The sequence below is a fragment of the Anopheles coluzzii genome, chromosome 3 (assembly GCF_943734685.1).
Source record: "Anopheles coluzzii chromosome 3, AcolN3, whole genome shotgun sequence".
NCBI classification, from domain to species: Eukaryota; Metazoa; Arthropoda; class Insecta; order Diptera; family Culicidae; genus Anopheles; species Anopheles coluzzii.
In genome coordinates this window covers 77,155,504-77,227,592 of record NC_064671.1, presented here as the reverse complement: position 1 = coordinate 77,227,592, position 72,089 = coordinate 77,155,504, and the positions used below count along the sequence as shown (strand labels likewise).

The window sequence follows — 72,089 nt, the reverse complement described above, 5'->3', positions numbered from 1 at the left end:
GTGTTTACGCGGTACAATTTGTTGAACGAAGTGAGTCAAAATTCGATCCGTTAACCACCTCCCGGTGGGTAAACAGCTCTCATGCGTAACCTTTGCAAAGATTCATGCGCTTCCCATTGGATGGTCCCAGCTGGAGGAGTGGTGACCTTTTGCTTCGCATGTTGTGGCGTAGCGCACCAGAATCGATGGTTTATTGGCGCACGCGGGTCAAGAGCATTCTGCCGCACCGGGGATAGGAAATCCTTACGAAATTTCCCATTGACCCAGTTACGGGAGTGCGCGCGGATCGACAATGTTGCCTAACTGCTGCACCTTCATCCCGAACCGTAAGCAGAATCTCGGAGCTACTCCGCTACAACACACTGCTAGAGGAGACACAGCTCTTCCCGATAGTTGGCTAATGTTGATGCAATAAATTTCATACCACGTACGCGCTTTCGCAAGAGAAGGTGCTCCAGTTTGGCAGTTGCCTGTGCCACAGTACGGCGTGACATTGTGCGGTTCTGGAGTTTAGTGGTCACGTTTGAAGTACGCTTTGGAGAGATATTGGAGTGCGCATTAGTCGCTAATGGATGGCGGGGATTTAGCGGGAAAACTGTTTGCTGACCTGCTTAAGTGTCCCAGTGACACAGAATCATTGGTACCAGCTTGTTTCCTATCAGCTTCTAATACGGTGGAGCTTCAGCTATATCGAGATATTCCGTTTGGATCTCTTGGATCCCAATTTCCCCTCACTTCCTTATATTGAGCAATGTTTTCGATCACATCGTTGTTTACATTTGCTCTGCAATACATTCTCACACCTCATCCAAACCGGTACGAATGGTCCGTGGTCGGACCACAACATCGACCAAGAGGAGTGCTGTTAATTTACAAATGTCTTTTTGTGAACGATGATGACACGAAACGGACCGCCTTTTTCTGCCACCGTAAGCGCTCCCATGGTTGAGGAGCAACAACAACAAAAAAAAAAAACCTGGGAAAACATGAAAAACTTGGACACCCTTGGACGGTGTTCGGCCAACGGTACCGCTGAACCCCGGTAGTCATTTATCGAACGTCGTCTTCGGCAGACGTTTGGCTGTAGTAAGTGCAGTGTGTCAGCAGAACGGTAGTCGCGCTCGGAAGCGAAAATTGTATTTCATTTTGTTTGTTTTGAGCCAGTGGAACGAAGAGAAGAGTGATAGCTGGTGTTGTGTTTTGCTTCAGACAATTAATGTATCGATAATTTCAACACGTGTGTCGTGACCACTTCCGTTCAGGAAGTTGGAGGTGTTAAAGACATTAAGTATTAATATAAGATCAGTGCCATGCAGTGTGTATCATTAATTCTTCGCAGTTCGAAGAAACTCTAATACAAGCTGACACCCAATGTGAGTAACTGGAGTGCATTGAAAAAAAAAAAAACACAATCGATGAAACAGCCGACTCTGCACCGTTTAAGAAACAACCTACACGCTCCATCCACGAAAAGGTCGCCCCGAAAGGTTGTCCACAAAGAGTGCTGAGGTCTGCACAGTGTTTTTGAAAATATTTTTAAATAGCAACAGCCATAAAGGAAGGCGGTGAACAGGCGCGGCAGTTTTTGCTTTCCCCTCGGCGCACTTTTCCCCCCGGCGGACGGGTATGTTTTCTCACTTTCCCCTAGAGGGGTAGCGCTAGAGTGAATACGTGCCATACGTCGGCTACTAGTGTGTCCGACACGATGTTCTGTTCTGCGTTCTTCGCTTGCGGTGAGGGTGACTTACCTCAAGACCCCCAAGAGTAAACCGCTTTACCTTGCGAGACAAACCGGCGTTGGGGACCTGTTTATCAACACACGACACGGGACACGGGTGGTCAACGTTATGAACCATCTTCCCTAGTATTCGAAGCAAAGTGACAGTATCCCCTGCACTCTCTCTCTCTCTCTCTCTCTCTCTCTCTCTCTCTCTCTCTCTCTCTCTCTCTCTCTTTCTGCACCATAACAGCACACAGATATCTTCATCTTGCGCATCTAGCGGGGACACGCAGCAATCCCAATCACGTACCCCCAGTATCATCCTTTCCCGAGCCGTTGATAGGTGTTGTAGAAGCCGGTTCGCTTGTTGTCCTCGGGGGCGAAAGTATTTCTGGAAATTCAACAAGTGTGAACGGCACGAGACTACGCTCCGCGCTTGTGTGTTCAGTCATGTTGAGTTTATTTTTGAACGCGTATGGTGGTGGACAAGTAGGGGCAAGAAGAGCTGCTATGACTCACGTACCATCACTTTTAGCGCCACCACACTCGTCCGCAGGTTTTAGGATGTGTTCTGAACATTCTGTAGAGGTGATTTTTGTCGGTCACAAGGAAATTAGATCGCTCTTTATTGTTGGCTTGGGTTATCATTATTGCGACAACTCTTAGAGGTCATTGAGTAGTCATTTTGAATGAGATCTGAAGTAGGCGATGGTACTATTGCGAGATAAACTGTGTTGAAGGACAAACAATATTTGTCCTATTGGGTTGGTAATATGGGTTATTGTACCCAACCTTGATAGACAGACAATGAGTATTATTAGAGATATTGTCTTTATAATCTTGAAGACATTGGAGGTATATTAGAAAATTGGTCTTTAGTTACCACAAATAACCTTGTTGTTATTTATTAAATTGCCAAATGATTTGAAGACTAATTAATACTTTGTTTCCTATTATTGCTCCAATAGCGCTATTATCGTAAGCTCTGCTTCTACTTGGCGTAACATCCTATGTGGACATACCGGCCTATTCAGGCTTTCGAGACTTATTCAGTACCAAGCAGCCGGATAGTTATTCCTTGCTACGAGAGACGGTCTATTCTAGACTTGAACTCACAACGGGCACGTTTTTAAGTCGTACGAGTTGATGACTACAGGACCTGTCCCTTGGTTATTCTTTGAAAAGATGTAGAATACCTTGAGAGAGAGATCGTAGGTCATTGATTCGACCAGCGTTTCTAATGTCAGCTAATAAAACTTATCGATAGGAAACGTACCGACATAACTTACCTCGCTCGGTATCATTCATCAAACCCACGGTGGTAATATATAACAACCATCATGTCCATATTGAATCGATTATTATTGATCGTCTGGAAGAGGAATAAGAAGAAACGTCTTCCTCGAAACGTGTTCACCCCACTCCAGCCACGACCTGGACCACCTCCTGAACAAATCGGTCATTGGAGATCGATAAAAAGAAGAAGTACAGATGAATAATAATCATATGCCTGTGCACCGGCATAAACTACCTTGAGAGGAGATATGCAAAAATAAAAGTCTCACTCACTCATCAAAAACCGGTCCCGGCGTTTTTTTTCCTTCACCTGGTAATTCCGTACCTGGTTATTCTCAGCCGGCAAAAGCCTCCATCAAAACCATCCATGATTTCAACCGGTTCACCTTCACGTCTACCCCAGCGGCCCCACCACTTGACCAATTCCATCGTCGGTTAGCGGCAACAAAACGATGAGAAGGCATATTCCTTTGACCGCGTGGATGGGGATCTCCCGCCTGGGGTGGGCGACGTTCGGTCAGGTTTGGGTACTTACTTGCTCCCTCGCTAAAGCCGGGGCCGACCAAGGTCTGTTTCACTTGCTGCAAAAACTTCACTCCACAAGTATTCGCGGTCATGCTAGCGCTACCATGACTCGGCGGAATCTATGCCCCAATCTCTGAAGAGTTCCGTCGGATGTCTTTGGGCGGGGTCCCCAAGAGGAAGGGGAAGCACACTGGAATGGAGCGAAAACCCGTTTCCCGGTCCCTTCTTGCACCAGAAGATCCGAAAGCAGGTTTTAAGGGTTTGTGTTTCTCCAACTTTCTGCTTACGGCGAATCTGCCCTCACCGACCCGGGTAAGTTTAATATGAATAATTCGATCGGCGAAAGTTTTTTGTTGTTGTCCCCCTTCACGAAATATCCTCCGATATCTCCTCGTTTGGACATCATCCATTCCGCTCGGCTTTATCTCCGGCACAGACATATCCGATAATCTAACTTCAAATCTCGCTCGGTCTTGGGCTTCCTCTGCAGAAGCTGTGGTTCCGATTGGGTCGCACTGTGGGTCTTATTTTTTGTGTTTTATGTGCGGTTTTAATGTAGTAAAATTGTATTTCTACCACCTTCTTACCATGGCATCATAAACCGGTTGCATAGAATGAACGGGAAGGTTTTTTTTCTCCGCTGAGTTATCTTCCCGAAAGGGGCCGGAGAGGGGAACAGACATGCTTTGAGCCCAGGCAGTACGGGACGAGAATGGAGAAAAACGTGATTTGGCAAGCACGTGGTCGGTGAATGCACGATGATGGCGATGATGATAATGATGATGATGCCAATGTGCTTAAAGTCGGGCCCCAATATGGAGATTGGACGCTGTGCGGCTGATTTGCATGCAAATCGAACCCGTTTCGCAGCTTACGGTGGGAATCATGTAAATGTGTTTTGGGTCGGAACTTTGTTTATCCAAATTTAAAGACGGCGTTTCGTAAGCATTGACTCATCATATTTGATGGTGATAGTTTTGGTCGCTCAATGAGCATTAGGTGACGTATTGGTGACGGTACAGAAGGATATAGTAAATCGTGGGGATAGTTCAATTTCAGCTAAATGTCTTAACTAATAATTCCGTTGCATCCAGCAAAGAAGTAGATCCCTTATTGTAGCTTACCAAGTAAAGTCGTTCCCGGTCTCTAAATGTAAATTCTTGAAGATGAAGGTTTTTTTCGGGAATAGGCAATAGATATTCAAGCTTATAAGAGATATAAATTAAATCTCCACTCTACACCTGTTTTTGTCTTAAATCATTGTGTTTTGTTGCTACCGACATCTTCCATTTTCTGCGGACTAAACCGACAAGTGTGAACCATCTTTCCCTACCACCAAATAAAAGATCCAAACTAATGTTCGCTATTATTGGCCGGCACCACTCGGGCCCCATAGTGTTGCGTTTATTTGCCTGTCATCATCCACAGACCTGTATCATCATCCAAACCAAACGCGAGCTGAACGAACCATGGTCCCCGGTCTATGCTCTTCTGTGTCCTTGCCGTCTGCCGGTTGAATCATCTTCACCCATCCACACGTCTAGCAACAACCCGGCGCTCCGCAAAACATGTGCGAAATACTTGAGCGAAGTGCTAGACATTTGAGGTCGAGCCCAGTGCGCGTATGACGTAAAGCGGGTGCACAAGTGCTCTTGATACGTGCGATGATGATGCGATGCAAGATGGCAGGATACAGCAGCGTGCGCTTCTGTTTGGTGTAGTGTATTGGATATGATCGCAAGGGGCCGCGGACAGGGCATCGGCTCCAAACGATGGATGTGCCAGCAGCGAGCAAGAGTGCTCCTTTGTCCGCCCGACGATTAGATCGACTCCAATGTGGTTGTGTTTATGTGCGAGGCGAAAGGGTGATCGGTGGGCCAGGGCTGCAGTAGGCTTTCCAATTAAAATCGTAAAACAGTTGCTCGTATGCTAAAATCGTAAACAGCTCCGGAACACCGTGGAAACGAGGAAACTAATTAAATACACAACTGCTACACAGTTATCGGCTTCTTGCGCCTAGATTTGCTGCTTGCCATTTCGAGTACAGAAGGACAGAGAGAGTGAGAGAGAGGGGAGTAAGGTTTAGAAGTGAATGCTGACATTAGACGGTCTCGTCCTTGAGGTCAGTTGTCTCGAGACATAATAAGCAGCATTGTTCATTTCCTTGTAGGAATTCTTGAATACATTGCTTTCGATTATTTCTTATGTTTTCTTTGTGTGACGGGCATATTTGTAAGCTTGGGCACAATCAAAGTTAGTAATGTGTTTTTAAATATGTTAGAAAACACGTCATGTTTTTTTTAATTGACAACATGCTTTGTTGCATTACGACCTTTTTGTTCTTTTTTGTATAATGTCATTTGATCGATTAAATTGTGAATGTGTTCAAAAATTAATAATAACAATCAAAATCATCATCTCTAATAATTTTTCATTCTAATAATAACATCAATACATTGCCCCATTACTAAAATAGCGAATGTGCTGCTTATTATTTGTTAAAGAATGCATTCTACGTCATCAGCACCGCGTTTATAGTGTGAAGTCGGTAGCTCTTGTGCGACTCTACAGCACTGTTTATTATTCGAAGGACATTTTATTAACCCCGAAAAAAAAATTGGATAAAGAACTATCCGGGAGGTTAGGTTAGTTATTACCAAACTCTTCTCTCTCACTCAACATCTCGCGAACATCTGCAACAGTTTTTGTTTCGAATTTTTACACCAAATATGAGTAGCGGTCCCGTGGTACATTCGTCAACTCAAACGACTCAATAACACGCCCGTAATGGGTTCAAGCCCGGATTGGACCGTCCCCCCGTAGTAAGGACTTGACTATCCGGCTACGTGGTATTAATAAAGTTTTGAAAGCCTGTATAGGGCCGGCATGTCCTCGTAGGATCAGGTCCCAGTATCACGATGCAACGTGTAGCTACAGTAGATTTGCTAAGGTCAAGAGAAGAGTATAGTGTATTGTTGATACAATAACAAGACCATGTTAAATTGATTGATATCGGTGTGTTAGGAAACTAGAAAAAGATGTTTAAGCGTGATCTGAAGTTGTTAAGCTGCGCTTGCGCTTAAAGTTAAGAACTCATCATCTTTCAATCTGACATTAGGATTAAACTGAAACTTATTAGGATTAAGCTAAATTAGGTTTAACCTCATATTGTATAGGCCTGTGTAGGTAAATTAAAATTTAAATTTACTGATTAAAAACTGCACACATATTAAGCATGTGGAAGCTGATAAGTGATAGTTTTGTGTACAAGAAAGCGACGAATAAAAACAAAGAGTATTTATTGTATAACCCAAACAGACGTCCGTACTTCAACTAGTGCACACAAAAATCTAGCACATTGTTCAAATCACCCTTGAAAACCTTCTGAGCCTGAGTGTGTTTGTGTTTTCTTCATACCTCGCCCTTGCCACGTTCTAAGGGCCAAGGGCACAAGCAGCTGTCATTTTGTTTAGTGAAACAATTTTAATCACATTCTGATTTTTCCTGCTACCACCTCCTCCCCTAACCTACCCGTCGCTCGCTACGTACAATTGTACGGGCATTTCCATCTGGGACGCCCATTAGTCACGCCATTGAAGAATGGAGGGGAGCTGGTTGGGACGTGTTTAGTCACGTTCTAGCCATTATTGGTGCATTGACTATTGCACTGTTGCACCATCAAAAGGGGCCGGAGGGGGGATGGTGGAGAGGGGGGAGGACTGCAACCTTCTCCACAGCGGCCAAGCGATCAATTGTCATTTTGCCGATTCTGGCGCTCCCGCCATGTGCCCGCCACGTTGATAAACAGTCGCTAGTTTGCGATATCGGCTATTAAATCTTTCGTGTTTCCGCATGGTTGTGCGCACGTGGATGGGCTGGGACCGGGTGGGAGAACAACTAGAGGAACACATTAGAGCTGCAACGTGCGCTACGTGGAGCGGATATTTTTGCACCGTTCGATTGTTTCGCTCTTCTCCTTGCGGTTGTTTGATAAATTGCCCTGTTTGCAAACGAAGATTTATGGCAGTGCTAAACAAGCTGATGGAGTAAGAAGGGGAACTAGCAAGCGGCTAGCAAAGAAGAATTGATTTCAAGGGCGAAATAGAAACAAAAAAAGCCGAGTCGTACAGGGCACTGCACCGTTGCTGATGCTGCCAAGAAGTACGACCGCGCGGGCATGTACGGTGTGCCCCATAGGCTTTTTTCTGTTTCTCTCCCTGCAGATAAAAGCAGAATAAACGTTTTTAATGTGCAATGATGCGCGATGCAAGTGTGAGGGCGGTCGCCCCCATACGCCTGGGGAAAGAGGGGCAAGTTGCGTGCACTAAGAACACGATAGTGGTTGGCTTGTGTTGTAGCAGTTGTGGCTGCCACGAAATTGGCCACTAATGTGTGTAGGTCAAGCACGAATAATGCACCCCGAACGCAGCGGCGGATGCAATTTGGGTCGCTTTGCAGGCGAGAGTCTAGCCCCCCCCCCCCCCCCCCCCCCGCGGTATCGGCAGCATTTGAAGACGAGTTCAACGTGCAAAATCGAAACACCATTATCGTGGTGGTGTTGTGTATTGCAACACACAGTGCACGAACGAAGCGCACGGATGTGTTTTGATAGTCAAACATTTTTGTTCCTGTTTGGCGTTACGAAATCGCTCAAGTGTGCCCCGGGCGGGATGAGCAATGGTACTTTCCAGAAAACGAGCATCCTCGCGCGCCCGCCCTACACTGATAAGGATGACGGGAGGGAGCAGTCAATATTGTTCTTGGTAAGATCAACCGGGAATTTCGCTGAACGGTGAAACATGAGCTCCAATTTTCGTCATACGCTGGTGGAATTGTTTTGTGTTTTTCCATGGCGCCGTGCGTTTGGCAGCGAACAACTTGAAGTTTGAGAAATTTTGCAGCGTGATTGCAAATTCTAAACATTCATTCGACCATTATTGATTGTTGTACCATTGCTTTTGCTGTTGTATGTTAAGCCAACAGGAAAGCTATGTTTCAATGGAAAGAATCACTTCAAAATAGGCATAAATTTCCTGCGAGCATTCTAGGAACGTATCTGGATGTAGGAGGTAGTTACTGAATTTGGGGATTTTGTGACCTTGTAGCGTATCAATGAGAACGTTTGCGATTTTTTACCCGTCAAATTTATTCCTGATAACATAACAGTGAACCGTTAACTAACAGAATGGTAAACAACTTTAATTGCACGATCATGCTGCTTATCATCTTTGTAGGGGGTAAACCTGGGATGTGTAGAAGACATTAAGAACCGTAGAAAATTGTTAGTGATTACTGAATTGTTCTGCTTACAATCAAGTTGATGATAGTACAATGGCAGATTTTTATTTGTAAAACCTTACGAGACCTCGAAAGCGTTTAATATCAACTATTAGAAAGCGCAAGATCTCAAGTTGACTCCTAATGATTTTGAGAATAATTTCGTTGTTTTGAACCCCCGTTTACGCTTACTATTAAACCCTAATCCAAACCCAATAAAGAGAACGATCAAATATTTCGATACTACCACTTATATTTTGAAAATTTTCAAGTGCCTTGAATAAATTAATATCTGTGAAAGATATAAAGAGTGGTGTAATCATAGTGATGGCTTGGTGAAAATAATATTTTCAATGGAAAGGCAGATTATAGATAACAGAGGGATATTGCGTATCACTAAATCTGTTCCAGTTTATTTCACCAATAAAAAAAGCTAGCATTGTCTTCCCAATTAATAAGAAACACAGCGAATATCTAATCTTGACACCCTAAATTTTATGAAAAAACGGCCCAGATAAGATAAAACAAGCTTGCTAGGAATTGGAACTAAACCAAAAAAAGAAAACAAAACTCCAAAATCTAGAAGAACCTGGGAATAGGAAATGTACTCCAAATCTTTGTGCATTCGTTTGTTGCTAACTCACTGTTGATTTGATAGTGGGCATTAAAAAAAAGACATACAAACACATCCAACTTCATCGTCTAACCAAGTCTACAACAATCGCCCCCCCTGGAACTGGAAAGATTAGGAAGTGCCCGCGTCTGGGAGATTAATTGAAGGTACACCCAAAAACCAGTTGCCCGGTACTGGCCGCAAAGCTTTGACCACTCTATGGGGGGGCCTCCCGCTTTGCAGTGCGATAACCACAATCTGCTATTGGCAACACCAAACCACGGGTTTTTGGCACATAACGACGACCACGCTTTTGCAAGAATTCTTTTCAAAGGTCGACCAATTTTTGGGAGGAGATTGCAGAGGCAGAGACGGGGAAGAATGACCTCGACCTAGAGATTGTTTCGTTGGCGGATTCTAACCGTGCACTGGAACAAAAATAAAAACATGGAAAAACATTTCAATGGATCGGAATAATTACACTAGATGGTGTGCTTGACTCAGAATACTTCCATAAAAGAATGTAAGTAAACAGTGGTGAAGTGTTGAAGGCGTTTGTATTGTCCTATACTTTACGGCATTTTATGTTCCATGTTAAGAGCAAAGTGGAGGGTAAATTGAAGGAAAATAACAAAGTACACACCAAATTACTAAACATCGAGGTTATGCCAGGTTATCAAACTGGCTGACTGGCATTACCACAGATGTGGACGTCGATAAATTGGCCCTTTCCGGTTGGTATCTCACACCAAGAATGTCTATCATGCATTAGTGCTGATGAGTTCCAATGGATGCTTTATTTTAGTCATCATACTATTAGACCACCCGTAATCGGTATTGGTCGACGGTAGTACAATGTTACGATTACTTTCACTGACCGTCACCGGGGTGCCTTTGTCGTTACTGGCTCGTTTACTTTCGTTTGGACGCTTCCACCGGCTATTACTAATCGCCCACGTCCGTCGATATTTGATTGATATTTTCTTTGTCTTGGCGTCCACTGTAAATGATTAATTTGTGCTACACCCTCAATAAACATCGATCGAGTAGACTAGTTTCGGAACAGTGAGGACAAATACGAAATTGTAGTGTAACCGCCATTTTTACCAGGGATCTTTTTAGATAATATAAACGATCGAGAACGTGTGTGTGTGTGCCAGCGAATCTCAGCTGCAATGAGTTGCAGTTTAGCGAGTGCCGTCATCTGCCGCCCATTAGAAATGCAAACGGTATCTGCCATCCATTTATAGCGCTCTCACGACCCACCCACCCTGCCCTAGAACTGGCACAAACGTAACACAGCATCGGTAGTAACGGTCGCACACAAACCCGTTGCATCGCACAAACACACACACACACAACACATACACATGGCAAGCGATCACTAGAAGGCAATGAACTGGTATTGGCATCGTTCGATGCAACCATCGAAAGCAAAAGAAAAAAGAGGACGATCATCGTGACGTGACTGCGGATCTTATGATTTTAGTGAGTTTCTTTTCGTTTTTTTCTCTTCCACCCTGCCAAAGGAGGTGATGGTGAGCTCGATAGACAACATCGTGTTAATTGATTGGATCGTGCCACGGGGTTAAAACAAAACTGAATCATGTTTAGTAGCAGGGCAGTTACCATGCATTTCGCCCTGTGGGGTTTCATTGGGAGATGCTAATTTACAAGTGTATTAGCTTGTGTAAGAGGAGGCAACGTTTTCGGAGCGTAAATAAACAATTTAATATTGAGACTTGACTTGAACAATTTGTATCAAGGTTTGTCAAGCGTCGGTTTAAAGAAGTTGTTATTGAAAAGTGGGATTTATGATCATTCTTTCGTTGGATGTCTCTTGAAGTTTGTCAAGAACTCAAATTTATTTGTGAATCTGAACGAGGTCTTGCTGTTACTATTTTTTCTAGTTTAATTGTCAATCGCCAATTTTGGAATAATTGCAATTCTGCAGACATTATGGTATCTTATAATCATCTTTCGCAATTGATACAATATCATACAATACCCAAATTAAGAATATTGCTAGGACACCGCCGCTTTCATACTTTTGTTCAATATTGGTAGGAGATTCTTATCGTTCGTAGAAGAGAATGCCTTTGAAAGGAGATATTGTGGAAGTGCTGTTAGAAGTGTTACTAACATTCTTGAGTTACGCTCGATTCCCCATGCAATTGCAAGTAGATATGGTGCACGTATCTAACTGCTGTTTGATGTTGCCCGAGCCCTCTAGAGTTACCCTCGATTCTCCGATTATCTTTCACTGCAAATTGATATTCAGGAATTTCCAATGGATGATACCTTTGGGACGTAAATAAGTGAAATTGGGACGAACCTCACTCTTCCATTGTGTAACATGATAAATTGTCCGCCCGAGATGTAAAATACCCTTGCGCTAAGAGCTGTTCAGAGTTTTGCGCTTGTATACCTTAAATTTCAATGTCGTTGTTTGTTTTAATGTTATTGCTTCCAAGAAATAAGCCTCTCTTTTATCTACAGCTGTAAGCTGTGAATCATAAATTGTATATCTAAAAAGTTTACAGATGTCTAAAGTATCTGCTTGCCGTATATTGCAATAAATGAACAAATCAATCAAAAGCAAATGAGTGTTGAAAGGCAAGATGTAATGAGCAAAACTCTGATGATCTTTTATTTTCCTTTGTTTCTAATGTCCTGCAGCGACATCCAGCTCCTGCCACTCTCAACTAATTAAAACTTTGCTCTTATTTCTCGTTTTAGAACCGAGCGGCAGAAAAAAACCAACCGATAGTGATAAACTAGAGCATAATCGGACGATCGAACACCCGAACTCGACCCAGTTCCAGATGGGACACCGTGCGTGCTAATGACGTCATAGCAGGTGCAACTACCAATCCTGCAATGTCCTTACTGACATATCGCTCTGCAATCGAGTTTTGACGCAGCCAACAGGCAAAAAAAAAAGAATTAGGACATCGTGTACGTCATCAAACGAGGTGCACTGCAATTTGCTCTCTAGCCCGGCGAGCGCGTATGCTATGATGAGGGTGGTGGTGGCTTCCGTAGCAAAGTTTCCTTGAGCACCACCGAACACACTCTTTGGTCAAGTGTGCCAAACACCACCGAAAGGTAAATCGTGAATGAAAACGCAAACACAGTCTGGGTCTCAAGATGTTCACACACACACACACATGCGCGACGGCCGTGTCGGCACAATGTAATGATATTAATTAATCGCTGCGGTTAAAGCCATTACTCCTTCTTGCGGCCTCGTATTTGGTGTTCCCTTGGAGTGCAGACAGAATGATGACCAAGATGATGATGATGGCGCTGATGATGATGATGATGATGATGATGATGATGATGAACATGTGCTACTGTCTCGCGTACGTACACCGGCCAACTTGGCGCGCTAAATCGTAAACCGAACCACCGAGAAGGCCCCGAGAGCATCGCACCCCAAACTGCTGGCAACGATTTGGATACGTTCGAGAACGCTGTGCTGTACGGGTGAGAGCGTGAGAGAGCCCTTCGGCAAGACGCCTTCGCTTTTGCTCGATGGAGCGCGTAGCGTGACGCTACTAAACATTAGCATCGAACCTCCGCGGGTAAAGAGAGCGAGAGCGCAAGAGCGTGCAACCCAACCGCTGGGGAGCCAACTGTCGACGTCACTGCGTCCCGGGGCAGACCCGTCCACCGTCTCGTGCATCGGCCCGGGGTAGGTCCGCATCGGCAGCGCGATAGAGAGAATTGTTTCGTGTGTTTCGCTCACCACTGTCCATCCGAGTCTGTCGTGTTCCGCTCGGCTGTGAATGAATTCGCGGGAAAGGCGAAGCATTAAAGCCAACACTAACACCCCCTGCCTAACCCAACACACACAGCATCAACGCCCTACGCATCGGACACAGCGCGGCCGGCGACTAGCGGAGGGCTAGGGTGTTGCACACATCGCGAATAAAATTACCGAACCGCGCGCACTGCTCCATCAGTACGAGCTTGGTCGCGAGTCGGTCCGCAACAACAGACTACACCATAGACGCGCTACAGACACGCACCCGTCAGCTGGGAGAGGGACTTAACTGTGTGTGTTAACATTCGCTCGCCGCCAGTGAGCAACGAGAACGTTGCGGGTAAAGTTTGCGATACAAACGAGGTTCCACAATCATTCGCGACCGGGCCACAGCACTGTTCGGGAGCGCATTACCAACAGCAGTGATAGAGAGTTAGGGGAGCAACAAAAAAAAACAGGGAGTGCAATCCAGCGTGGTGGACAACAGTGAACTTGGGCGGCCTTTTGGTACCCGAAAAACGAGAAGCAGTCAGGCAGAGGCAGATCAAAAGGGGTGTAGAGCTACACTTATCGGGCCATTTTTCGAGACCGCGTTTCACCGGCAGAACGTGCGGTTTCGGCGGAAGATTGTTCGAGAAGCGCGAATGCGTTCGAGGTTGGGATTGTGCCTGTTTGGTTTGGCGTGCTGCCGGCGATTGTTGCTATTGTGCCCGTGAGTAGTGGTGCCCGTATTAAGGCGATCCGTTTAGCTGGCGCAATAGTTGCCACAATTAGAGTGCAATTAGTGTAAGCTCGTGAAGTTCGTGGCTGCCGTGGCGGTTGTGATCTGTCGTAGAGGAGTGGCTGCCAGCAGAGCGGTTGCGCGTGGCTGAAGTCGTGTTTTTTTTTGTTTGATACCACGCGGTGATTAGTAATCGTGCACGCACGTGCTTTGCTCGATCGAAGCAATCCAATTGGAAAGTGTGTACCGCAACACGGTTCGTGTGTGTGTGTCGAGAGTTGTGTCGGTTTGTATCAAAGTTGGCTAAAAAAAAATTGTTCGGCAGAAAAAATACCAAACTGTGACGCTCGACTGTAACAGCGATAAACAGTAGTAACGTTCGCGTTTTAGTGGACCGTAAAATACACACAAAATCACAAAATGAAGGATCTCTACAGCAAGGGAAATCTGCTACTGCACAAGGACACCATCTACAAGGATGTGGTCATTATCGGTAAGTTGCACACGGCGGTATATAGAGCAAAAGAGTGTAGTGTCGTAAAACCGTAAACGACCGGATATCAAATTATCTCGCCGATCATGCCGGAAACGATCGAGAGAGAGAGAGAGAGCGTGTACGATCGGTTGGAAATCACCGGTACGGAAGCTTGCGATATGATGATCCACCGTGACCATTACCAAGTGTGACGAAATACGACAAACGGCTTGTCTGTATGGGGTTCGCACTGTACATTATGGCCCCGGTTACTATTGAACAGACAGTTGTGGCCCGTTTATCACGTCCTGTTCGATCAATATTGGCTCATTAATTATTTCCCGCCCATCGAATGGTTTTGTGTGCGTGTTTGTGAGGACTATGCAGGTGACTGTGCAGGAAGCAAGACCTAGCAAGGAGAGAGTCGAAATAAAAATGCATTGAAAGATGTGTAGCTATCGGCTCAATTATTCATAGTGTCGTAAATTGCTGGACAGTAACAGTTTTCAAAAGTAATTTGGAGTTTGAAATAATTACGAAGCAATTCAAAACAATGTACCTAAGATAAGGTTTTGCGTGTTGTTGTAGGCATTTCGCTCTGGATGTCACTTGATCTACCCGCTACGCGGAACCACAAAGCGTTTAAAGCGGAAACTTTTTAGACTGATAAGAACGGAGAAGAGCACAATCTTCTCGGGAAACCTTAACCACAAGCAACCCTGAACCCTATTGGACTTTAAAGCACACAACTTTTAAACCACAAAGAATGTCATCCGCGGCCAATAGGTGGTTGAGGGGAGCGATCGTGCTATGCTGTGATCCGCCAACAAAGTCCCTAGGGGGTCGATACGGCACTATGTGTTTTTTTTTTACCAAACAGTGTAACTTCTAATCAGCTCCCGGTAGAGGACGATCGGGATCTTTAATCGGAGCCCGTAGTACAAAGTGTAGTGGGCAATTGCGCAATAAAATAGTTAAACGGTTTTTTTTTCCTTTTCTTGCTACAACTCACCCACCAGTCTCATGAAGTACCTGGAAGGTTCAATGGAATGGATGGGATTGGCGTCAGTATCAAGATTTGAGCGCTGCTAAACCTATTGCACACACAAACACCCACACTCACAGTGCAGTTGCTTTGAGTGGCCATAAATCTGCTAGCCTTATCGCACCGCATTGTTGTATGTTGATAGTAAAGACATCGCTCAGCGCGCTATGTTTAGTAAATTCACTCATTTGTATTACTTCTGCCTTCGTTCGGGTGAGATCTGCTTGCTGCTCTAAGGGTGGAACTATTTTAGCGCCTCACGTGTTGTAGCCAGTGCTGCAAAATGTTATGAGCAACATGAGAATTTCACCAACGAAAACAATGAACATATCTTTGGTGGCTTGATGCGCATTGCTGATACTCAATGAACATGCATCATGGCATGCGAGTGCTTGAATCAAACGCGAAACTCGTGGTCACTCACTTGGTCATGACATTTTATGTTGGTGATAATCACGCCATTCTTGGAATATACTTGGCGTGTGGTACCAAGCCACAAAATGAGCATGCTTTCTTGCTCTGCCTGGTCTGTCGGGTCAAACAGCGCGAGAAAATAGGTTCATTATGCTTCTTGGAACCACTCCGCGAGCACCGCATATCATCTCCCATGGCTATCGTGATGATCACCGACACAAAATGTTCCGACCAAGTGACTGACCAAGAATTGGTCGCACAAAATGACACAAAGCATGTGATGGTCGCATCAACTGTTTGAGTCTCGCCTCTGATCATCACAGTAGAGCTGACATGATTTTGTTTGAGGGAAAATTTGACATGACTATGTCAGTGACATTTTGCAGAACTGATCACAGTAAAAAAAAAGTCATGGCATAGTGACTGATCAAGCGATGGTCGCAAAAATGTCAAGAAGCATATATTGGATGTTATGACATTGACAGTGACATTTTGCAGCACGGGTTGTAGTAACTAATTTTTGTATTGTTTGTTCAGAGTTTGCACGTGCGTTAAGTTGAATGTTCCAGGAACTAGCGTCGCAACGTGCCCAGATCAATCATCGGTCGGCAGACGGTGCCAGGTGCGAGATCGATAAGATTGTGCCGGAATCTGTTTTTGTGTCGAACCTCAAAGCCCAATTAGATCATCCATCAGGCGGATACCGTAATCAGCGCTGTCGGGTTGTACTTGGTTCTGAACTTCTCTGATTCTCGCACTGGTTCCACTGATTTTGCAAACTCATTCGCGATCCTGATAAGAAGCATGTTTTTTATTTTGCTGCCGACAACGGCACAGGAGATGGATGGGTGAGGAGCGATATAACGATTGTGGGAACTGCGGACCACCCCTCTGCGCTGTGCCCACTTATTGCGTTCCAGATGTGTTAAAATGTCCCACGATACTGCGTGTGTGCGTGATGCGTCATGCGACAACCTTGAGCACGTGAGCCGGTGGTGGGCAAGATAGTATGCAAAACTGTTTATCACTATCATGTGGTAGCGGCGTGTCATCCACGCCATCAAGCCGCGTCCGAATAGGCCAAGTAATCTGCATCCCGTTCTCTGTTACGATCTAAATAAAGCGCGCGTCCCCCTGGTAGCTACCTGCTAGAACACGACCCCTGTCGGCGCAAACACGAGAGGACAACTCGACGGACGCGTCCGGCTCGCACCGGTATGTATATGTGCGCCGTGCGCGCTGATAAATGTGCTCGCGTGCGCCTGTCAAACGCTTGCGCACGACCAAAAACGTGCGCCTGACGGACACAATTGGAACGCAGCGGGGACCGCCGCGTCTTATCGCCGCGTCGGCGCGTCTATTTCCGTACACCAACCACCAATCAGCTGTGTTTGCGGGAGGCTCGTTGTGCTGAACTGTGCGCACAAACCTGACGTGTGTGTGCGCGCGCACATTTCTGTTGCTGCGATGACTAACACGCGCGCGCCCGCGCACAGTTATCTGATAGTCGCGTAGACGTGTTCGAGCGCACATAAACCCCAATGCCGGGCCTTGTTAGAAGTGGTTGGGTTGATAAGATTACGCGCTTTCTCTTGTGGCGGGATTAAAAGAGCATCCATTTTTTTTTGTTGCGAGCTGTTAGTGCATGACCTCATGACGTCAGATGATCGTGCAGAAGCTTGGGTTTTGGAGAGTCATGAATTGCATAATGAAATGCGGCCGGTTCCGGTCTCCAATGTCCAAGAATGTTCGCGCACAGCTGATGATGTACAGATTACAGCCGGCACTATTTGCAAAACCTTGACAGTGACAGCTGGACACCTTGTCGGAGATGGCGAGCCTGCGCTGCCAACAATAAATTACCGACCGGCACGCTGAACTCGACTCCCGATCGGTCGGTTACGCAGTCGGACGCAGTCAGCTCCGGCAGGCCAGTAATTAATATTAATCAAGCACCCTCCGGCCAAGGCAGTGTGTTATCGGGACACTTGGTCGCGAATGTGGGAAGTGCATTGCCTAACCTTTCGACCCTGTCCGCGGGCGTTTGATTGTTCGGCGCTCGCGCCCGGATTGCTACCCATTGGCAACAAGCGGCCACCGAACGGGCCCAGTGTGTGGTACAAAACCGTGGAATATTCATGTCGATTAAATAGCAAACAAACCAAAAACAGAAGTCATTCCTCCTGTTTCTTACATTTTCTCTTTCTCTCTCTCTCTGTCTGTCCCTCCCAAACAGGCAATGGGCCGAGCGGTATATCACTGTCGTACATGCTGGCGGGCCACTGGCCCTACTGGTCGCCGGAGAAGGCCCAGAAGCATCCGGACGAGCTGCTGCGGGCACGGCTGAACTACTACGACGCACAGAAGAGCCTGGTCGAGCACGATCTGTTCAGCCTGGCCGACGGGCTGGAGGGACGGAGCACCAATCCCGTCTCGCTGCTGGTAAGTACCGACCGTGCGTCTGGCCTGGACTTGCTGGAGTGGAATAATGATTTGCTAACGTCGCTCGTTGGCGTCCTTCTCCCATTTTTGTTCCCCCCATTTCCAGCTGGACAGTTTGCAGCATCCGTGTGCCGATTTGGGCATGGATCTGCCCCCGATGGTCGAGTACCGGCATCATCCGGAGAAGGAGGTAAGCAGTCGAATTCCCACCGGTGACGTTACAGCGGCGCCTTATCTGCGTGTGTCCTGGTTTTCTGGGTCTAGTCGAAAGGGGGGGCATTGATTTTCTATCGCTATAATCGCTACAGCACATGACTGCGATTGTTGCGCGTTGCTTTGCGTTAGATACGGGCTGGAATGGAGGCGCGGTGCGAGGATTGCTATCATAAATTCGCGCTTGTCGTTGTTGATGATGATGCTTCTATTTCTCCCTTATCGTCACGCATCGACCGTCGCCGGGGGAGCGGCAAAGGTGGATAAATATTTACCTATTGTGGTGTTGTTTTTTTTTCTTCCGTTGTGCTGATGAGTAGCGGAAAAATAAAAGGCTCCTCCCCTTCCCTCACATTCGCTATCAGTGGCGTAATTGAAATCGAAACCAACGCGGGGGATTTTCCACCCCCGGATGAGTGTTGACAAGACTGATGACGTTTTGCCACTAGCTGACACCGAATTTGTAATCACTATTTCAATATTTGCTCGGTTAGTTGTGCTTTTGCTGTGTACGGTGATAAAACGTCGTCGCGCACATTAAACAATGTCTCCTTCCCGAATGTGTGTGCGTTTGTCACCGCGCAGAGTGGGCAAGTGCGATAGTAGGAGCGCAAGTGGCGGTGGGGGTGAATCATTTTTTGATTGGATTGGATGATAAGATTTTGCGTGAAATAAAATGCACTTGCAATTTACAACATCGACATAATGTTGGGACGGTTCGTGAGTCATTTGCTGTGCTGCTGCCGTAGAGATGTGATTTTTTTTTCTTGTTACAGTGCTTTCCAGTAGTTCTCATAGCTGTGGGACACTTTATTGACTGTTTCGTAAGTGAAATGAACACATCCAATAGGAATTTCCATGGAGCCTGCCTAAAAAGGGTACCACAGAGTCCATTTTCCATCATATGAAGTTCACTTCCCATAGGAAATAGTCAATAATTCTGTATTGTTCAAAATGATCAGTTATGCTATCGAAAGCTGGTAACTAGCCATACAAAAAGTTTTTTTATTTTTATTTGTGAAACTGGTCAAATCTAGGTTTCAGACCAGTTCTCTAGAGCATGTTAGCTCCAAATTGTTTTTAAATGGGAATCATATGTTAGTTAATAATAATAATAATAATAATAATAATAATAATAATAATAATAATAATAATAATAATAATAATAATAATAATAATAATAATAATAATAATAATAATAATATTAATAATAATGTTAATAATAATAATAATAATAACAACAACAACAACAATAATAATAATAATAATAATAATAATAATAATAATAATAAAAAAAATAATAATAATAATTCTTCTTCTTCTTCTTCTTCTTTGGCTCAACAACCGATGTCGGTCAAGGCCTGCCTGTACCCACTTGTGGGCTTGGCTTTCAGTGACTAATAGATTTCCCCCCATAGCAGGATAGTCAGTCCTACGTATGGCGGCGCGGTCTATTTGGGGATTGAACCCATGAAGGGCATGTTGTTAAGTTGTACGAGTTGACGACTGTACTACGAGACCGGCTCAATAATAATAATAATAATAACCGGCTAATAATAAATAATAATAATAATAATAATAATAATAATAATAATAATAATAATAATAATAATAGTAATAATAATAATAATAATAATAATAATAATAATTATACTAACAATAATTATAATAATAATAATTATAATAATAATAATAATAATAATAATAATAATAATAATAATAATAATAATAATAATAATAATAATAATAATAATAATAATAATAATTTTCGTTTTTCTCTAACTTTTCATTTTTGTCTATTGTTTTTGGCACTGCACATTCATCCATAATTAGAAAAAATGTTTTTAAGAGAAAATACGAAAAAACAAAAAAAAATCTAAAATTGTAAATAGTCGGCACATTATCTTGCCGGTCCCTGTATAGCAGGTATGTCAAACCCATGCCCCTGAGGGTTCAGTATGCGGATCGCGGAGTATGATGATATGATTAATACAGAACATATTTGAACTGGAACACCTTTTACATCAATATGCGACTTTAAGTTGCAGTCCACCGGAAAAAAATGAGTTTGACACACCTGCTGTACAGGGTGCCCCAGAAAGTGTAAGCACAATTGTGATGTTTCATGAAATGATGATCATATTGTATATTGTTTACATATGTATATTTTTTACATTTCGATCATTCATTCTGTGTGTTTGAAGCACTTGAAGCACGGTATACTTAATTTTCCCCAAGATGCAAAGTTTTTTATCCGTAAAACGTTCGACAAGATCGTGCACGATTTCCGGAATTAAATTGTGTCAGCTAAGCAGTTTACCGTATTACTACTTTCAAATCGTACTTAAACCTACTGCGGGTCACACTACACATTTTTATCAACTTCCTTTACCCTTTTATTTTATCTCTCTTTGAAGAAGATTTGCAACGAGTTAGTTAAATTTTTAATTTGAGTCGTTCAATTCGATCTATTTTTTTGAGGGTTTTTTTGAGCCAATTAGTCAAATGTCTTAGAATATATAAAATGGTAAAAAATATAGAACAGTGTTTTTTTTATTAGTTTTTCTTTGTTTCCCTGTATCAAAAAAAAAATTCAAAACAAGCAATACAAGATTTTTCAAGTCACTTTCGAATGTGCACATCATTATTCATCACCGCCAAGATGTTTTTCAACAGCTGTCAAATAGTGTATCTGTATCATAATAAACATTTCATTTCTTACACACGATTTTCAACGAATCACAAAAAACTCAACTCAGCTTGACATGTGTTGAAAATCATGTGGAAGAACAGAACCATTACTGTCATCCAAATACAATATTTGTCAGCTGTTGAAAAACATCTCGCAATCAATGAAACATGTTGTACACATTGGAAATTGACTCGGAAAACCCTGTATGGCCTTTCTGGACCGTTTCTCCTACATTGAAAAAAAAACACAATATTATACGGAATTTGATAGATATAATTAATTAGCAATTGATTTTAATTAATAAAACATCTTTAAACACATATCGTAGCGTGAATACTGGCAATTGTATCAACAGCTACGTAAATCTTGCGAGCACTTGGAATACAATTTTGGGGAAAAACATTATTTGACCAACTTTGACAACAAACCCTGCCAATATTCCACACTGCACACATGCAATAGCTCATCCTTATTTCCTGCGCACAGATCGGTGCCATCAGTAGTGCTTTTCCTACCCAGCCCTTATTAAAAACAAACGTTAAGGCACGTTCGCTTTGGCGGCGCTGCATCTCGCTCGTCTCGCTTCCTCCCACGCTTGCAAGTAACAGTTTGCCGCCGAGCTGAGCGTGTGCCCCCATATCACGCTGTACGCGCCACCGCACAATGTTTATGCTCGATTTGATATGCAAACGCTGCCGGGGGGCCGCTGCGAATCGATAGTGAACCGGGAGCCGCGCACAACCACCCTGTGTGCTGTGCCGCTTGATTGCACGCGTGCAATAATCCACCAACTGCTGCCACTGCTGGTGACAATTGTATCCGCGAAGCAATTTTAAGAGTACATTAATTGTGTCTCTCTGTGCGTGTGTGTGATGTTCTGTTATTGAATTATTTTTTTTTGTTCATTAGGCGCTAGTAAGTAACACGTGCCACTCACCCCACCGGGCAGTGGGGTGGACCAAGCGTGCGGGGATCTTTCATTTCGTGCAAACGGTGCATAAAAATGGTGTTCAGCAAATAATGGATACACTCACACGTTTGCGCCAAATAGTGTTTCTGCTGCGTAGCCATTACGCAAACACCGATTGAATCGTGAACCTTTAATTTATCTCCAATTTCATTTCGCCCACCTGTGTGTGTCTGTAAACAAACAGAAGCTAATCGTGTTTCTCTCGATTTGTTTTTTTCCTCTCTCCCTCTGACAGATTGACCATCTTGTGCTGGGACGCGGACCGCCGGGCGGCTCCTGGCATCGGATGGATCCGAACCTGCGCACCCTGTCGCTGGCCGCCTGGATGTCACTGCCCGGCTTACCGTTCGCGGACTGGGAATCGCGCCATCCACCGGTGCCAGCGGCTGGCAGTGACGAACCCGTAACGTCCGAACCGGTGCCGTCGGTTTGCGCCCGCTGCAACAGCGAGCAGACGAAGCGTGCCAAACGCACCGGACAGAAAGTGGCCTTAAGCAGCAGCAGCAAGTGTAGCAAATGTCATCGCAGCGGCACGGACGGTAACAACAACACGAGCGGGGCAGGAAATAATGGCATGACGGGGCAGCAGCAGCACGGTGACGGTGGGAGCGTGGTGGCAATGCTGGACGAGCGCACCGGCAAGGTGAACGTCCAGCTGCTTTGCCCCCCGCGCCGCAACCTTTCGCTCAAGCGGCAGGTGTCGAAGGAGGTGGAAACGCGCGCCCTGATTTCGCGCGTCGCCCAGTACTACGCGAGCTACGTCGCGGAGATGGGGCTGGAGCGGTACTTCATGAACGAAACGATCGTGACGACGGTGGTGCCGCTGGACGGGAAGTGCGAGACGGTGCTGCCGGAACGTTTCCGCAACGGCCGGTGGATCGTAGCGGGGTGAGTCTTGTCGGGCAAGGGCCTGGGCGTGAACTTGCTGTACTAAACCCCTTTTGCTTCTTTCCCTCTCCACCCATTAGATTCAACCGAATGACGAACAAACGGTTCGCGATCGTGTGCCAAAACCTCGTCCTGGCAAACGGTGCCTCCGATCTGGCGAACCGGCTCGGCGTGAAGGGCGAGGGGCTGGAGATGCCGTGGGTGAAGTACGAGCTGCCCCATCTCGAGCGGGCGCTGGAGCAGTACGACGAGCCGGGCCGCTCCCAGCTCAAGCCGGTGCTGATCGTGGGGGCGGGGCTGAGTGCGGCCGACGCCGTCACGATCTGCCGCTCGTCCGGCATCCCGGTGGTGCACGTGTACCGCAACCGGACGGCCGGGCTGGACAAGATGCTGCCGGGCAACGTGTACCCGGAGTACCACGAGGTGCACAAGATGATGAAGGACGCGAACCGCAAGCACGACCTGTACACCCCGCTGCCCGAGCACACGCTAGTGGATCTGGCGGGGGCCGGCCGCGTCACCGTCCAGCACCTGAAGACGGGCGAGCGGCGCGTGCTGGACGTGTCGTACTGTGCGATACTGATCGGGTCCCGGCCCGACCTTCGCTTCATCGCCACGCTGACGAAGCCGGCGGCGGGCGGGGACGGCAACGCCTGCCCCGACTCGGAAACGGAGGACGACTTCGGGCGACCCCCGGTCCAGCCGCTCACGATGTGGACGTTTACCGAGCAGCTGCTGACCTCCTGCCTCGGCCGGAAGCTGTACTGGCTGAAGCACATGTGTGCCAAATGCAAACACATCAACCTCACCGATAAACCGCGCCACCAACATCACAAGCAGCAGCAGCAGCAGCACTACAACGCACCGGCGCTCAGTGCGGGCGGCGGTCACTGCCAGCATCAGCTGGGAGCGTCCAATCTAAGCGCCGCCTCGGGGCTGGGCCTCGGCGAAGATCCGACCAAACCGATCGACTGCAAAAACAATCCAATCGAGGTGGATAAGTACACGAACGCGGTACTGCGCACGGCCCATCCCGGCCTGTACGCGATGGGACCGCTGGTGGGCGACAACTTTGTGCGCTTCATACCCGGCGGTGCGCTCTGCATTACCGCCGCCCTGCACAAGCACACGGAAAACGATTGATGGGCGCGGGGCAGCTGCTAGAACCGGCCCCGACGACTGGACGTGGGTTTCATTCAATTTGTGTGTGTTTTTTTGGCTCCCGCTGATCGAATCGGGCCCCTCGCGAGTGGGTTTTTCGACCGTTATGGGTTATGGGTTCGCTCCCGCAAAGTGTCTGCAGTGCGTGGCGAAATGCGTCCATTGTGGCCGTGGGAGATGAACGCGGATCCTGCACAAAAACGAAAAAGAAGAAAATGCTAACCGATAAATTGTGTTATTATCATCATTATATCGGCACCAGCGTCCCCTTCTGCCACATGGGAATGAGGGTTTTCGTTGGACGAATAACGACCCGACTGGTTACGATGGGTGAGGGAGCGTTAAACACGTTGATTGATGATTGGGACGGCGTGGATGATCAGTTCACCGAATACGTCAATTGAAGCTGCCGCTGTTAGTAGCTTATCGTGTGTGTATATATACATTTTTTAAATCTAACCGACCGAAGTTCTAATCGCGCGTAATGCTAATACTCATGTTTAACGGAGCGGTTAAAGTATTTGAAGATGGGTTGGCTGCTGTTGCACCGTCGTACGGCACGGCAGCAAGTGTAGTTCAATTTGTTTGTATCAATCAAAGGAAGATTGTAGCTTGTTTCGGGTGCAGCAAACCCGACTAGGGGAAGAGGCAGTCGAAGAGATTAGTTTTCACTTAGATAAATTGTTTATATTATTTTAAACTTAACGTTTTTTTCCCCCTAATGTCCTTCAATCCATACCTATACGCACTTGGTTTTCGCACCCGGGAAGAGGGAAAACCCCGCACAACAAATCCGCCTTGCATGCTCCAAAAACATTCCCAGCGCGCAATCTACGCCCCACAAATACTCTACTACGGATAGCACTAAGCTGCCGGGCTCGACGAGATACGGCGAAACTGTTAGAGTCGACCGAAGGGCCGACCAATATTCGCCTTGCGCGGTGTTCCGCTTTAATGGTAGCTTCGGTCTAGAGTTTTTCTTTGCCTCTTTCAAAGCTTCACTTCGGTTTGGAGTACACTTATTGCCCGTCTGTGATTTAGTTTCGGCTTTACTTATGTACAGCATTTTGCGTTAGAGATAATTTATTTTTCAGGAAGCAATCCACGCTCGCACACACTACACATCGACCCGGTGTGTAGGAGACAGGATCGGTGGTACACGCGATCGAAATGCTTTTGTTTTACATTTAACACGGTTGAGTGTAGTGCGGTGGGCCTCCTTATTTCGTCCGTAGTGTCCTACTGCCATCGTTGTAAAATCCCATTTTGAAGCAAGCGAACACCAGCCACCTGCCTTGGCCGCTTGGTACGAGTCCCATCCAACCATCCGATTGCAGTTGCTAGAGACGACTCTCATCATACTTTCCTGTTGATTTGATAGAAACACAAGGGCAGGCAGTTAGATTAGGGAAGCTGGATGTAAGCATATACCCGGTTCTATATACATACATTTACTTCCTGCTACCGTTGCAGGCGACGTACCTCGGTAGTGTAGGAAACGGACCCAACCTGTAATTACCAACGTGTGTAACATTTTGTGCAGATGTGGATGTATGCAAATGTTGGAAATAATGTGTAAGAAAATTCAAACAAACCAACCAACCAACCGCTCTTCAATTTATATCTCTCATGTATCGTTCCCGTGCCGCTGAATGCGGTTGCCTGTTGTACACCCGTTTTCTTAGGAATGTAACCGAATTCTAAAGTAATTACGTTCATCCTAGCTAATGCACACCCGATTGCAGGGGGATGAGGTGTAAGAGCCGTTAGTGGAGATCGAGTGGGAAACCTATATGAACAAACCTAGTAGCAAGAGGCGACAACCTAGAGACTGATCTTTGTACGTTTTAGAACTAGTCCACGAGTACGTTCGGGTGCGATCGAAAGCGATCCGTGGTAATGCGCTCGAACGAACCCGGCATATGTTGTACTTTCCAATCGTTTTCCACCGTCGTGTAAGCGTTGCACTATTTCTTTTTCATTGATTATCCAACCGCTTCGTTTCCATACATCTACAGTTGGAGGAGTGAAATTAAAATTGTCTTTTATTCAATTCAAAGCAGGGTAGACTCAAAGCCAAACGCCGACATTTACAATGCACCCAAACATAAACAATTTTACTGATCTACTCTTCCGAAGCACCTGTCGTTTCACAAGTTGTACATATAAACTGTTACTTAAATTGTATCATCACGATATCATCGTCGTCAATCGTGTTTGTGTGTGTGCATGTGTTGGTTGGAAGGTTTGGAGAATGGAGAGTGTTTTGTTTTATTATTAGCCATTAATAACCCTTTCTTATTGTAGAGAGAAGATTATAGAACTTGTGAGAAAATATAACACATTCTCCCTGCTTGCCATGCACTCACCAACGCACAATCGACACTGTGGAAAACAGTTGGAAAACAAACAAACAAACACCCCGCAAATCAAACGTTGCGAATCAAAACATTACGTCTTTAGCGTAAGCTGTTACGTTTTGCTCTTCTTTTATGGAAAGTTGAAAATATAATACAGAAAAAAAGAAACTCAAATAATCATTCCAGCTAATGGTGGTTTTCCACTTAAATATAATTTAAATATCCGAAACCCTGTTTGTTTTGATATTATTTCTCAAAGGCATGAGAGATGCTTCTGGGCAGTAAGGAGGCTACATGTGGTGAATTCCGCTCTAATGCGGCTTGGCATTTGGTACCCGAATGGTAAGGTACCGTGGTTTGCTGCCATACGTACGGTCTACCATTGGGCAGTTTTGTAATTCAGAGCTTTACTAGAGCCTATGGATGTGTTGGGTAGCTAATGGCATTAAATTTGAGTTCCTAAAAATCGTAAAAATAATAAATCTTGTGGATTTCTATAGATGATGAAACCCACAGAGCAAGCAAGATTCCACGCATATTATATACTCAGATTTCGCTGCTGATGTCGTTGTCCGCAGTGCTGCAAAATGTCACTGTCAATGTCATACAAAGTTCTGACTGAAACAAAATCATGAGCAAATCATGCTCATTTTGTTGCATGGAACCACTCGCCAAGAATGTTCCAAGAATGTCGTGATTATCATAGAGAAAAAATGTCATGACCAAGTGAGGGACCAACAGTTGAATGCTACAACAATTGTCACCAAGCATGTGATTGGCCGCACCAACTGGTTGAGTCTCACCTCTGATCATCACAGTTGAGAACGTGACGCTGACATTCAGTTTGCTTCAGTCTAGATTTTTTATAATTAGTTTAATGATATTTTGCGGCACTGGTGGAAGCTATTTTGAGTTGGGACTAAGCAAGAGTCAGGAAAGTATCGCCATATTAAGAGTACCCCTGACAAACCCAATCATGCAACAAGGAATCTACTCATGTCAAAGGAGAAGTGTTTTGCGATCATTTAAATGACAGGATGCATAATAACTTAACTGTACATGAAATCTCATATCTATCCAATCTCATCCAATCATGTTTTGAGTCAGTTCTAGGCAGCTGACTGTAGCTATATGTAGCATGTACGTGTTTCAATGGTATATAGATAATGGAGTCAAACTTTGGCCAGTTATGTTACGCTAGTTACGAAGCTTTGTAATGGGTTGGGCGATAGCTATGGTCGCCATGTAATGAGTTCGGAAGATAGCTACGGTCGCCATATGATGAGCGTACAGCTGTACCTCAAGTACCATGGAATAACACTTTGTTCGAAGCGGACTTTTCAACACTTGATCGTCCAGGCGATCATAGAAACCTTTAGGAGGTTTCCCTTACTGGAAACGTTGGAGTTTAGAAGCCTTACCTTGGGTAGGGGGACATAACTAAATTCTTGAAATAAGTTGGAAGGCGTAGTATTAGGAAGCGTAACGTCCTATCTTGGCAGTCCAAATGAATCTGACTTGCCACGGTCGGAATTGGTTTTATTTATACTCAATGAGTTTCGTACATTTGGTTTTGCAATGTGTTTTTGTCCTAATTCAAGGTTATTGATATGAGGTGCAATTTATACTTCGTATCGTAGTGTCTGTCATTATGCCTATGCCTGCACTTTTAGTGTTTTACGAAGGTTCTGGAAAGTATGAACTGTTCTAGCTAAAGAACGGGTGCGTTCTTCGATTTTTGTCTACACTGCGCTTTTAGCAATAAGTTGCTATGCGTTCTCTGTTTGCCCACTTTGCTGCAGTAACGCTTAAATTGCTTATGTTGCGCGTTTCGGTTGTTTTCGATAAATGTGTCTCAATGGTTTTTTTCTATGGACGGTATGGTCTGGGTGTGTTGTTATGGTGTGGATTGATTTGCTGATGTGTTATAATGAATGTGTTGCAATGGTGTGATTTGGCTTTCCGAAGTGTGTTACAATGTGTCTATAGCTGATAGTGTGTATTATAATATGTTCTGTATAGCAGATATGCTACAGCTTATTTTATGCGTGCTCGTCACTGCATGATCAGAGGTTCGAGCGTTATCGCTGTTATCCTTTAATCTAGTTTTATAAATTCGCTCGGGTGGGATTATCAGTAATCTATGGTGCTAACACTAGATAACGATATTCTACGAATTTTAGATAAATTTTGTTACCTAAGCAGCCAAAGACGGTCGAAAGAAGCGCAAATAGCGATAAGTGTCCTACCAACCGTTGAAGTGTACGCACCCAGTTTGTGAAATTGTATGAGCAATTGCTATCCAAGTGTTACTAAGGATTGAATTCTTGAAATAATTGTCAATTTCTAAATTTTTCGTGTGAGAGTAAAACTGTAGTTCTGTGTAAACATGGAAAAACAATGCGTGATATGAATGATTGACGAATGAGCCAGAATTGATCTGTGAAGAGTGAGTTCTTATTTGTGAGTGAACTTTTCAGAGGTTTTTGATTCGATAACGTTGATAGAACCATCCCAAACAGTGCTGTGTAAGTAAATTGATGTGGGATTGAAATCGAGCGTTGAACCACGAGCTTTTCGATGTGAAGTGCTTTTAGATGTGACTTTTTAAACTCGTGTAGTCACTCACCATCCAAAGGACACATCGAAAGCTCTTTTGAGACATTACTTCTCTATTCAATTTGAAAAACACCTGTTGCAGGCGAGGTTTTCAAAGATGAATTGCACTTCTTGGAACTGTACTCAAACATATTTGAATAGCTATGATCGGGACACCCGTGACGCTTGTATTACCGAACATAACCAGCAGGGTTATAAATTGTTTATATTATTTTAAACTTAACGTTTTCTCCCCCCAATGTCCTACAATCCATACCTAGACGCACTTGGTTTTTGCACCCGGGAAGAGGGAAAATCCCCCCGCACAACAAATCCACCTTGCATGCTCCAAAAACATTCCCAGCGCGCAATCTACGCCCCACAAATACTCTACTACGGATAGCACTAAGCTGCCGGGCTCGACGAGATACGGCGAAACTGTTAGAGCCGACCGAAGGGCCGACCAATATCCGCCTTGCGCGGTGTTTCGCTTTAATGGTAGCTTCGGTCTAGAGTTTTTCTTTGCCTCTTTCAAAGCTTCACTTCGGTTTGGAGTACACTTATTGCCCGTCTGTGATTTAGTTTCGGATTTACTTATGTAGAGCATTTTGCGTTAGAGATAATTTATTTTTCATCAAAACACAGGAAGCAATCCACGCTCGCACACACTACACATCGACCCGGTCTAGTGAGACAGGATCGGTGGTACACGCGATCGAAATGCTTTTGTTTTACATTTAACACGGTTGAGTGTAGTGCGGTGGGCCTCCTTATTTCGTCCGTAGTGTCCTACTGCCATCGTTGTAAAATCCCATTTTGAAGCAAGCGAACACCAGCCACCTGCCTTGGCCGCTTGGTACGAGTCCCATCCAACCATCCGATTGCAGTTGCTAGAGACGACTCTCATCATACTTTCCTGTTGATTTGACAGAAACCCAAGGGCAGGCAGTTAGATTAGGGAAGCGGGTTGTAAGCATATACCCGGTTCTATGTACATACATTTACTTCCTGCTACCGTGCAGGCGACGTACCTCGGTAGTGTAGGAAACGGACCCAACCTGTAATTACCAACGTGTGTAACATTTTGTGCAGATGTGGATATATGCAAAGGTAGGCGGCATGTTGGAAATAATGTGTAAGAAAACTCAAACCAACCAACCAACCGCTCTTCAATTTATATCTCTCATGTATCGTTCCCGTGCCGCTGAATGCGGTTGCCTGTTGTACACCCGTTTTCTTAGGAATGTAACCGAATTCTAAAGTAATTACGTTCATCCTAGCTAATGCACACCCGATTGCAGGGGGATGAGGTGTAAGAGCCGTTAGTGGAGATCGAGTGGGAAACCTATATGAACAAACCTAGTAGCAAGAGGCGACAACCTAGAGACTGATCTTTGTACGTTTTAGAACTAGTCCACGAGTACGTTCGGGTGCGATCGAAAGCGATCCGTGGTAATGCGCTCGAACGAACCCGGCATATGTTGTACTTTCCAATCGTTTTCCACCGTCGTGTAAGCGTTGCACTATTTCTTTTTCATTGATTATCCAACCGCTTCGTTTCCATACATCTACAGTTGGAGGAGTGAAATTAAAATTGTCTTTTATTCAATTCAAAGCAGGGTAGACTCAAAGCCAAACGCCGACATTTACAATGCACCCAAACATACACAATTTTACTGATCTACTCTTCCGAAGCACCTGTCGTTTCACAAGTTGTACATATAAACTGTTACTTAAATTGTATCATCACGATATCATCGTCGTCAATCGTGTTTGTGTGTGTGCATGTGTTGGTTGAAAGGTTTAGAGAATGGAGCGTGTTTTGTTTTATTATTAGCCATTAATATCTCTTATTGTAGAGAGAAGATTATAGAACTTGTGAGAAAATATAACACATTCTCCCTGCTTGCCATGCACTCACCAACGCGCAATCGACACTATGGAAAACAGTTGGAAAACAAACAAACAAACACCCCGCAAATCAAACGTTGCGAATCAAAACATTACGTCTTTAGCGTAAGCTGTTACGTTTTGCTCTTCTTTTATGGAAAGTTGAAAATATAATACAGAAAAAAAGAAACTCAAATAATCATTCCAGCTAATGGTGGTTTTCCACTTAAATATAATTTAAATATCCGAAACCCTGTTTGTTTTGATATTATTTCTCAAAGGCATGAGAGATGCTTCTGGGCAGTAAGGAGGCTACATGTGGTGAATTCCGCTCTAATGCGGCTTGGCATTTGGTACCCGAATGGTAAGGTACCGTGGTTTGCTGCCATACGTACGGTCTACCATTGGGCAGTTTTGTAATTCAGAGCTTTACTAGAGCCTATGGATGTGTTGGGTAGCTAATGGCATTAAATTTGAGTTCCTAAAAATCGTAAAAATAATAAATCTTGTGGATTTCTATAGATGATGAAGCCCACAGAGCAAGCAAGATTCCACGCATATTATATACTCAGATTTCGCTGCTGATGTCGTTGTCCGCAGTGCTGCAAAATGTCACTGTCAATGTCATACAAAATTCTGACTGAAAAAAAATCCATGACAGCGTCATGTACTCAAATGAAATAATCAGTATCAAAAATCCTGACTGAAACGAAATCCTGTCAGCGTCACGAGCTCTACTATGATGAGCAGAAGTGAGACTAAAACAGTTGTTGCGACCATCACACGCTTGGTGACATTTTGTTCAACCAGTCATGGGAGATAAGCCGCGCGTTCGTGTGGTCCCAAGCAACAAAATGAGTATTTTGTTGCTTAGAACCACTCGCCAAGAATGTTCCAAGAATGTCGTGATTATGATAGAGAGAAAATGTCATGACCAAGTGAGGGACCATGAGTTGAATGCTAGAACAAATGTCACCAAGCATGTGATTGGCCACACCAACTGTTTTAGTCTCACGTCTGATCATCAGAGTTGAGAACGTGACGCTGACATTCAGTTTGCTTCAGTCGAGATTTTTTATAATTAGTTTAATGATATTTTGCGGCACTGGTTGAAGCTATTTTGAGATGCGACTAAGAAAGAGTCAGGAAAGTATCGCCATATTAAGAGTACCCCTGACAAACCCAATCATGCAACAAGGAATCTACTCATGTCAAAAGAGAAGTTTTTTTGCGATCATTTAAATGACAGGATGCATAATAACTTAACTGTACATGAAATCTCATATCTATCCAATCTCATCCAATCATGTTTTGGGTCAGATCTAGGCAGCTGACTGTAGCTATATGTAGCATGTACGTGTTTCAATGGTATATCGATAATGGAGTCAAACTTTGGCCAGTTATGTTACGCTAGTTACGAAGATTATTTTATGCGTGCTCGTCACTGTGTGATCAGAGGTTCGAGCGTAATCGCTGTTATCATTTAATTAGTTTTATAAATTCGCTCGGGTGGGATTATTAGTATTCCATAGTGCAAACACCAGATAACGATATTCTACGAATTTTAGATACATTTTGTAACCTAATCAGCCAAAGACGGTCGAAAGAAGCGTTAAGTTTCATACCAACTGTTGAAGTGTACACACCTAGTTTGTGAAATTGTATGAGCAATTGCTATTCAAGTGTTACTAAGGACTGAATTCTTGAAATGATTGTCAATTTCTCAATTTTTCGTGTGCAAGTAAAACTGTAGTTCTGTGTAAACATGGAAAAACAATGCGTGATATGAATGATTGACGAATGAACCAGAATTGATGTGTGAAGAGTGAGTTCTTATTTGTGAGTGAAGTTTTCCTAGATTTTTGATTCGATAACGTTGATAGAACCATCCCAAACAGTGCTGTGTAAGTAAATGGCTGTGGGATTGAAATCGAGCGTTGAACCACGAGCTTTTCGATGTGAAGTGCTTTTAGATGTGTCTTTTTAAACTCGTGTAGTCACTCACCATCAACAGCACACATCGAAAGCTCTTTTGAGACATTACTTCTCTATTCAATTTGAAAAACACCTGTTGCAGGCTAAGTTTTCAAAGATGAATTACAGTTCTGGGAACTGTACTCAAACATATTTGAATAAATGACTATGATCGGGACACCCGTGACGCTTTTATTACCTAACATGACCAGCAAGGGAGGAACGGTTGAGGAAAACGACGAGTTGTTTTGTGATGGTTTTTCATTGAAATGGCCTGTGAAACGCTTCACAATAATTTTTTGTCCAAATGTCGCTCAAATGAGGGAGAATTGGTATAAATAGGAATGAGGAGATTGAGATATTGAAAGTAGAATAACATTTGATAATTGTATTCGATATTGCTGCATCATCAAAAGCTATATGCGCCATTCCCATTTCGTTTCACAGTTTCACAAACAAAAATTGTGCGAGTTCTTTGGGCCACACATGTGGTTCTCGCAAAGAACTAGAAATTGTAGTTGCTAAAACATACGGATGAATATTTTAACGGATGAAACTTGACTGGATGATCAAAAACACATACAGTAGCGGCAACCTAGTGTCGGACACCTCATATTTTCACCTATTATCTGACTTTGCGGCACCTTGGACAGATATCTTTTAAAATCTCGGAACACCATGCATAAATGTGATAAAAGGCATGAAATGTACGCGGTCCATTGAAAAGCGGATGTCATTTTAAAGCAAAATGACCACGTAACTTGCCAATATTAGCTTATATAAAGCTAAAATCATTTGATACAAGATATTATTGGCCCATCGACTATTTTGGGTGGTTATCTGCGTATTACATAACCTAGCCCAAGCGCTCTACGGTCCGGATTAACATATTCAAATATCAGAATAATTTTGCAGAAAGTATTATTGGGTTTTCATAATTTTATAGTAATTGAGACATACATAAAATATGCAACATCATAGAGGGCAAGAGCTTTTCAATCTGTCCCAGGCTTGTTTAGCTAACATCAGACGAAAGCAACGGAACTTTATGAACAAAAGTACGTGTTTCGTAATTATGTGCTACTCCACCACTAGAACAACTGCATGAGCATGTGTATAGCAATAGAACTATGAACTACTTTCAATCATTCATCTCATCGTGAGTCGTCCTCTCAAGTTAGGAGTTATTCAAGGAGCCTACGGGGCTTGAACCCATGGCGGGTACGGTATTAAGTTCTACGAGTAGACGATTGTGCGACGGGATTAATTAATGTATTATTCATGATAATAATTAGTATCTCAATTATAATCATAGCTTTTATAGGTTCAGGATTATCTTTCAACCCGAAGTGTGTTTGAATGTTAATTAAGTGAAAAACGTTTTTCACATAACTTATCATATTTTATTTTATCAAATATCGTAGGATACAGTACAAAACGATCCAATGGAAACATGAGTCAGCTTTCATCACGTTTTTTGAGGACCAAGTTCTTGCGGAAATCTTACCGAGTCTAACATCTTGATTGTTTTAGGAAGCTACTCATCTTTATCAAAGGTAAAAATACGTTTCCACATAAAACGAAATTAATAGATCTTATATCATTCAACCTTAAGCTGCAGCCGTAATATGTTTATTTTACATTGCTTTCAGCAACGAAATATGGCCCCTACCAATATCAGAAGATCCCCCTTACAAGGCGCCGCTTACCACATTCGATTGACGATGATCATTCTTTTCCGGGCATTCGCATTGCACCGCCAAGGAAAGTTGCCCCAATTTGAGTTGAAGATGGAGGTTCCAGATGCAGGAAAGTTCGACGACCTGGTGTTTCGCTACACATCGCCATCGATACCGGAAGGTACTGTCTACATACAAGCTAAACATAAATATCCATCCGAAAAGCCAAGGAAATCGAAAAAAATACATCCAAACCATCCGTACACACCAACGCGAAAAGAGCGACCAGCCATTACGGAAGGAACGCTGCTCACGAAATGGAACTCCAATGGGCCATTTTCAATTTCTAAGTACTTCATTTCGTACCTGGAAGGATATGAAAGATCGACCACAGGTTCGCATACATACCTGCTGTGCACTAATGCAACGATTGACAACAAATTGAAACAAAAATTAACATTACGGCCACAGGACAGCAGCGAGATACTTTCCTTTTGCGACGCCATAGGAGCAACGTGTTACAGCTTCAGCCCTGAGGAACAATTTCATGCTCTGACTGATGCATTACGGCAAGCAAGTATAGAAAAGCTAGGACAGATGCTCGTACTACATGTTCGTTACAACACAGAAATTAAATCCAATTATTCTTCGTTAAACGTATTCGTCGATCTGATTTCTGTGTGTGTCGAGGAACTAGAAGAAGGCAAAGGGAAGTTTAAACTAAGCCAACGATTACTAACTGCATATGAGTCATCAATCTTGGGGAAGTTGCGAGCTGTTCTTAAGAGTGAATATGATAGGCTTATAAAAGCGAAGCAGTGTGACAATAGTTGTGTTAGCTGGGAAGAGATGCAATTCATGATCGATAAGTCCTTCTTTCAAACCAAGGGTCCTCCGACTTCCACGCACGACGAATCATTTTTCTACGATCAGGTGAATCGTGTTATACAGAGATTTTATAAAGAGTTTATGCTTGTTTGTGGATCCTTGAACGGGGACCAGCTACACAACAGTGTTCTAGAAATAATGCCACACTGGGTCGACGATAGAAAGACAGCGCATAACATTATGTTCATGCGACTGTTTGATTCGATGAGCTTGTCCCAGCCTATTGCTATGGATTTGAACTATTTGAAACAACAATTTATCAGTATGAAAGTGAATTATAACTTTTCTAGATTCCAAATTGAATCACAGTGTGACCTTAGTCAATGGCAATATATGTATCGATACATTGTGGTTCGACCAGATCGACTTCAACACACTGAACTGTACAAGTTTCTCAGCGATGAGTCCGCTTATGAACGTTACCAATATTATACCACATTGGATATCGTAGTGTATTCCCTTATTGCATCTCAGACCGTTGCATTGCTTCAATGTAATGCACTATTCATACACTATGCAGCGAGTGATTTTGAGGAAGATATACGTGATGTACTCCGTGGATTATTTGAGTTCTTTGCAGAAGTAGATAAAATCTCTTACACCATTATAATGACTATTGATCGGTCGAAGAAATCGATATTGCCAGAAGTTCAAAGATATGCCAAAGAATATAAGATAAAGTTTATAGTAATCGAAGAAGTACTAAAAGCACGCTCAGATGAAGAATGTTTTTACGTACGTGATCTAACCGAAAAGGCAAGACAAAAGCTGTACGCAAAATATTGCAAAACAACATTAAATCTTTTTGGAACCACGATATCACTGAGTGGAATTGTAAATGATGATGATGGCTTAAGCTTCGTGTGTAAGTTCTTGTACAATTATTATGAACTAGATCACATTGAATATATTGAATCGAAGGAACAGAACTTTGTAGCAATCAAGCCAAGGTATATTTCACGAACCATAGTTCCATATGTTGGAGAAAATGCAAAAGATTCAGAAGTAGAGGAGAATAATTTGTATTTCACTTATTCGGTCGAATATCAAACAATATTCCTTGACAATATCCGGTTCAGGAGCTATAAGTTTTCTCAAATGATCGCATCGGTTTCATCCGCAAATGATGATGTGCAATATACCATTCCTGATATTTTCAAGCAGCACGATGAAACGAAAGTACATCTTTTACTTGATGAAGCTGGAGCAGGAAAGTCAACATATTTCACATGGCTTACACATGCTTTATCGATCGATGATCCTTCACAGTATGTTATTCGAATGAATGCTTCACAGTATTGCACGGATTACAAAAGATGGCAAAAATCTGACATTAAGTTGCTTGATGATATCGCCATCGTTCGATTTATTTACCGTTTGATCCATCTTACCCATTTTGTTCCAAACGTTTATAGCTTTTCGATTGAATCAACGGATGTGTTCCGGGACCAAGCTGATCATGCTGCAGAGCTATTGACGTTAGTCAACGGAACACTTTATGTCAACACATGTAAATCAAAAACGTTAGAATTAACATTCGCACAGTTGATCGAGCTGAAGGTTTTCCAGCAGAAGTTCAACCAAAAACAACTGATTATCTTATTCGATGGGCTTGACGAGACTGCTCCTTTCTATAAAGAGTTCGTAGTACAATTCTTTGGAAGGCTAGCAAGATTGGAAGGTATTCGAGCTCTGTTCATCTCAACTAGACCGTACGATTACATGGAACAGTTAAGAAGTACATTTTCTAACTGCAGAATGCATCATCTCAAGCTTTTATCACAGCACGATCAGCTGCAATTTGTTCACAATTATTTGATGCACAAACTAGAAGGTTATAAACAATGCGACGCGAGTAAGCGGGATAAGGTTTTAGGTTATCTTTATTACGTGATAGTAGAATATTTAGGAAATTTGAAGCGTATACCTTTATTTCTTAATATGGCATGCATTATAAATCTACCAATAGCACAAAAAAACATGGACTTAAGGCGCCGTACTATTCCAAAAGCGATGTTTTATAAAGCAAATGTAGATCTTTCAACACTAATCGAAAATTTCATCAATCAAAAACTAAAAATTTTATGCAGTCACAAAAATGGATTACCGGAATTCATCTTAGACAACCCTCACCAAAAGGCAATAAACGATAAGTTTTGGGATAAAATTAAAAAACGACACATTTTATTAGCAATGGTGGTAATGTTTGACCAAAAGCAAAGAGGGGTACTTTTGACATCAAATGAAACCATCAACATGAATAACTTCATAAAAGAAGTACGTGAGGGCATTGAAAAAACAGGAATCATTACACAAATTCATGATGAAATTCCTCAGTTTACTCATCGAATATTTGCTGAATACTTTGCAGCTTGCTGGATGAACGATAACAAGAACCGCATGAGAAACGAGAGTTTCTTCCATTCGTGGTCATATTGGCATCCTCAACTGCATCAAATGCGTGACTTGTTCAATCGAATCATTCTAAGAGAAAGCAAAGAAAATGTTCTTCACATGGCTGTTGTAAATCAATCATCAACTCAAGTTCGCAAGCTACTGACAAATAATCCATCAGCTGCATTGGTGAAAGATGCATTTGGTCGTTTGCCTCTTCACTTGGCAGTTACGTACCCATCATTGGAAATAGTAAACTTGTTGCTCGATAAGATGTCTATTAAGTCCATTAACACAACAGACCATCTGTTTGGATGGAGTGCCTTGGATTACGCATTCGCCATTCGATACTTAGATAGAGTCCCAAGAGTATTATCAGCTGATGCGACAGTCAACGAACATATACTTCTTCAACAGATTCTTTCTAACAACTTGCGTCATATCTTGACTGGCATAGGGCATTATGGAGAATGGCTTCAGTCAAACGAAAGCTCCAAACCAATTGCAAATCGTCTTTACATTCGTGTTGTCGATTATTTACTCAACAAACAGCGTGTTGACATCTTTTCTCGTCACGAAGAGCTAGATTCTAAAACAGTGCTTGAGTTTTGCATCGCCAAAGATTTCCTGGAAGTATTCAAACAATTTGTATTGCAAATCAGTGATCCTGCTAAGATTTCTGAGCAAGAGTTTACTCGCTTCTTCAAGCTAGCATTCGAAAACAATGCTCACAAAATAATAGTTCATTTTATCGAAGATCGTGACATTCCTCTACCTCAAATGAACAACATCGCTGGGCTTATTTCTGCTCTCAAATACACCATACAAAACAACAAGCTTACCTCATTCAAAGCTATATTTCAACAGATCTGCATTCAACTAAGCATTCCTATGAACGAGGGAAACGATATTCCTGGCAACTATTGTGATCCAAGCATTCCACCACTGGACGACAATCTTTCTCCTAAAGTATGTTGTGTACTGTTCTCTAGAAACGTTCGATTACCGTTGCCTGAATATGATGCAAAATATATCCTGCATGATGGATACGTTCTCGAAGCTCTTCTGGCTTATTCAGTCCACGAGGGAAACATGCCTATGCTCCGATACATTCATCTCAAGACCAATATGACCATCACGAACAGACTCATCGCAATGATCATGAGATTACTTCCGAAAGGTAGAAACGTTTGTCACAAGAAATCGATGCCTGCATTCAAGTATCTTTTAGATCATACAACAGATCTCGAGAGTGTGGATGATGAGGGTCGAAATCTGATCCACATGACTGCTCAAAATGGTTGTTTCTTCATGATGCATTGTTTGATTTCTAAGGGATTCAACTTGGCTAATGTAAACGCATCAAATGGCTGGAATGTGTTTCATTACATTGTTTTGTATGACGAACAGAATCGTTCGAGTAAAACCTTGAAGTATTTGTTGAAACATTGCAACATGGTTTGGTTCGATTTGTTGGATAACATGCTACACAGGAACGACCGTGAGATGACTGAGAACTACTCCATTCAAATTGCTGGAGCTCAATACACAACAAATACGATCCGGTTAACCAAAAACCAATACGGCTTGCTGGCATGGATGTTTTTGACTGACAAACATTATGCAGCCAAGGTGTTGAATGACCATGAAAATCAGGAAGCTTTGAAATGTATGAAACTCATATTTGAGAGCAATGAAAAGACTATGTTCATCAAAGAAGTTCGAAATAATATTCCTCAGTTTACTCATCGAATATTTACTGAGTACTTTGCAGCTTGTTGGATGAACGATAACAAGAACCGCATGAGAAACGAGAGTTTCTTCCATTCGTGGTCATATTGGAATCCTCTACTGCATCAAATGCGTGACTTGTTCAATCGAATCATTATAAGAGAAAGCAAAGAAAATGATCTTCACATGGCTGTTGTGAATCAATCACTTGTTCGAGTTCGCGAGATACTGACAGATAATCCATCAGCTGCATTGGTGAAAGATGCTGTTGGTCGATTGCCTCTACACTTGGCAGTTACGTACAGATCATTGAAAATAGTAAACTTGTTGCTCGATAAGATGTCTATTAAGTCCATTAACACAACAGACCATCTGTTTGGATGGAGTGCCTTGGATTACGCATTCGCCGAACGATACAGAAGTAGAGTCCCAAGAGTATTATCAGCTAGAGCGACAGTTAACGAACAGATACTTCTTCAACAGATTCTTTCTAACAACTTGTATCAATTGTTGTATTGGCTACATCATTATGGAGAATGGCTTCAGTCAAATGAAAGTTCCAAACCAATTGCAAATCGTCTCAACATTCGAGTTGTCGATTATTTACTCAATGAACAGCGTATTGACATCTTTTCTCGTCTCGAAGAAATAGATTCTAAAACAGTGCTTGAGGTTTGCATAACTAAAGATTTCCTGGAAGTATTCAAACAATTTGTATTGCAAATCAACGATCCTGCTAAGATTTCTGAGCAAGAGTTTAATCGCTTCTTCAAGCTAGCAATTAAAAACAATGCTCACAAAATAATAGTTCATTTTATCGAAGATCGTGACATTCCTCTACCTCAAATGAACAACATCGCTGGGCTTATTTCTGCTCTCAAATATACCATACAAAACAACAAGCTTACCTCATTCAAAGCTATCTTTCAACAACTCTGTATTCAACAAAACATTCCTATGAACGAGGAAACTGATATTCCCGAGGACTATTGTGTTCCAATCATTCCACCACTGGACGAGGATCTTTCTCCTGAGGTATGTTGTGTACTGTCCTCTAGCAACGTTCGATTACCGTTGCCTGAATATGATGCAAAAGATATCCTGCATGATGGATACGTTCTCGAAGCTGCTCTGGCTTATTCAGTTCACGAAGGAAACATCTCCACGCTCAGATACATTCATCTCAAGACCAATATGACCATCACCAACAGACTCATTGCAATGATCATGAGATTACTTCCGAAAGGTAAAAACGTTTGCCACAAGAAATCGATGCCTGCATTCATGTATCTTCTTGATCATACAACAGATCTGGACAGTATGGATGATGAGGGTCGAAATCTGCTCCACATGACTGCTCAAAATGGTTGTTTCTTCATGATCCATTGTTTGACTTCTAAGGGATTTTATATTGGGTCTTCGACCATCCGAATGACCGCCATTAAAGATAATATGCCTGAGAATCAATCTGACGAGTAAAGCGATTACTTATGAGTTTGGCAAATTCGGTACTGGTATTTTGGGTTTTCAAAAACTGGAAAAATATATTTTATTAATTGAATATGTTTTACGTTTTGCCACCACAGAACGGTCTTTTAAATTGCGTCTTATGTTTCCAGCTTGCGTCATAAGAACGTGTCAAGTAGCTTGCAATTCTTTTGGTGTCGTAGAAAATTGGGTTCTCAATCATAAACTGGTGATCTTTATCCACGGTTTTGTATCAAGGATCCGCATGTTTTATATCCATTAATTTAAACACGAAACAAATGCATTCGAATGGACGTTTTATAATTGTTACCAAATGTATTGCCGTTCTTAAAAATGACATTTTGCTTACTACCAGCAATTAATTGGTAATATGTTCTTACACTTGATAGTGAACATAGACCACGAAAGCCCTTAACTTAACAAAAATAGCTAAAAAATATGTAAAACCAGGTGCCGTACTTATATGTGTACAACTTTTCAAATGCAAGGCTATGCAATGTATGCAGATTGTAATGTTGATGGCCGGTCTCGTGGTACAGTCGTCAATTTGAACTACTCAATAACGTGTCCGCCATAAGTTGAAACCTATAATGAAGAGTTCCTGTGCAGTAAGAACTGACTATCCGGCTACGAGGTACTGAATAAGTCTCGAATTCCTGTACCGGTCTGCATGTCCACGTAATACGTTATGCCAAATAGAAGAAGAAGAAGAAGAATACTGATGCGGTTGGCATAATTGATAATTCGTATAAAAGCAGCATTGAAGACTGAACGAAGCAATGATATGAATTTTACTGTGTCATGAATTAAAAAAAAACCACCAATTTTGTGAAATAAAAAAAAACTTCTAAAGCCTCAACTAAAAAAATAATATGAAATATGTATCAATGCAATATGCATCAATTTTTTTCTGATGCGATGAAAACATCAAAACAGATCAGAATGCATAGTTTAAAGTAGATTTTTTGAAATACCATTTCACTTAACCTGTAGTGCATGGAACGAAAGCCTAAATAAACAAATGGTAATCTATTGAACCGTTTATTTATAACTCTACACTTATGATTTCCCTTACATGGTTACTTGGATCATGCATTGCGCCAACTCCAAAGTTGAGAGAGAAAGATAAACAGTAATAGAGAAAGTAGGCAAAATTCCCTTTAGCAGCGAATAGAAACAGGGTAGAGAGTGTAATTTTAATGTTCTGGCGGCGGCTGGTGGAGGTTTTTTTGGTCATTGAGGGAATGGTAGTGGTGGATCTCAAATTGAAGTAGTTTTTTCACCGTTTTTCGATGCGAAAATGGATTCAATGCGTGCAGAACTTGTGTATCTACATCTTTAATACATCTTTTATCGTCCGTTTAAAGTAAAAAACATGGAAAAATAACATGTTTTCTGAGACGGCTGCAATTTGTTAGGAAAAATGCTTCGGTCAGCTGCTGCCAAGTACGCTAGTGAAAATCGAAACTACACCAGCGAGCATGATCAATGTAGCCTGGCCTTAAGGTGCATTTGAAAAAGTTAATGAGAATAATACCCTCAAAATACAGCGATGTGACGAGCATTACATGTCCACAGCCAAAAAAGTACGTGATTTAAACAAAAAATGTGTAAAAATAATTATAATATAACCAACCAAGCAATAAGAAACAGTTTGCTATGAATAGAATTTATACTGTGTCAATAAAACATTCCGAAATATATTCCGAAAGTAAAGTCACTGAGTTGCTGCCGCTGCGTTCGCCGGTGAGGGGTTGAGATGCCATTCCTCACTGCAGCCGTCGTAGACCTGTGAGAGGGGGTGAGCTCTAATCCCAAGGAACATTTTAAATTTTATCTTAAATAGTTTTAACTGTGTTGCTACGGTTATTCCATTAAGTCTTCCTTTTTTCATTTAAATGTCATGTATGACCTTATAAGGCTGGAAATAGACGAACCGAGATCATCGCGGTACCGCGAAAATCGCGTATGACTTGAGCTGTCAATTGTGTTATGTTATAATCACACCATCCATTCACTTGCAAGGCTCAACGAGAAGTGCCGGGTTTTATTCCTCATTTCTCTCCGTACAGTTACATGCTATAATATGCTATAATCTAGTCTAATCTAATCTAATCTATAATCTAATCTTAAATCTACAATAATGGATATAACAACTCTCCTCCCCTAAGGAAATTATAGATTTAGCCTTTGAGGCGCTTTCCTTAATCTTGTTGATGTACGTAAATATTCTGTGCTATCTGTTGGAGTCTCGTTTAGGGGTGTGTCTCTTGTTCGTTGGTTCGTTGTGCTGATGTTTTGGGGTATATTGTTTTCTGTTATTGGAGGGTACATATCGAAAGGTATTCTTTGCTGTGAGTCAAGATTACTCTCCTCCCACTGCATTCCTGGTCCGGGGCTCAACTGATCTATATGTCGTTTCCATACCCTTCCGTCGTCTAATTGTACTTTGTAATGGAGTGTGCCTATTTTCTCTAATATTTTTCCAAACCTCCACTTCTCATTATTGGACATAAAATCACGGGCTGATACCCTATCACCCACATCAAATGATCTAACTGTTCTTTCTCTCTCTTTATCTGATGTATGTTGTTCGGATCCGGGAATCATTGGGTCCAATTTTGATTTTAATTGCCTTCCAAAAACGGCCATAGCAGGGCTTTTCCCAGTACTGGGATGTGCCGTCCTACGATATGCCCATAAAATATTTTGTAAATGTAGGTGTACATCGGGTCTAGAGCATGATAGCGCTTTCAACTTCTGTTTAAATGTTTGAACAAACCTCTCTGCCTGACCGTTTGTTGCCGGATGGTATGGAGCACCCATTCTGTGTAAAATTCCGTTTTTCTTTAGGAACGTTTGAAAACTTTCTGATGTAAATTGTGTACCTCTGTCTGACACTAGCATGGCTGGTAACCCAAATGTAGCAAAGAATTCTCTTAATTTTTCTATCGTGGTTTCTGTTGTCGTGTCTGATATTATTTTTACTTCCGGCCACTTTGTTCCTGCATCTATAATTATAAGGAAATTAAGTCCCAAAAATGGCCCTGCAAAGTCTATGTGTGTTACGTCCGGTGTTGGGGTGATATGGGACGGAGGCCGATTAAAACTCCGGACACAACGTTTAAACTTTACAAAACATATATTACAAAAACTGCTTAAAGCTAACACGCTAAAAATAACTGTCCGCGGCACGTCTGTGTTCCCTCGCTGCTGAACCCCGAAGAGAGGCACGATCGGCTTTCGCGCACGATCGCAGCCTCCCGATCGCTGACACCGAAACGTCTGACAGTTGTCGCACGGTCACGACAACCCAGAGTACCAATGTCGTGCGGCGCTGCTAGCGCCCGCAACATCTCCCCCTTTAGGATAATTGATACGAGTCAAACCTTCGCGGAACTCTTCTAGGCCTAGAGGAGCGGTGAGGTGGCGGTATCTGTTCTGCTGTACTCTGCTCTGGAGGGATGAAGTTGTCCTGGTGCTGATGACGATTCTCTACTGTCTGTTCTGGCATCGATGATGATGATGATGATGATGACTGTGCCGACAGCCAAGAAGCAGGCGAGGATGTAGATGACGAAGACGATGACTTAGATGACGAAGATGATGACTTAGGTGACGAAGATGATGATGGTACAGACGATGATGTGGATAGACCCCAAGTATCCAACAGGACGTTTAATGGCATGCGACTCGCCAACGTGCCTACTGCTTGACGAGCACCCGCTATGACCCTTTTACGCATCTGATTTACATGGCTTCTTAATACTCTTTGTTGCGTATTGGTTTTGACTAAATACATAACGTTTCCGCATCGTTTGATAATTACTGCTGGAGTCCAACTCCACGAATTCCGCTTGTACACCTTTACATACACTGGATCGTTAATTGCAAATGCTCTTAGCTCTGTATCGAATGATCTGTACTGGGATTTTGTTGGTGGGCGCAACAGTTCGAAACTTGTTCTTAATCTTCTTCCAAACATTGCTTCTGCTGGCGTTTTGCATTCTTGTAATTGTGCGTTTGGTGTGGTTCTATAAGCCAATAAGAATATATCAATTGCTTCTTGCAGAGACGTGTCTCCGTTCCTGATTTTCACTAGTGCTCTCTTGAATGTATCGACAAAACGCTCGGCTTGACCGTTCGATTGCGGATGAAATGGTGCTGTTCTTATATGATGTACTCCATGCGCTGTGCAAAAATCATGAAATGCTTCGCTTGTAAATTGTGTTCCGTTATCTGTGACTAATGTAGTTGGCATTCCAAACCTAGCGAATATACCTCTTAGTATAGCTACCGTTGCTGCAGTTGTGATACTATTTGTTTTAACTATCTCAGGCCATTTTGTGTGAGCATCCACAACAATTAGAAAATGATCCCCGTCAATGGGACCTGCGTAGTCCACATGGACTCTCTGCCATGGTACTATTGTTTTCTCCCAAGGCAATGGAACCTCGTGTGGAGGTGACTTGGCTGCAGCTGCACAAGATGAGCACGTACCCACACATTCAGCAATGTCTTTATCTAAGGTGGGCCAATATACATAACTGCGTGCCAACGCCTTCATTCGGTGCACTCCCGGATGCCCTTGGTGAAACTGCTCTAGACATCTCTTTTGCAGATTCTGTGGAATAACAAGCCTTTCACCAAATAAAATACTTCCATCCACTATGGAGAGTGCATCTTTTCTGCTGTAATATCGAGCAAACTCCAACCCAAAAGTATTATTTTCTGGCCAACCTTGCTGAATATACTGATATACTTTTCGTAATAATTTGTCTGTTTGAGTGGCGTTTGCAACATCTCTGAAGTTTAACGGAAGCGTACATAACGAGCTCACGGCAACTGATCGTATATCTTTTTCCAACTCAATACTTGCTACGATATACTCCTCCTCCGGCTGATTTCGCTTTTTGATTAATCTTGATAATAAATCAGCATCTCCAAAATGATCAGTGCGAACGTAATCAATATCGAAATCATATAGTTGCAATGTAAGGGCAAATCTTTGTAATCTGTTTGCTGTGTACACTGGGATTCCCTTCTTTGAACCAAAAATTTGGAGTAACGGTCTATGATCTGTTTGTAGTTTGAAATGACGCCCATATATCATTTTGTGAAACTTTGTCACTGCAAATACTATTGCTAGTCCTTCGCGATCTATCTGACTGTACTTCTTTTCTGTCTCTGTCAGTGCCCTTGATGCATGCTGAACGACTTTGACGCTGCCGTCTTGAAACTTGTGACTTAATGTGGCGCCTAGACCAACTGATGACGCGTCGGCTGAGACTATGATGTCTGCCTTAGGATCATAATGCGTGAGTAATAGGTCTGAAGAGAGAGTTTTCTTAAATGCTTGAAAACTTTCCTCGCATTGCTTTGACCATTGAAAATGCTCACCATGCTTTGCCGTAATAATTAATAGCTCCAATAAACGAACGAAGCCCTGATATATCTGTTGGCGGTGGTAGGTTTAAAATTGCTTCGATCTTTGCCGGGTCTGGACGAATACCTTTTCCATCTATAATGTGACCAAGATATCGGATTTGCTTCATGCCAAATACACATTTATCTGCTCGGATTGTGAATCCGTATTCCTTAATGCGGCTTAAAACTTCTTTCACATTCGTGTCGTGTTCTTCTTGTGTCACACCTCCAACTATCAAATCATCCATGTACCCGCATACCTTTACCATGCCTGCTATCATTGTATCTATAAGCTGTTGGAATATTGCAGGGGCTACCTTTATTCCTGGCGGAAGGCGGTTGTATTGGTATAAGCCACGATGTGTATTTATGCTCAGTACTGGCCTATATTGTTCTTCTACTGAGACTTGTGCAAAAGCATCAGAAAGGTCTATGGTTGTAAAAATATTGCATTGTGCCAGTTTGGTAAAAATTTCCTCCGGAATTGGAAGGGGATACTCGTGTGCTTGAAGTGCCTGATTTAAACCTGTCGAGTAATCACCGCATATACGTATCTTTCCGTTGGATTTCCGCACAACCACAACAGGTGCTGCCCAGTCTGAATAGTTAATGGGAGTAATCACACCGTTTTGCTCAAGTCTATCTAATTCCTTTTCGACTACTTCTCTCATAGCATAGGCCACTGGCCTTTTGGGTCGAAAAACAGGGGTAATATCATCTCGAAGCTTTAATTGCACCTGAACTTTTTTACATACTCCTGTTCCATTGAAAACTTCTGGAAACTGCCTTTGGAGACTTATCATCGTCATCTTTGCTGAATTATTACTGATATTGTTGCAAAATACATTCATTGGCACGGACCACAACTCGAAAAGTTCGATAACATCTGCACCTCATCTGCTTTACATCTGCTTTTGCCACCCGAATTACTGCAAAACGTTCAACACCATGAATTATGATATTCGCCGAGAACTCTCCGTATAGTTCAAAATTCGTGCCTGCTGCTGTTAGTGCCTTCACTGTTGGCCTATTCAATTGCGGTTCGCCTATCTGTCTCCAGGACTGCTGTCCTATTACCGTTATATCAGAAGCAGTATCCAATTGTAACTGTAACGACCTTCCGTTCACGCACACTGTCACGTATTTTCTTTGTTTCGTTATACAACACGCATTCACGCGCACCACCCTTACGTGTGCATTAGAATAGATTGTTTTCTGAGGGCTCTTTCGATTTCTGCAAAATCCTTCCTTGTGACCTACTGTTCCGCATTGCTTGCACTTGTGATATTTGAATGTACAATCACGCACCCAGTGCTGTATACCACAATACCAGCATGGGGTTTTTGGTTTGATGCCTGATGGACCTCCTCCATTTTGCAAACGTTGCTGACTACCATTTTGAAAACGTTGCTGAGTACCATTTTGGAAACGTTGCTGACTACCATTTTGAAATCGTTGCTGATTGCCATTTGCATTTGGCAGAAATTTCGAGTTTACTGACGGCCATTTTCTTATCGCAGCTACCATTCTATTTGCACTGTCTTCAATCATTGCGCTATCTGCGTGCAAATTAATTATGCCTTGACATTCGGTAGATAATTGTTCCAGGGAAATTTCTGCGTGCTTTTCGATCATATTTAATAACCGCGTTCGGTACTCTAAATCATTTTCGTTCTTGAGACCACACACGAATACTAATGCCTTTAGTTGATTTTCCGTCATAGCTTTCAATTCAAAATCCTCACACGCACGGTTAACCCTACACGCATACGACATAAAGTCTTCCGCTTGAGTTTTCACTATTTTCAGACACTTGTAACGCTTGCTTAAAATTGTCTCTTTCGCACTAAATAACGCTTTCAGTTTGGTCACCGTTTCCGCAAACGAAAAATCTCCGGGATGCTTGGGTAGCACAAAGTTCATGTAACGCTCGTGTTCACTTGTACTAAGCTTCCTCAGAAGCACCCTAACCTTAGCTGCATCCTCTATGTGTAAAGCATCTTTCTCAAAAAGCTCCTCATAACGTGCGTACCACGCGGTAAACGTTCTGTTTTCTTCGGGTTCATATTTGTACTCACTGATTTGTCGCGCAATGAAATCCAGCGTTGTTTCTACTGGTGATTCACTGCTTAGGCCGGGTGTGGAGCGCTGCGTAAGCCTGGTTAGCAGCTCCTGCTGATGAGCCATCTGCTGCTGCATCAGTTTCATCATCTGCATGATGGTTGCATTTGTGTCGCTTGGGCCGGCCGTGGCACTGTTTGGCTGAAAAACAGTTCCAATACTGTGATTAGTTAAATTTTGCCTTGGTTGGGAGAGACGCCTGAGATTCTCTTCCACTTCGAACTCCATTGCGTTCGGTTCCATTTTTGAGATGGATAAACCGCGCTACTGATAGCGGTTTCTGCTGCAAGGCGGTGAGTGTTTTGCGCGATGGCGCTTTTCTTCACGATGCTGTGTGAAGCTTCCTTCTGTTGCGATGGCGGTTTCCTTCACGATGCTGTATGGGTCTTCCTTCTGTTGCCTTTTCTCGTCGCCAGTTGTTACGTCCGGTGTTGGGGTGATATGGGACGGAGGCCGATTAAAACTCCGGACACAACGTTTAAACTTTACAAAACATATATTACAAAAACTGCTTAAAGCTAACACGCTAAAAATAACTGTCCGCGGCACGTCTGTGTTCCCTCGCTGCTGAACCCCGAAGAGAGGCACGATCGGCTTTCGCGCACGATCGCAGCCTCCCGATCGCTGACACCGAAACGTCTGACAGTTGTCGCACGGTCACGACAACCCAGAGTACCAATGTCGTGCGGCGCTGCTAGCGCCCGCAACAATGTGTATGCGTTGAAACGGTTCCACTGGTTGTTCCCAGCTATATCCTTGCACCTTTTGTGGGTTTTTTCTAACTTTCGCACAGTGCATACAGTCACGCGCTGTTTCTTCTATGTCACGATCTATAGAGTCCCACCAACAGTATGTCCTAGCTAAGGATTTCATTCGTGAGATTCCGAAATGACCCATGTGTAGCTCCTTTAATATTGTTTTACGCAAAGGTATTGGGATGTAAACTCTAATTCCGCGCATTAAACAATCGTTTTGCAAGCTGAATTCGGTTTGATCTATTCCGAATCTAAATCAACCCTCTACTATCCGGCCTGTCCTCAATGCCCGTACTAGTTCTTGCACTGTAGTGTCTTTCAATGTATATTTTGCAACTTCTTTTGCCTGTACTGGTAGTGATTCAGTCTGATTGATTTGTAAAACATCGATCTCGTCTGCCTCGCATATGGGTTCGCCCTTTAACGGCAAGCGAGATATGCCATCCGCATTTCCGTGGTCTTTTGAGTTTCTATATCGGATTTCAAAGTTAAATGATTCTAAAAATACTGCGTAGTGTTGCATGCGCATAGCTGAGAGTGTCGGAAGCCCTTTTTGTGGGGACCAAATCTGTGTCAATGGCTTGTTATCTGTTACTAGTATGAATTTTCGACCGTATAGATATTTGAAAAACTTTTTTATGCCAAAAATTACGGCGTACGCTTCTTTGTCAATCTGTGTATATCTTTGCTGAGTCTTTGTAAGGGTTTGCGACGCATATTGTATTGGTTTTTCGCTTCCATCTGCGTAAACGTGACTTAATACTGCCCCCACGCCGTAAGGCGATGCATCCGTGGCTAATATTAATGGTAGTTTTGTATCGTAATGTGTAAGCGCTTGTTTCGATTGCATTTCTGCTTTCATCCAAGCGAAAGCTTTCTCACAGTCCACAGTCCATTAAAAAACGAATCGATAATGGCTACATTTAATATCGAGCCGTTTGTGCACGAGAAGTCCACTTGGCAAAGATGGGTGAAGCGGTTTGCTGGTGCTGCTAAAGTGTTCAAAGTGGATCCAGTGGACGATATTAAATGTAGCCATTATCGATTCGTTTTTTAATGTATTGCCCGCCTCGTCGCCAACTGTTATAATCACACCATCCATTCACTTGCAAGGCTCAACGAGAAGTGCCGGGTTTTATTCCTCATTTCTCTCCGTACAGTTACATGCTATAATATGCTATAATCTAGTCTAATCTAATCTAATCTATAATCTAATCTTAAATCTACAATAATGGATATAACATGTTATAAAATCTGACAGATAGGCGAGATAATCGCGGTTCGTGTATGGAACCATCCGAGGTCTGGTGACGATTGAATGTGCCAAGAAGAAATATGTTTCTATCAATTTGCGAATCAAATTATTTATTTCACATAGTTTGTGCAAAATAAAATATAAAACTCATTTCTCAACACGAGTTTTCACACAAATCTGCCAGAAAAAGTAAAAATAATCGGTTCGCGCTACCGCGAAAATCTCAGCAATGCCGAAGTTGGGTATCTCTGCGAAACAGCAGGCGCGATTGGTGGCGCGGAAGATTTGACAGCTCTACTGTTCTACAACTGTTATAAACAAAGCGCGAATTTCGCGGTACCGCGACGATCTCGGTTCGTCTATTTCCAGCCTACGACTATAAAAAAACTCACTTAAGACTGAAAGGGCCCATCTACAGAACTCTGTTAAGACTACTTGTTAAAACCATTGCTAGTCCTTTAAGATAAGAGGCGCAAATAATTTATAAAAATTACAGCATATTGCTTTAGATTTGTCATTTAGAAGGCAATGAAACATTGAATATGAAGTCATAATAATGGTTAAGAATTACAGTGAACCCTCTCTTATTTGAGAGGCGATGGGACTGTCCAATACATAAGAGGGGTTTTCAAATTAGAGAGGTTGAAAGTGAATGAAAGGTCCATACAAACAAGAAAGATACAGAACATTTAGTATGCAGCCTTAACTGTTGCTATAGGAAACTGTGCATACGATTGCCAATTTGAGCATACATCATTCAATAACCATGGCAACACCATACACAAATAAGAGGGACACAGATTTCAGAGGTTTTCCAAATTAGAGAAACAAAAATGTACTGTAAATCAAGGGACTGTGCAAAATGTTAAAAAAAGAGAGGTTTTTCAAATTAGAGAGGTGTCAAATAAGAGAGGGTTCACTGTATTTGAGCATTATTATGTTGGCTTGATATTTTACTGTTGAAATCGCTCGCGTATGAGCAGAAATCTATGCCATGAAAATTTCACTGTTGAAATATATTAAAATATTCTAAAAAATATCAAGAATCTTGAAAATATCTTTATGATAGAACGATCTAGAAAATATCATAAAAAATAGCGCCTCACTAATCCGCATATTTTTAGTCAAAAAATACATTACTTAAAAAATACGATTTTTTAAACGTCCTCAATTTACTTCAAAATCTCATAATAAAAATGACGTAAAAAGTGGTTATCCCGAACGATTTAACAACTACAACTATAGAAATGGTTTACCACATGGAGGGACGGTCGCTTGATGGTGTGGGTGAGTATGTTATTGAAATTTGTTGTGTAGCGTGCATTTGTACTGCTGCTTTGTGTCGTCGTAAACTTCTGAATCTCGTGTAATATAACTGTTCTGAGCTTATTTTGATGCTAAAACTTCAATCGCTGCTCGCAGATTGTGTGATGTTGAAACGCTACAGTGTAAAAGCGTCCCTCGAGCTGTCAAAGCTGTATACCAATATGGCCTGGCGGGAAGAGCTATGAGCCCACCTCTATGTTATACCCACTTTGATATAAACTAGTTAAAATGGCCCGGTTACAGGGCTACGCAACGTTCATCGGAGGGCATATAACAATTACACTTCAATTAACCATTTTGTTTTTGGATCCTTTGTGAAAGATTTTTTTCTGTGTGCTTATATTATTTATATAGCCGGTCTCGTAGTGCAGTCGTTCACTCGCACGACTTAACAACATGCCCGTCATGGGTTCAATCCCCAAATAGACCGCGCCGCCATACGTAGGACTGACTATCCTGCTATGGGGGGGAATCAATTAGTCACTGAAAGCCAAGCCCGCGACTGGGTACAGGAAGGCCTTGACCGACATCGGTTGTTGAGCCAAAGAAGAAGAAGAAGATATTATTTATAACATGTATTGCAGTATATTGATTTATGATTTCTTAATTTTCTTTTACTTAATATTTTATTAACTAAATTGTGGATCGTGTACCCCTTGAAATACATAATTTATGTATCAAAATTCACATTGTTTGCGATAAATTTACGTAACCTTTCGGATCAGATGTTCCAGGTAATATAAAGTCCCGTGGTATCTTGGCATATGCCTTACCGAACCCCGGGAATATCTCATGCCGTATGTCGTATGACTCGCCGATGCAGAGCAGAAATTCTACGAACTCTTTCCGTTCTTCACCAAGGTCTGGGCTGTCTGTACACGCATGTTTTCCCGCAAATGCAATACCCTAAATTTGCCCCAAATCATGCTCCGCCGAATACACTGCTTCAGACCTTTACTGTACACGGATATTATAGGAACTTTGAGCGTCCAGGATGAGCGATAGCTTGAATGTAGAGTGTAGCGTGCTTTCCATGGCCAGCAGCAGAGTAGCAATTCCATTCGAAGCCACTGCGATTGCAATTTTCGATTATTTCGGCTGCGGATAAGGCGCATTGTAGAAAGTCTGGCAGTATCTGCACAAAGTCGTCTAAATGCAGCATGGTCGGAAATATCGTTAGCGCCTTCCGCGGCGTCATTTCTCACAGATACTAATCAATGATTCCCAGCGCTTTGAGGTTCTCGAAAGCTCGCAGTATCGGATTCTGTTCGGAGTCTTCGACGGTGTACTGACCTTGATTTTGCGAGTGTTAATCTTCACAAAAGTGGTTCACGTTTCACGATCACAATAAGAGAGGATAATGCGACATTTTCATCACCAATATGAGGGCAAACAGGTGACGCAGATGATTGAACATTTGAAATGAGATTGCTGCCTGTAGAGTCCTGGATATTTTGGTGTCGTCCTGCAGCAATCCAGACATCAACAGCTCACTATGCGGCCAATAACGATCAGCCAATCAGTCTGGCGGTGGCCCGCGATCCACTGGTTACCCGTACCAACATACCACGGAAGCTGCTGCAATTAATTTTAAGCTTAACTGTACTTTTTGAATCTTTATGCTGTTTAGATCACTTCATAAATATTACACAATTTCACATACGTGAGGGCGATATTCTGTCTGTTCGTTTGACGAAAACATCCTTGTCGTCTTTCGTCCAACGCCTACATCGATGAATCGCTATGTCGGTGCAAAGTGTGCAAGAAAACAAACACGGTACAAAAACCATCCAAGTTATCCGCACCTAACATCAACTCACTAACCAATTTCGTCTCACTATAGAGTGAAAAAGTAACGCTCTATAGTGAGAGATTGAAAATGAGAACCTTTTTGTAAAATTTGTTATAGGATTATCGGCCTCAGCACCATTTTTCGATCGAAAAAATTCGATAGGCGCTCACGTAAAACTGACAGTATAACTATTTCTTTCATTCTCCTGCATGAAGTCGATTCCCATCGAGTTCAGTACTTAGTGTAGGCAAACCATTTTCTAAAATATTCAATAAAAAAATTTTATCACCCAAAATATTGAAAAAGAACCAGAACAATTACCAACTTGCTTTTACATAACGTTTTTAAAAACCATTAACCTTGATTTATGGCATTTTTCTGATATTCGAAAATTTCCGCAGCTCAATGAGTTGCGGATTTTTCGCCATACAAAGCGGAACGATCGAATTTTTGTAGCATAGTTCATTTTGCTCGTGAGTGTCATGGTATAACAGTTTTCAAAAAGACCAGTAAAATGAACACCTTGGCGGCGAAATGAGTGTCAAATGACACCAAAATGACAGCCGGATCGATCGAATTTTTTCGATCGAAAAATTGTGCTGAGGCCGTATGTATTAGTTTGAATGAAAATATCAAAATGGCTGACACATATTAGACACACAAATCAACAATCATATCAATAAAAATGGATTGCATTGGCTTAAGATCAGCAGGACTTTCCTGATCACAAGTTCAGACGATTTGTAGTGCAATATGTGTGCTAAGATCGTTTTAACAGCACATAGTTTTAGGAAACGCTTGCGCAGACTAACAAGTTTTAAGATTCTACGCGTACAGGCAGCGCCAGAGAAAGGCGCTGGTAGAAAGACGGTCTAATATCAGATATTAAAGGCCATTCGATTTTGATGGAAGGTAATGGGCTCATGAAATAACCTAGGCCAAACGCTATTCGATCCAATCCGAAAAGCTATTAAACTTTATAATCTTATCTTAGGTGGCTCCCAATATGATTGGTAATGTAGAAGCTTTAGTGTGCACTTTTGTGGACGCATGCTTGGAATTCTGTTGCGTGTCCCTCCATCCGGGCCATCGTTCGGTGTTATCGTTCTTTATACACTTTACTCTATGGCAGGTTTAGAGTATCGGTGTTTATCTCATACATTTGCTAGGCGTGTCTATTTTGTAGGTTGATACGTGCTCGCCTCTGTTTCTTCATTGCAAAGATGATCTTCCAATAATATTTACGAAAACCAGTCGTTGGTATCAATAAATGGTCCAAATTTCAGATAACAATATTAAACAAGTTCCGTTTAAATTTCGTTATCTAATCGTCCAAAACCAGGTGATACAAACCCCACCAATGTTAAATGCCATACAGACCGTTGAAGTGCACGCACCAAGCAATAGGATTTAGCACAGCAATAGGAACTTTGGACCTTCACATAGTTGTGCAATACTTGAAATTTGTAAGCAATAATGCAGTGGTGTGTCAAATAAAAAAAAAAATACGTGAAGTGAAAGTTCATTACTGTGCATCAGTCAATGTTGATTGACTAACGTTGTTTAAACTATCCGTAACAGTACTGTGTAAGTAAATAATAGTTATTTTCAAGGTCAATATTGTAACATGAGCTATATGACGGTATGCATGATTTGAAATGTTTGCTCATGATATTATAGTTGCTAAAATACGTGTAATATTTTGAGCAGGAATAAGTACCTTGTATCTATGAATCTTGGATGTGCCGCAATTTTGACAACTGTGCAACAAAGGCATAAGCTCTTTTTGATACGACTGGCAAACTCTGCGGTGGCGGCATTGTTTTAGTCCGTTGAATTACTTAATTCAACATTCATCAAGTTATGTGCCCGGTTGTAGCTGAATATTGGTTGTCGCTGACAATGTGCGTTATTATGAGATAGAGTTGCGTAGAAAAAATGGCTGTTGAATGGCTTGTAAAGGTTTGTTTGTTGCATGGCAGTTTCAGGAGCAAACGCTAATAGAGAGAAAAGAAGTATGGGGCACCATCCGAGAAAACAAATCGGCCTGAATTTTCTATTTTCGTGGAAGGTGATCAGTCATGCTTTATGAAAAAGGCTAAAAACTATAGGGGACTAACGTGGGATAATATGTGCGCCTATCAGAAAAAGGCAACGTTTAGCAACCAAACTGGGCTTCTTCAGCAGTTGTGTGCGACAAATCGGGCTGAAAATAGAAGCATGAGACAACACAACAGCACAGAACAAACTGCAACAAGAGAGGAGCATGTAAAAACAAATTAAGTACAGTCAGTCCATAAAGTATTCGTCTAGCTCAGGGGTCTCCAAACTTTTCTGTTTGCGGGCCGCATTACTTCACATATAATGGTGTTGAGGGCCATTGTTCAGTTGCCTGTATCTAATGCAAACGTTTAAATTTTGTCTTTATAAGAAAATACTTAAAAAATATACAAATTTTCTACAGCTTTCTAATATTTAAACTTGAACTACGTCGCTGAAAAGCAACACTTACATTTTCTTTAAATAAGTCACAATAATTAACTAATTATTTTAACCTTCACAAAGATGCCACGGTCCGCATAATAGGCTCTCGAGGGCCGCATGCGGCCCGCGGGCCGTAGTTTGGAGACCCCTGGTCTAGCTGAATATTTTACAGAAAAAAGGTAAATTATGGCTGCAATAGACATGGCCTGGCAAATGTAATTATAAGGTTTGATAAAGGAACCTTCAATACACACGTATTGCTAAAAAATAACCCACGCGTCTTACAAGACTTGTTCCAATTAATCTTTGATAAAAATGTACCATTTTCGGACCACGTGGCTAAGTTCTTTTAGAAAATTGGCAACTGATATTGAGAGTCTAATAGATCGTTTTCATCAGTTTGATTTCAGTTGGTTTGGTGTTTTGGGCAAATGACAATGATCTGTATGTTCTCCCGCTCGACTGACCTTCAGCCATGTGGTACTTTTTAAGTACAATTCAGAACTGGGCCTGAAAGTACTGAAAACATGAAAGAATATATTTCACGATCTCTTTTCCTGTCAATTTGAACCATTTTTCTTGGTCACCTTTCCTCACTGAGCCCTAGTATCATGACACCATGGTGCTACCGTTACACGAGATTTTGCTGCTGAATCTTATTGGACTTTAGACTAGACTTTATAAGACTGTTTTCGCTATAGTAGATGGCGATGATTTAATATGTTACTAGAGCCTAATTTCAAATGAATTCATTAATTATTTTATGCTTCGTACCAGATTTGGCCACATTCGTCGGATAGTATTACCCCAAACAAAACATTTTTTCTAGTAACTCATCCGTTCAAGCCATATAATAACCAGACACAATGAATTGAAACATGACCCACCAACCAAATGTGACTCATCTCTTTTTGTGATCTTATTGGGCATCATAAAATGCACTGATTCCTGTTTTATATTTGATTTTGTGGACATTAAACCGCTTCCTTCGTTAGATAAACGGCAAAGAATGGCTACTTAGTTCATAGTTTGACACAAAATTAATGTCACAAACATGGCGAAACGTTGATCAAATGAAAGAATGAGGCCTCCCACATGTATTTTAACCTTCAAAACTTGGTAGGATAGGTTATGCATAGGATTAAGATATGATCTTTGCCATCATGCTCCTTTCCTTTCCATTCCTCCCCCGCCTTTAGTGTCTCTCTGACCGCTCGAAGTAGAATTGAAACAACAGAAATGCATTAATTTAGAAGGAAGTCACCTGCAAATTGATAATAATAAATTTAATTCGTGTTTTCGTAGTGTTTCGTAGGCCAGCGTAAATGATTAAAAAGCTTGATAGATGAATATTTTTTGCGCGCCAATCGTATGACTGTTTTTTTAGATAATTTGGTTGCTATTGCAACCATAAAAAGTTATTTTTAGCAATACGAGTGTATTGATGATTTCTTTATCAAACCTCATCATTGCTTTTACCGCCCTATGTCTGTAGAGTCCAGCACTTTTTGATGTGTGTACGACGAATAGTTCTGGCATCTGTGGCGGAGCTCTCAATAAGACTACAGTCGATAGCTTTGCGGACAGCTGTATCGAGAGCTCACATTATGAGCCCAAGCGATGCTTTCTCGCTCTTTGAGGTTTCTGGTCTGTTGGCTAGAACGAGGAAGCACGTTAATTTTGTTACTTGCGACAGTTACCGAGAAAGCGAGAAAGCATGTTGGTTTTGTCGCTTCCCGCTGGGCAAAGCGACGGAAGAACTCATTGCCTTTCGCGCATTTTCTCATGCCTTCTTTTTCCCTCTTACGGCAAATTTGTCAAGCTGCTCGTCGAGCTACCCGTCCCTGGCTCCGCATCATACCCCTCGCCTGAGCGAGCTGTCGAAGGTTTGGATGTGTTGAAGCGTCAGACGGCCAATCGCTGTCAGCCGTCGTCCGTGCTTTTTCCCTCCATAGCGCTATCTCTTTATCGCGTATGGTCAATGCTCGCGAGCTGTTGTGGCGCCTAAAAATGCCGTTTACAAACATTGCGGCGATGAAGTTGCATTTTCACAAATCAAACCAAAAAAGCGCAATGAGTTCAAACGCTGCAATGTAAAGGCCGGGCTACATTGATCGTACTCGCAAGCGTAATTTTGATTTTCACTAGCGCATCTGGCGACGGCTGACCGAAGCATTTTGCCAAACAACTTGAAGCCGCTTCAGAAAATATGTTATTTTTCCTTGTTTTTTACTTTAACTGGACTGGAAAAACTATGCGATTGATAGATGAATATGTTGTTCACGTATTTCAGCCATTTTCGCATCAAAAAACGGTGAAAAAAAAACAACTTAAATTTGAGATCCGGCACGACCATTCCCTTGATGACCAAAAAAAAGCATCCACCAGCCGCCGCCAGATGCGCTAGTGAAAATCGAAATTACACTTGGGAGTACGATCAATGTAGCCCGGCCTTAAAAATGATTAAGGAATCGCTAGCTCACGGTGGAGGGTTTGCTGTGCAACGCGCAGAACCCTGATTCGCATTAACACGTTCAGCTCTGCGCTGATTTTCATCAACTCTCCGTTCCGCCGGCATCTAGAACGCAAGCTGATTGTGAAACCTGTATACTGGAAAGTCCACATTTAAAAAAATATATTTTATTGCCACTATACACTGTGCTACATGATGCTTAGAAGGTCGTTGAAGCATCAAACATGTTCAAATTTAAAAAAAATAGATTAGTGTTAGACGTTCTCCTACGCTTGTTTGAAATAAGCTTCTTCACCCTCGATTGGCACGGGCATTAAATGGCCTCATCAGCAGCGGCACGAAATAAAATAAACCATCAATACACCGATAACACTTTAAATCCCAAACCCAGCTTCTCCCGCATCGTCTCAAGGTCACACACAAATTAATAAATTCCAACATCCACCAATAACAATACACAACCGCCCCCCTGTGCAAAGCGACGGAAGAAATCATTCCCATTCGCGCATTTTCTCAGGCCTTCTTTTTCCCTCCTACGGCAAATTTGTCGAGCAGCGTTTCGAGCTACCCGTCCCTGGCACCGCCTCATACCCCTCGCCTGAGCGCGCTGTCGAAGGTTTGGATGTGTTGAAGCGTCAGACGGCCAATCGCTGTCAGCCGTCGTCCGTGCTTTTTCCCTCCATAGCGCTATCTCTTTCACGCTTGACCACACGCGCTTGATCATACGCGGTTAGAACCCACGACGGGCATGCTGTTAAGATGTGCGGAATGATGGCGGTGCCGCGGGCCCGCTCCTATCCAGCGGGCAACTTGCATACTGCCACACTGTATCCTGCCCGATGCATACGCTGCAGGCAGGGGGAAGGATGCAGCTCCACAATAAAAAAAAAACACCGTCATGAACACCTTCCTTTCTTGGACCGATGGATCATAACATTCCGGAAGAAAACACATTCGGCGACAGTTGTGCACACACACGCACACTCACACCCATGCGCATACGACTCAGCATATCTGTGCAATCTACAACATATAAAAGGAAAATCATAGTGTCACATAAACTTAAGCTTTATGTAATTTGGTTTAAGCTTTCCTATGCACGGCCATGGCCACCTGTCTTGCGTGCGCTACTTGGAATTAGGGTTCTGCGCGTTGCACAGCAAACCCTCCAACGTGAACTAGCGATTCCTTAGTCATTTGTACATTGCAGCGATTGAACTCATTGCGCTTTTTTGGTTTGATTTGTGAAAATGCAACTTCATCGCCGCAATGTTTGTTAACGGTTTTTTTGAGCGCCACAACAGCTCGCGAGCATTGACCACACGCGTGAAAGAGATAGCGCTATGGAGGGAAAAAGCACGGACGACGGCTGACAGCGATTGGCCGTCTGACGCACCAACACATCCAAACCTTCGACAGCGCGCTCAGGCGAGGGGTATGAGGCGGTGCCAGGGACGGGTAGCTCGAAACGCTGCTCGACAAATTTGCCGTAGGAGGGAAAAAGAAGGCCTGAGAAAATGCGCGAATGGGAATGATTTCTTCCGTCGCTTTGCACAGGGGGTAGGTAGCGGTAATCGATCGGGCGGCGTACAGTGCGTTTTCTAAGAATGCATGGAGTGTGTAGACGCAGCCGGTGACAATGCACGCATCAGAATCAAATAGTTTTGGGGTTCTCGCACGCACACACACACACGCGCACGCACGAACGCATGCACGCATGCACGCGACCACGCACACGAAAGCGCGCAGGCGAGCACACACCCCCCATCCACCCCCCCCCCCCCCTCCCGCCTGATCGATTACGGCTACCTTATCGGAAGAAAGGCTGGTTCCTCACTCAAAGCACCGGGAGGGGAGGGGGACCGCCGCATGATAGAGTGGACGATCACTTTCCCCGCGCTGTGTGTGTGTCGTGGCCAGAAAACTCGAGACAAATTCCGGCACATTGAAAAAAAAAAAAAATTATTGCTACTATACACCGTGCTACATGATGCTTAGAAGGTCGTTGAAGCATCAAACATGTTCAAATTAAAAAAATATTAGATTAGTGTTAGACGTTCTCGTACGCTTGTTTTAAATAGGCTTCTTCACCCTCAATTGGCAGGGGCATCGAATGGTCTCATCAGCAGCGGCACGAAATAAAATAAACCATCAATACACCGATAATACTTTAAATCCCAAAATGAACCAGCTTCTCCCGCATCGTCAAGGTCACACACAATAAATAAATGCTAACACTCACCAATAACAATACACAACCGCAATGTACATATATACCAACGCATACACACAATCAGCTGACGGCGAAAGGCACGGGCTGAAGCGCAAGTAAGGCAAGGCAGGGAGGGAAAAGGGAGTGAGAGGAAGAGGAGGAAGGAATGGGCGCCAATATTTTTTGAATTTTTCGGCCGTTTTTTTTGCTCCGCCATCTGAAATAGTTCATCCATTCCTTCAACAGATGGCGCTCGTTCCGCACCTAAAAACTGCAAGAAATACGCCGGCTATCGTAGTTTTGGCTGAAGTCTAGCGTATTTTTTTGCGTATTTTTTGACGCAAAACTACGCAAAAAACTACGCAGAAAACTGCTCGAATTTGCGCAGCGGGACGTCATTGTAGCGATTTTCGATTTTATATATAGTGAGACTAGTTAAGGCCCGGTAAAATCTACCGGATGTCCTCAAATTTCGAATCATTTTCAAACTCTACACGTCCAGTGGCAACAACCATAACTCATAGGTGTTTGAGTTCTTATTTGTTCTTACAACTGTATTAACCTTGTAGCTTCCTTGTTGTTACAGTTCTTACTGTACATTGCAGAACTGTTAAATATCGATGAGGCTACTTTTGAACCATACTGATGTAAATCTTAAATCTTAAATAACCATAAAAAACCAAGTCACGAAATTTTGTTATTTTTTTAACTGGTGTTCAAAAATAAGGCTATTTGTTACGCACGTAAAGTACCAATGAATCTTATGTACTTGCACTTATAAGTAATAACAATGATAATCATGATTGGCGAGTTTTGTGGCCATTTTGATAAAACAGAATGTTCAGTAGCTGCATTCCTACTTATTTTCAATCGAACTGATACGTTCCATGCCTCTGTAGACGCAAATGTATAATTTTTTGATTATTATTTTTTGGTTATTGGCGTGATTTTTTGGAAAGCATAGCTAAGAAGTAACCCCTACAACGTGTTCATTGAATAACGTATTGATGTGCAGTGGATTTAAAATTTAGGGTGCCTTCTGTTTTTTGAGCCCATAAATGTTAAGATTAAACTACAAAAATATGATATCGCACGTGGTTCGAATTCCATTTCTACTCTTTTTTTCGACTTATGTTTCATACGTTAGGTAATTAGTAATAGATGCTTAGAACAATTTCAATGTAAATTTGCTTGGTCTTTAATTTCATGAGGGTCATTTCCAAAAACGCCATCAAAATTTTATTTTATTATCCTGAAACTGGTTTTGAAGTATTCAATGGAATGGGTATTTGTGTATGAGACAATTGTTATTGTTGCGCCAAATATCAGATTTCGACAGTGAACATATCCCCTCATATAACCATTCCAAATGTATAGTTCTAATATTCCGATCTATACTGTTATAGAAAAGAATGGTTCAGCACTGTTATAGCCTTTCCAGATCAAATAACTAAATTCACATTTACTTGCAAACTACGTTATTTACTCTTGCCGCCCCACATTTGTCAGATTTTGCTTCTAATTTGACGTGTCCTTAATTATAACGTGGTTGTTCTTAATCGACAACATAGTACGGTGATAGCATCACATGGTAGATATCACTCTTGATCGAACTCGCCATCACTCTTGATAGAAACAGTCAGAATCTTTTCAGCTCTCTTGAGCACGTTACAGTAAGCATAGTTTCATTGTGGATCATTCTGCAGTTGATGCTGATCCGGCTGAATGCAGTGCGCACGGTTGTCTCCACTAACACGCAGTATGTTGCAGTCATGTAGCACAATGTACCATCTCTCCCTTTAGTGCTTTGTTCCCGAAGGACATCCTGAAATAAGTAGTTCTTCCCGCCCTCGAGCAAATCGTTACAAATTCAATTTTAACTTTCAAGCCATCAACATCCGCCGCTTTCTTGCTCGGAATTTCATCAAGGCTTATTGGCATATGGCCGCTTATGGTCTCTCGGCTACATCCGCCTTTTATTGTCATGCGTTTTCCTTGTCCCGACTCCAATATTGCGGAGTAGTAGATTTGAAGGAGTAGTAGATTTGGGGCGGTCCCGTGGTACGTGGTCGTCGACTCGAACGACTCAATAACATGTCCGTCATGGGTTCAAGCCTATGGAACGTCCCCCCGTAGCAAGGATTGACTATCCGGCTACGTGTTAATGAATTAAGTCTCGAAAGCCTATACTGGGCGGCATGTCCGCACAGGACGTTACGCCAAATAGAAAAAGATTTGAGGGAGTGTACATGTTCGTCGTCCTGGGTATAGCAACCCGTTTTACAGGATATTCTGTAGCACACTTATCTGCCGATGACGACGGTGTATGTAGTATGCGAGGTGCTTAAGCACCAATAATGAGTATGATTGGCTTTATTAATGATTGAATGAATTGGAATATCAACCATGTCATAAATAAGCTATTTTGCACAGTTTTCAAACAGGTTTTTTAAATATTGCCTTGATTATCTTGATTTATAATGGGAAGGGATATGAGATGGGACACGTTATCATCAGGTGGCTAATTTGCAACTTTAATTTAAAAAAAAAATCATTATATCCAATACCATGTGTTTTCAAATCGGTTTGTGTAAACAAAAAATCTAAGTAACCATTGCCCTCATTACACGCGGGCTGGCAGTGTGGCATGGAGCAAGTCCTTTCGCAGCAACGCGCGTTGCTAAGAGAGCTGCGCTCACCGCTTTCTCTCTCTCGCTGAATGTTTACTCTCACGTCATTGTGGCGATTTTCGATTTTATATATAGTGAGATTTTATAGTAATTGAGACATACATAAAATATGCAAAATCATAGAGGGTGATAGCTTTACCATCTGCCCCAGGCTTGTTTAGCTAACATCAGACGAAAGCAACGGAACTTTATGAACAAATGTACGTGTTTCGTAATTATGTACTACTCCACCACTACAGCAACAGGATGAGCATGTGTATAGCAATAGAACTATGAACTACTTTCAATCATTCATCTCATCGTGAGTCGTCCTCTCAAGTTAGGAGTTATTCAAGGAACCTACGGGGCTTGAACCCATGGCGGGTACGGTATTAAGTTCTACGAGTAGACGATTGTGCGACGGGATTAATTAATGTATTATTCATGATAATAATTAGTATCTCAATTATAATCATAGCTTTTATAGGTTTGTGTTTGAATGTTAATTAAGTGTAATAAGTTTTTCACATAACTTATCATATTTTATATTGTCAAATATCGTAGGATACAGTACAAAACGATCCAATGGAAACATGAGTCAGCTTTCATCACGTTTTTTTAAGGACCAAGTTCTCGCGGAAATCTTACCGAGTCTAACATCTTGATTGTTTTAGGAAGCTACTCATCTTTATCAAAGGTAAACATACGTTTCCACATAAATCGAAATTAACAGATCTCATGTATCATTCAACCTTAAGCTGCAGCCGTAATATGTTTATTTTACATTGCTTTCAGCAACGAAATATGGCCCCTACCAATAACAAAAGATCCCCCTTACAAGGCGCCGCTTACCACATTCGATTGACGATGATCATACTTTTCCGGGCATTTGCATTGCACCGCCAAGGAAAGTTGCCCCAATTTGAGTTGAAGATGGAGGTTCCAGATGCAGGAAAGTTCGACGACCTGGTGTTTCGCTACACATCGCCAACGATACCGAAAGGTACTGTCTACATACAAGCTAAACATAAATATCCATCCGAAAAGCCAAGGAAATCGAAAAAAATACATCCAAACCATCCGTACACACCAACGCGAAAAGAGCGACCAGCCATTACGGAAGGAACGCTGCTCACGAAATGGAACTCCAATGGGCCATTTTCAATTTCTAAGTACTTCATTTCGTACCTGGAAGGATATGAAAGATCGACCACAGGTTCGCATACATACCTGCTGTGCACTAATGCAACGATTGACAACAAATTGAAACAAAAATTAACATTACGGCCACAGGACAGCAGCGAGATACTTTCCTTTTGCGACGCCATAGGAGCAACGTGTTACAGCTTCAGCCCTGAGGAACAATTTCATGCTCTGACTGATGCATTACGGCAAGCAAGTATAGAAAAGCTAGGACAGATGCTCGTACTACATGTTCGTTACAACACAGAAATTAAATCCAATTATTCTTCGTTAAACGTATTCGTCGATCTGATTTCTGTGTGTGTCGAGGAACTAGAAGGAGGCATAGGGAAGTTTAAACTAAGCCAACGATTACTAACTGCATATGAGTCATCAATCTTGGGGAAGTTGCGAGCTGTTCTTAAGAGTGAATATGATAGGCTTATAAGAGCGAAGCAGTGTGACAATAGTTGTGTTAGCTGGGAAGAGATGCAATTCATGATCGATAAGTCCTTCTTTCAAACCAAGGGTCCTCCGACTTCCACGCACGACGAATCATTTTTCTTTGATCAGGTGAATCGTGTTATACAGAGATTTTATAAAGAGTTTATGCTTGTTTGTGGATCCTTGAACGGGGACCAGCTACACAACAGTGTTCTAGAAATAATGCCACACTGGGTCGACGATAGAAAGACAGCGCATAACATTATGTTCATGCGACTGTTTGATTCGATGAGCTTGTCCCAGCCTATTTCTATGGATTTGAACTATTTGAAACAACAATTTATCAGTATGAAAGTGAATTATAACTTTTCTAGATTCCAAATTGAATCACAGTGTGACCTTAGTCAATGGCAATATATGTATCGATACATTGTGGTTCGACCAGATCGACTTCAACACACTGAACTGTACGAGTTTCTCAGCGATGAGTCCACTTATGAACGTTACCAATATTATACCACATTGGATATCATAGTGTATTCCCTTGTTGCATCCCAGACCGTTGCATTGCTTCAATGCAATGCATTATTCATACACTATGCAGCGAGTGATTTTGAGGAAGATATACGTGATGTACTCCGTGGTTTATTTGAGTTCATTGCAGAAGTAGATCCCATCTCCTTCACCATTATAATGACCATTGATCGGTCGAAGAAATCGATACTGCCAGAAATTCAAAGATATGCCAAAGAATATAAGATAAAGTTTATAGTAATCGAAGAAGTACTTAAAGCACGCTCAGATGAAGAATGTTTTTACGTACGTGATCTAACCGAAAAGGCAAGACAAAAGCTGTACGCAAAATATTGCACAACAACATTAAATCTTTTCGGAACCACGATATCGCTGAGTGGAATTGTAAATGATGATGATGGCTTAAGCTTCGTGTGTAAGTTCTTGTACAATTATGATGAACTAGATCACATTAAATATATTGAATCGAAGGAACAGAACTTTGAAGCAATCAAGCCAAGGTATATTTCGCGCACCGTTGATCCATATGATGGAGAAAATGCAAAAGATTCAGAAGTAGAGGAGAATAATTTTTATTTCACTTATAGGGTCGAATTTCAAACAATATTCCTAGACGATATTCGGTTCCAAAGCGATGAGTTTTCTCAAATGGTCGCATCGGTTTCATCCGCAAATGATGATGTGCAATATACCATTCCTGATATTTTCAAGCAGCACGATGAAACGAAAGTACATCTTTTACTTGATGAAGCTGGAGCAGGAAAGTCAACATATTTCACATGGCTTACACATGCTTTATCGATCGATGATCCTTCACAGTATGTTATTCGAATGAATGCTTCACAGTATTGCACGGATTACAAAAGATGGCAAAAATCTGACATTAAGTTGCTTGATGATATCGCCATCGTTCGATTTATTTACCGTTTGATCCATCTTACCCATTTTGTTCCAAACGTTTATAGCTTTTCGATTGAATCAACGGATGTGTTCCGGGACCAAGCTGATCATGCTGCAGAGCTATTGACGTTAGTCAACGGAACACTTTATGTCAACACATGTAAATCAAAAACGTTAGAATTAACATTCGCACAGTTGATCGAGCTGAAGGTTTTCCAGCAGAAGTTCAACCAAAAACAACTGATTATCTTATTCGATGGGCTTGACGAGACTGCTCCTTTCTATAAAGAGTTCGTAGTACAATTCTTTGGAAGGCTAGCAAGATTGGAAGGTATTCGAGCTCTGTTCATCTCAACTAGACCGTACGATTACATGGAACAGTTAAGAAGTACATTTTCTAACTGCAGAATGCATCATCTCAAGCTTTTATCACAGCACGATCAGCTGCAATTTGTTCACAATTATTTGATGCACAAACTAGAAGGTTATAAACAATGCGACGCGAGTAAGCGGGATAAGGTTTTAGGTTATCTTTATTACGTGATAGTAGATTATTTAGAAAATTTAAAGCGTATACCTTTATTTCTTAACATGGCATGCATTATAAATCTACCAATAGCACAAAAAACCATGGACTTAAGACGCTTTACTATTCCAAAAGCGATGTTTTATAAAGCAAATGTAGATCTTTTATCACTTATCGAAAATTTCATCAATCAAAAACTAAAAATTTTATGCAGTCACAAAAATGGACTACCAGAATACATCTTAGACTACCCTCACCAAATGGCAATAAACGATAAGTTTTGGGATCGAATTAAAAAACGACACATTTTATTAGCCATGGTGGTAATATTTGACCAAAGGCAAAGAAAGGTACTTTTGACATCAAATGACGTTATTAAATTAAACAGCTTGATGCAAGAAGTGCGTGATGGAATTGAAAAAACAGGAATCATCACACAAATTCATGATGAAACTCCTCAATTTACTCATCGAATATTTGCTGAGTACTTTGCAGCTTGTTGGATGAACGATAACAAGAACCGCATGAGAAACAAGAGTTTCTTCCATTCGTGGTCATATTGGAAGGATGAACTGGATCAAATGCGTGACTTGTTCAATCGAATCATTCTAAGAGAAAGCAAAGAACATGATCTTCACATGGCTGTTGTAAATCAATCAGATGATCTAGTTGACGAGATACTGACAAATAATCCATCAGCTGCATTGGTGAAAGATGCAGTTGGTCGTTTGCCTCTTCACTTGGCAGTTACGTACCCATCATTGAAAATAGTAAACTTGTTGCTCGATAAGATGTCCGTTCAGTCCATTAACACAACAGACCATCTGTTTGGATGGAGTGCCTTGGATTACGCATTCGCCAAACCATACAAAGGTACAGTCCCAAGAGTTTTATCAACTGGAGCGACAGTCAACGAACAGATACTTTTTCTACAGATACTTTCCAACAACTTGCGTTCGATGGTGACTGGCATTGGGTATTATGAAGAATGGCTTCAGTCAAATGAAAGCTCCAAACCAATTGCAAATCGTCTTATCATTCGAGTTGTCGATTATTTACTCAACGAACAGCGTATTGACATCTTCTCTCGTCTCGAAGAACTAGATTCTAAAACAGTGCTTGAGTTTTGCATCGCCAAAGATTTCCTGGAAGTATTCAAACAATTTGTATTGCAAATCAACGATCCTTCTAGGATTTCTGAGCACGAGTTTCATCGCTTCTTCAAGCTAGCATTCGAAAACAATGCTCACAAAATAATAGTTCATTTTATCGAAGATCGTGACATTCCTCTACCTCAAATGAACAACATCGCTGGTCTTATTTCTGCTCTCAAATACACCATACAAAACAACAAGCTTACCACATTGAAAGCTATCTTTCAACAAATCTGTATCCATCAAAACATTCCTATGAACGAGGAAAATGATATTCCTGACGACTATTGTGGTCCAATCATTCCACCACTTGACGAGGATCTTTCTCCTGAGGTATGTTGTGTACTGTCAACTAGCAACGTTCGATTACCGTTGCCTGAATATGATGCAAAAGATATCCTGCATGATGGATACGTTCTCGAAGCTCTTCTGGCTTATTCAGTTCACGAAGGGAACGTTTCCATGCTCAGATACATTCATCTCAAGACCAACATGACCATCACGAACAGACTCATCGCAATGATCATGAGATTACTTCCGAAAGGTAGAAACGTTTGTCACAAGAAATCGATGCCTGCATTCATGTATCTTCTTGATCATACAACAGATCTGGATAGCGTAGATGATGAGGGTCGAAATCTGCTCCACATGACTGCTCAAAATGGTTGTTTCTTCATGATGCATTGTTTGACTTCTAAGGGATTTGACTCGGCTTCAGTAAACGCATCAAATGACTGGAATGTGTTTCATTACATTGTTTTAAATGAGGAAGAGAATCGTTCGAGTAAAATCTTGGAGTATTTGTTGAAACATTGCAACATGGTTTGGTTTGAGATGTTGGATAACATGCTACACAGGAACGACCGTGAGATGACTGAGAACTACACCATTCAAATTGCTGGAACTCAAGACACAACAAATACGATCCAGTTAACCAAAAACCAATACGGCTTGCTGGCATGGATGTTTTTGCTTCACAAACAGAATGTAGCCAAGGTGTTGAATGACCATGAAATACAGGAAGCTTTTGAATGTATGAAACTCATAGTTGAGGGCAATGAAAAGACTATGTTTATCAAAGAAGTTCGAAATTACATTCCTCAGTTTACGGATCGAATATTTGCTGAGTACTTTGCAGCTTGTTGGATGAACGATAACAAGAACCGCATGAGAAACGAGAGCTTCTTCCATTCGTGGGCATATTGGAATGATAAATTGTATCCAATGCGTGACTTGTTCAATCGAATCATTCTAAGAGAAAGCAAAGAACATGATCTTCACATGGCTGTTGTAAATCAATCAGATTATCTAGTTGACGAGATACTGACAAATAATCCATCAGCTGCATTGGTGAAAGATGCTGTGCGTCGATTGCCTCTACACTTGGCAGTTACGTACCCATCATTGGGAATAGTAAACTTGTTGCTCGATACAATGTCTATTCAGTCCATTAACACAACAGATGATCTGTTTGGATGGAGTGCCTTGGATTACGCATTCACCGCACGATACAATAGTACAGTACCAAGAGTATTATCAACTGGAGCGACAGCCAACAAACAATTACTTCTTAAACTGATACTTTCCAACAACTTGCGTCATATCTTGACTGGCATTGGGCATTATAGAAAATATCTGCAGTCAAACGAAAGCTCCAAACCAATTGCAAATTGTCTTTACATTCGAGTTGTCGATTATTTACTCAACGAACAGCGTATTGACATCTTCTCTCGTCTCGAAGAACTATATTCTAAAACATTGCTTGAGTTTTGCATAACTGAAGATTTGCTGGAAGTATTCAAACAATTTGTATTGCAAATCAACGATCCTGCTAGGATTTCTGAGCACGAGTTTAATCGCTTCTTCAAGCTAGCATTCGAAAACAATGCTCACAAAATAATAGTTCATTTTATCGAAGATCGTGACATTCCTCTACCTCAAAGGAACAACATCGCTGGTCTTATTTCTGCTCTCAAATACACCATACAAAACAACAAGCTTACTTCATTCAAAGCTATCTTTCAACAACTCTTCATGCAACAAAACATTCCTATGAACGAGGAAAATGATATTCCTGACGACTATTGTGTTCCAATCATTCCACCACTAAACGACAATATTTCTCCTGAGGTATGTTGTGTACTCTCCTCTAGCAACGTTCGAATACCGTTGCCTGAATATGATGCAAAAGATATCCTGCATGATGGATACGTTCTGGAAGCTCTTCTGGCTTATTCAGTTCACAAAGGAAACGTCCCCATGCTCAGATACATTCATCTCAAGACCAATATGACCATCACCAACAGACTCATTGCAATGATCATGAGATTACTTCCGAAAGGTACAAACGTTTGTCACAAGAAATCGATGCCTGCATTCATGTATCTTCTCGACCAAACAACAGATTTGAACAGTGTAGATGATGAGGGTCGAAATCTGCTCCACATGACTGCTCAAAATGGTTGTTTCTTCATGATGCATTGTTTGACTTCTAAGGGATTTGACTCGGCTACAGTAAACGCATCAAATGGCTGGAATGTGTTTAATTACATTGTTTTGAATGAGGAAGAGAATCGCTCTGGTAAAATCATGGAGTATTTGTTGAAACATTGCAACATGATTTGGTTTGATTTGTTGGATAACATGCTACACAGGAACGACCGTGAGATGGCTGACAACTACTCCATTCAAATTGCTGGAACTCAAGACACAACAAATACGATCCAGTTAACCAAAAACCAATACGGCTTGCTGGCATGGATGTTTTTGCTTCACAAACAGAATGCAGCCAAGGTGTTGAATGATTTAGAAAAACAGAAAGCTTTGGAATGTATGAAACTCATAGTTGAGAGCAATGAAAAGACTATGTTCATCAAAGAAGTTCGAAATGACATTCCTCAGTTTACTCATCGAATATTTGCTGAGTACTTTGCGGCTTGTTGGATGAACGATAACAAGAACCGCATGAGAAACGAGAGTTTCTTCCATTCGTGGTCATATTGGAATGCTCAACTGCATCAAATGCATGACTTGTTCAATCGAATCGTTCTAACAAAAAGCAAAGAAAATGATCTTCACATGGCTGTTGTAAATCAATCAGATTATCTAGTTGACGAGCTACTGACAAATAATCCATCAGCTGCATTGGTGAAAGATGCTGTGGGTCGATTGCCGCTTCACCTGGCAGTTACGTACCCATCTTTGGAAATAGTAAACTTGTTGCTCGATAAGATGTCTTTTATGTCCATTAACACAACAGACCATCTGTTTGGATGGAGTGGCTTGGATTACGCATTCGCCAATCGATACAATAGTACAGTCCCAAGAGTATTAGCAGCTAGAACGATAGTCTACGAACATATACTTCTTCAACAGATTCTTTCTAACAACTTGTATCAATTGTTGTATGGGCTACATTTTTATGGAGAATATCTTCAATCAACCGAATGCTCAAAACCAATTGCAAATCGTCTTAACATTCGTGTTGTCGATTATTTACTCAACGAACAGCACATTGACATCTTCTCTCGTCACGAAGAATTAGATTCTAAAACAGTGCTTGAGTTTTGCATCGCCAAAGATTTCCTGGAAGTATTCAAACAATTTGTATTG

General features: G+C 42.1%; 2 protein-coding genes across 3 annotated transcripts in view; both read left to right on the top strand.

The window, feature by feature from the left end:
- The window catches only part of LOC120956293 (oxidative stress-induced growth inhibitor 2-like), a 53,213-nt gene extending 26,442 nt beyond the window's left edge, over window positions 1–26,771 (top strand). The window contains exons 1-6 of one of the 2 annotated variants that reach the window (XM_040377676.2): window positions 1,069–1,373; window positions 12,171–14,414; window positions 18,092–18,297; window positions 18,404–18,487; window positions 22,408–23,060; window positions 23,141–26,771. In XM_040377676.2, the coding sequence (XP_040233610.2) occupies window positions 14,342–14,414; window positions 18,092–18,297; window positions 18,404–18,487; window positions 22,408–23,060; window positions 23,141–24,203 (2,079 nt within the window). In that variant the 5' untranslated portion in view covers window positions 1,069–1,373; window positions 12,171–14,341 and the 3' untranslated portion in view covers window positions 24,204–26,771. Of the gene's footprint in view, window positions 1–1,068; window positions 1,374–12,170; window positions 14,415–18,091; window positions 18,298–18,403; window positions 18,488–22,407; window positions 23,061–23,140 lie in introns of those variants that run through there. The other variant, XM_040377675.2, reaches the window with a different exon arrangement.
- Window positions 26,772–32,649: 5,878 nt separating this feature from the next.
- Window positions 32,650–71,863, top strand: LOC120959671 (uncharacterized). Its single transcript, XM_049609003.1, has 7 exons — window positions 32,650–32,894; window positions 34,468–34,599; window positions 34,696–35,116; window positions 35,194–36,615; window positions 38,872–38,973; window positions 70,608–71,790; window positions 71,853–71,863. Exons 3-7 carry the CDS (start codon window positions 34,847–34,849, stop codon window positions 71,861–71,863), a joined length of 2,988 nt encoding a protein of 995 aa, XP_049464960.1. The 5' UTR covers window positions 32,650–32,894; window positions 34,468–34,599; window positions 34,696–34,846.
- The last annotated feature ends 226 nt before the right edge of the window (window positions 71,864–72,089 follow it).

Bases quoted from the DNA above. Each gene is read 5' to 3' on its own strand.
- LOC120959671 (XM_049609003.1), top strand. From the start codon at position 34,847: ATGCAGGAAAGTTCGACGACCTGGTGTTTCGCTACACATCGCCATCGA. The intron at 35,117-35,193 runs GTTCGCATACAT...TTACGGCCACAG, and splicing joins ATATGAAAGATCGACCACAG to GACAGCAGCGAGATACTTTC. The intron at 36,616-38,871 runs GTAGAGGAGAAT...ATATTTCAACAG, and splicing joins AAAATGCAAAAGATTCAGAA to ATCTGCATTCAACTAAGCAT.